Source organism: Mesoplodon densirostris, chromosome 12 (genome assembly GCF_025265405.1).
Source record: "Mesoplodon densirostris isolate mMesDen1 chromosome 12, mMesDen1 primary haplotype, whole genome shotgun sequence".
In the NCBI taxonomy this organism is placed as follows: domain Eukaryota; kingdom Metazoa; phylum Chordata; class Mammalia; order Artiodactyla; family Ziphiidae; genus Mesoplodon; species Mesoplodon densirostris.
Genome location: NC_082672.1, coordinates 2,717,107 through 2,787,595, shown reverse-complemented (window position 1 = coordinate 2,787,595; position 70,489 = coordinate 2,717,107). Strand labels below are relative to the sequence as shown.

Sequence of the window (70,489 nt, the reverse complement as noted above, 5' to 3'; positions counted from 1 at the left end):
ACACAATAAAATTGGAGCTTATAGTGCAGTTTAAAGAGTTAGTCGTTTAAATTTTTTTTTTAATAAATAGGGTACTTTTAAAAAAAGAACCAGGAAACTTTACTGAGACGATAATGAGAGAACTTTCGTTCATTTCCATCGTGGAGTTGAAGAAAGATGTGTGGAGGGGACTCTGGTAGTGACGAGCTTCAAATTAGCTTCTCAGAGACCTTGGATCGCGTTGGCTTCTGCTGCAGTAAAGTGGTTTTACCAAAAGTCGGAGCTTAACTATGGAATCAGTTTTTAACAAATCTCTTTGACTGCGTCAAAAGTTCATAGAACTCAAGTTTTGAAAGTGCTTTGTAAATATATGAACCTAAGTGGAAAAGCATCAACACATCTTACAAAAACACAAACATGGGAATTCCCTGGCAGTCCAGTGGTTAGGACTCCGTGCTTTCACTGCTGAGAGCCCAGGTTTGATCCCTGGTCGGGGAACTAAGATCCCACAAGGCTTGAGGCATGACCAAACCAAACCAAACAAAACAAAAAAACAAAAAAACCCACAAATGCGTATTAGAAAAGTCCTGACATGAGCTGCAAAGATACTGATGTGTTTTTAATGTGTTATCTGAAACTTTCTCTTGTTCTTACAAGCTTCAGCTACATCTCTACATGAAATTCGACATGATCTCTTAAGATCTAAAGCCTGTTTTTAAAACATGGCTTTGGCTTTGCAAAATAAAACTGTTCTGTGGGTGAAGTAGGAATTGTCTTCCAGTCTCAGAGCTCCGACTGGGAGACCCTGGTGTGCAGGGGTCCCACGTCCTTCAAATCTGTCAGCGTGTGACTTCAGAAATCAAAGCAGAGCAGGCATGACTCCTCCTCTGCTTTCGGTTTGACCAGAGCACTGATGAGATCTGTGAAAGTGTGTTTCAAAACCGGCACAGAAACATCATGCTGACTCGGCGAAGCTGGAATCAAGGTCTTCTGCATCTCAGTCTCCAGAGGAGTGAAACTTGCTTCTTTATGCAATAACCCTTTTCAGATTTCAGCCATAATGAATAAAGGTGTTTCTAAAATGTGCTACATATTTTATTTCATTAAATGGCATCCTTTTTTCGTGCTGCCTTGGACATCAGAACAGGTGCATCGGCAGCCGTTTGGTGCTGCAGAGGCTGACACCCCCGGAGACCCGGGGCTACCGGGGTCTCTGCTCCTACATTAAAGGGCTCTGGACTGTTCTTTAACGGTTCCCGGGTCTCCTTTTCATCTATTTCTCGTATCTTCTCTCACTGTCAGGCTCTGGCTGGACCTTAAGTGTGTGCCTTTCGTCCCTCCTCTGACTCTTTGCAAACATTGTTCCACTGTGTTCGGGGATCATCTGTCTACACTTGTCAGGACTGTGTATTAATAGGGACAATGGGTTCGTGCCTGCCAGGCTGTTATTAATACATTAATCATATGCACATGTGTAATTTATTGCATATGTATGTGTGTGTGTTTATGTATAATCACATCTATGTGCTGACCAGAGGCTAATTTTTCTTTTTCTCAAAGGATAATTTTTCTTGGTTCCTGTTACAAAGTAGCTGAGACATGGTCTCAATCAACTATTTCTGGATAACTGAGATTTTACTATATGTATATCTCAGCAAAGGTGAAAATTCAGGCACGGAGGTATTATCTTGCAAATTGTATGTTGATTTGCTTCTGAGGACAGATAGCCTAGCTTTTAAGTGAAGCCAGGAAAGTACAATTTTTTTTTGTTTTTTGTAGTACGCGGGCCTCTCACTGTTGTGGCCTCTCCCGTTGCGGAGCGCAGGCTCCGGACGCACAGGCTCAGCGGCCATGGCTCGCGGGCCCAGCCGCTCCGCGGAATGTGGGATCTTCCCGGACCGGGGCACGAATCCGTGTCCCCTGCATCGGCAGGCGGACTCTCAACCACTGCACCACCAGGGAAGCCCTGTATCTTTTCTAACCCCTTGGTTTATTTCTCTCTTGTATTAGAGTCCAGGTAGACAATCCAGGATGACTAGCAGGATGCTGTTGTCCTCAACTTCAGTGTGTCTTCATGGTGCAAGGGGGCTGCTCTAACTCCCTCTTTCACATTGTCACCCCAGGCAACAGAAAGAGGAAAAGGGGGAGGCAGGTGGCCTTTTCTTTAAGGGCACATCTGAAAGTTGTGGGAATCACTTCTCCCAACCTATTGGCCTCAACTTAGTCATGTGGTTACAACAAGGTGAAAGAGCGTTGGAGAAATGTCTCCCGCTGGGCGGCCACGTGTCCACACACGTGTAACAACAGTGACTACACCACAGCTCTGTCACCGTGGACTGTTACTGTGTGTGTGGGGGGGGGAGGGGAGACAGTGGGAAAATGAACTTCAAGGGAAGGAAGTGCAGCCGTACCACTCACTTCGAAAACAGAGCAAAGGCTGCACATTTGAAAGACACGTTCAAGTTGCAGTAGAAAGCACAGAGCACGAGAAGCGGGGATGGTCTTGGCCAGGGTCTCTGAGGAGCGGGGTCGGTCCAGCCCCCTCCGCCCGGGAGCGGCCTCCCGCCCCACCTTCGTGATAACCAGCGCCGCAGCACCTGGAGCCGGTCAGTCTAAATTGTCCAAGTACCGTGTTTGGAATCAGGGTTCATATTTTAATGAGAAAGTTTTATTTCTCTCCCTCATTTTGAAAGATTAACTGGCTCCTTGAATTTAAGAATTTGAATTTACGAAGGACATCTGGGGGTCCTTTTTCTGAACCGAGCATGTAGGCGATGACCCGGCACATCGCTCCACGCTAGTAGCGAACAAGTGCACCTATGAGACGCTGTAAAGGGGTCCTTACAAGGGTCCTTACTTCACCGGAGATGTGCTGCCCACTGGCCTCCTGGACGGGGCGCTGCCGCCACCTGCTGGACGGAGGCTGCGGTCACAGGGGCTCCAGGTGAGATGTCCGGGCATCTGGTCTGCCGGTGTGAGTGATGGGCGGGGAGGGGTGGCCGCACTGGAGACCCCCATCAAAGGCTGCCGACAGCCTCGCCTTTGGGGAAAGCCTTCCCAACGAGCTGTCCTCGGTCACCCGCAGGCCTGACTTCCAAGGTCAAGTCCCTGCCACCACGCACAGACCCTCCACCAACCCACCGGATCTGGGGAGCAGGGGCTGCGGGGTGGCAGTTCTGGAGACGTTCATGACCTTGGTGGCCATCTCCTCAGACCCAGGGGCCACCTGCCTCTCAGCAGCATCTCCAAACGTGTCCTGGCCGGGGGCTTTCTCTCCTGGGGCTCCTCCTCTGTGTTGCAGTGGGGGCCCCTCCTGCTCTACCCGCCCCCGTGACACAGAGCTGCTCCAACTGGGCTCTCTCCCCTCCCCACGTGCCCCCCACCCAGGCCGCCTCCCGTCCCTGGATTTCCAGACTCCCCCCACCCCCCGCCACATGCTGATGACAAGTCTGGAACTTTCCCCAAGGTTCTGGGCTCGCAGACAGACCTGTCTCTTGGATGTGCCTGCCAGATACCTCCACCGAGCCTCGAATTCCACACGGAACTTGATGAGCGCTCCATCTTTCCCCGAGAGCTCATTTGCCCCGGTCTTCCTCTTTTTGATGACTGTTGCCTCTGCACACCGTGTTTACCAAGCCCACTCCCTGGAGAGCCCCCGTTCCAGGCTGTCCCCAGGCCCGCCGGCTGTGTCTCTAAGCACCTCTCTGCATAGTGGGGCCCACTGCCCCTCATCCCACCACATCTTCTTTCACACAGACCATTGCAGTAGCACCATGGCCTGTCTTCTCACCCTCCCTTCTGCCTTCACACTGCAGCCCGAGTGGATTTGTAAACCCAAAGTGCATCCTCTCCCTCTCCTGCCTGACCCCTTTCAGTCACTGACCTTGCAAGTAGAAGACAATCCTGACTGCCCCCCGCTAGGCCTGACTTCCTGGGCCCCATTGCCCCCTACCCACCTCAGGCCCCTCTCACGCCCAGGGTCCCAGCCAGAGCTTGGCCCCCTTCCTCCCAAGGCCATGCCTTCCCTCCTTGGCACTGCCCTCTCCGCCTGGACGCTCCTCTTTGGGCACGGATCACGCTTGCTCACCCTGCCAGGTTTCCTTGGCAGGTGCCCTTCTTGGTGAGGCCTTCCTGACGTCTCTCCCTGACCCAGGTGGGTCCCCGCGCTGTCTTGTAACTCAGCATCCTCTTGGTGGCCTCCTAGCCTCTCACACGTTCCTTCCTCCGTTTGTTCTCTGTACTTCACTTCTCAGAGTCTGTGCCCAACTCTAGACGCGCCAGCCTGAGGGCAGAATCGTGTCTGTCTCACCCGTGACGGCCAGTGTCTGACACATGGCTCCACACCCAAAGCGTGTTTGTCTAATTAACACACAGAGGAAGACACAGATCTTAACACTTTCATACTCAAGTACCTTTTCTGCCCGACTCTCCCTGATCTCTGGGGCTGGGCTGCAGCTCTGATTCCACTGTGCTGTGTAAAAAGCACACATTCTTCTGTTCAAACGGCAGAAGGTCCCCAGGGGTGGCCCTGTGGTCAGGGGGCCATGTTTTCAAGTCCTCACCCTGTGCCTAGAAAGTCTGGCCTGTCGTCGGCACTTGGTTCCTAGCTTTGCTCTCCATAAATACTTTGGTCCCACCTGAAATGCCAGCACCGCTGTTCCGATTTGTCTGGGCAAGAGGGTGCAAGTCGCAGGCCCTGTGAGACCCAAGCTGAGTGTGGAGGTGGGACAGCAGACCCAGAGGAGCAGACGCAGAGCCCTCTGTGTGGGAATTATGACGACCCTCCTGTTAAGTCACAGCTGGGCTTCTTGCACCCTCACCTGGTGACTTTCATACCCTGTGCGCCCACCCTCGGGGCTGAAGGAATCTGTCAATGTCTCACAACTGAGGAAGAGACACCGGCCGGACACTTGCCAGGAACTTCGGCCCCGAGGTCTCTCCAGGCTGGTGACAGCCACCATGGCTACCAGGCAGCTGGGCAGGACCAGGAGGGGAGCATCTGCCTGTCACCAGCGCCCAGGAAGCCCCTTCCCACCTGCAGACACTCAAGTTGCTGTCCAGTGTGAAAAGGCAAAGAGCCTGTGAGTCCTCTGATCAGAATCCACTGGACGCCCCTTGCATCTCTTGCCTACTGGGGACGCAGAGGCCCTTTGTCTGCCTCTCTGCTGGTGAATCTGTTCACTTTGCTCAGTCTCCTTCCATCAGACACACACACCCACACCCCTTAAATGTCAGGTTGGGAATTTAATTTTCAAGTATTGCGACTGCTAAGGTACCATGGTTTCTAGGTAACTATGGTAACTTTCCAGGTAATTTTGCTACCTCATTTTTATTGTTTTCTTCCTTTTCCTTAACAGTGTTTACCTTTGTATTGGCAAAAGTAATAGCCAATGGATTTTTCTAGGCAGCCAGCTCTTAAAATTTTAGGATGCTGGTGTTGGGAATCAAACGAAATGTTTTAGCATAAATTAAAGCTGTAAATGTTTTTAATGTGTTGTGGGTAAAATAATATAATCACAGAAGAGTCCCAGGCTTGTTTATAAGAATAACAGGCTGGTTATTATGCAGCTGGGCTGGAGTCTCAAATAATAGACGTATGATTGCATCAGAGTTCTAGTAAAAATGAGAAAAGTGAGTCAGTAAAGACTTTGGGAACTTCTCCCACTCGACATTGAAATGCACATTTAGAAACAAAAACAGTGCATCTGAGTCTCCCCCAAGCCGAGCTCGTGGCTGCCTGGAGGAATTACTTCCCTAAAACACATTTATTTTCTCTAGAACGGCCAGTGTGTTCACACCCCAGGATTAAAGGTTTCTTTTGCCTGTATTTTTAATTTGGGAATAATTGCTATTATGAAATATACCTTTGTTGAGTTTTAACTGACAAAAACTTGTAGTTCAGAACTGGTGATTGCATTTCATGCAGGTGCTGGATGGGGTTAGGATTTTGGTGACACCCGGCTGCGTTTTTCTTGCTAAATGAAAAAAGGTGTCATATGAATGTATAGATAACAGAGCAGTTTGAGCTTTTGTCCAGAGGTCAGAAACAAACCTACCTTCTGCGTTGAGCATTCATGTTTAACAGGACTGTACAAACATACAGCCGGATCCGATATAGGCTGAATGTAACCGAGAACCGTTCAGTTTCATGTTGAACAGAAACCAAATGCACGAGCTTTGGGGACTCTGGACTGTCCCCAGCGCAGGCACAAGAAGATTGTAGAGAAAAGCCAGAGGCAGGGGTCTGAAGTGTGTCGGGGGAGAAACGAGGGCATCACAGGACAGGAGGACGCTCTGGATGAGAAGGGGATAGAGGCCCAGGCGAAGCCTGAACTGAAGAGCACCAAGAGATGTGAGTGAGAGAGCCTGGGGGTGATGGAAGCAGAAATAAAGCGACAAAAGCAAATCTTCTGAAGACCTGCGCTGGCAGCCATCACTGAAATCGCTGCCTCTGATCAACGGGAAGGCGGACAGCAAGAGTGGAGGAGGGGTCTCCTTCCTGAGTAGCAGAGCAGGTACGAGACGCAGGTGTGTGCACAGGTACAGGGATTTTTTTAAAGGAATTGACTCCGACGTCTGTGAGGGTGACAGGTCTGAAGCTCCCAAGGCTGCAAGCTCCGGCGGGTTTCTGTGTTCGGTCTGGGGGCAGAATTCCTCCTTCTCTGGGAAACCTCGGGGTTCTGTCTCTGAGGCCCTCTCCTGATTGGACGAGGCCCGCCACGCTATGGAGGGGATCTCCTTTGCTCACGACACTGACCTCATCCACAGACACCTTCTCGCAACAACTGGGTTTGTGTCTGAGGAGTCACTGGGCACCACTGTCTGGCCAAGTGGACACAGACAATTAACCATCACACGTACCCAGGAGGGGAAACTGAAAACTGCGTTTGAAACTCAGTAAGGTGTAGATCAGGGTCTACGATGGCGTAAACGCTCGCTGGGACCAGGAAGGACACACACCAGCCCAGACGCAGGGACTGGAAGGTGAAACCCACCCGAGGAGCGGGGCTCCAAGCCCACCAGTGCCGGGGGAGTGTGCGCCCAGGGCGGCGGATCTGCCACTTTTCAAGAAGAGCTGAAAATCTAAACTTTTAAAAATGTAGAGTCTTGGAGGTTTTTTTTTTTTTAACTACGTATAATATAAAGTCATTAAAAATAACTTGTGAGTCAATCAAAAGCCTTCTGTGGGCTAAACGCAGCCCTTGGGCAGCTGTTAAAGAATTCTGAGATGGACAATGATTTAACCATCCAGACACAGCAGCAGACTGGAGAGCCACCTCCCCAGGGCTGTCAGATTGGTGCAGTGATGGTGCAGTGCGCAGCCGGGTGACCGGGGGCAGCGGCTGTGCAGGACCCCTGAGGTCTGGGCCCGATACCCCCTCTCTTCCTCCCTGTCTCTCCTCCCATCCACTGCACACAGATCTGTGTCCTCCCCTCTCTGAATCTCCGTCTGCCAGGGCTGCCTGGGCAGGTAGGATCAACAGGAATCCTCTGGAGCACAATCTCCTGCCGTGACCTCCCTTTACAGGATCAAGAAACTGCTGAGGATGTAACGTAAAATGTCACAGAACAAAGACTGTTGTCTGGTCCGTTCAAAGTGGCCCATTGGGCAAACCGTCCCATTTGAATGAAAATGTGGAAAGCATCCTGTGCTGCTTGTCAGGGGCTGGGCTGCAGATAGAAGATTCCATCGTGTTCCCTGACAGCCCAGCCTGGGGCCAGGAGCGACCCTGGGAGGAGGGGAGGGGGGTTGGGGGGTCGGGGGTCTCGGCTCCACCCAGCCCTTTGGCACACTCAGGTGCATGTTCCCGCATGACTTCTGGTGACACCTCCGTGTCCAGGAAGCAGGCGCTGTCTGGAAGCGCAACCCCCAGGGCTCACCAGGACGGACACTAGAGCACCCCGAGGTGTAGAAAGGAAGGCGGGGCCCTAAGGAGGTCGGCGCCCTCATGCTAAGGATGGCTCGAAGAGATCCCACCTCCTCCCCCAGTTCCCGCTGTGCTGTAGTCAGTTGGTTTAACTTAGGAAATAAGAGTATAGTTTGGGCCCAATATTCCTGCTGTTTTTTTTTTTAACATCTTTATTGGAGTATCATTACTTTACAGTGGTGTGTTAGTTTCTGCTTTATAACAAAGTGAATCAGTTATACATATACATATGCCCCCATATCTCTTCCCTCTTGCGTCTCCCTCCCTCCCACCCTCCCTATCCCACCCCTCTAGGTGGTCACAAAGCACCGAGCTCATCTCCCCGTGCTATGCGGCTGCTTCCCACTAGCTATCTACTTTACGTTTGGTAGTGTATATATGTCCGTGCCACTCTCTCGCTTCATCCCATCTGCTATTCTTGATTAGAACACTTAAAAAAAAAGTTCCGTGTTATTATATACTTTTCCAATAAAATATGTGAAAGGGAAATCTTGTAGCGGTTTTGGTGAATATCATGTGCATTTGTAAGTTTTCATTTGAGATATTCTCCAAAACTCATCGTAGTTCCCTCTGTCTGTAGATGTGACGCTGTTTTATTCACGCCTTAGGGAAGGAGGACCGAGCCTGGCCCAACAGGGGCCCCGAGCTCAGTGCGTCCACACGTGTGGGACCCGGAGGTTTTGTCACGCTGAGCATCTCAGGGGACACGCCAACCTCACTGGGCCCACACTAGCACCTCCTCCTCTCTGCAGACATGCAAAGAGCGTGGCCATGCGGCTCTAGGGGGCAGTTGGAAGCCGTAAGTGGAGAAGCTGGAGTTCCAGCCTGAGAATGTCCGACCTCTTCACGTACCATCTGCCGAAGCACATGGCTTCCCGTTAGCTCTTCAGAAATCCGAGGTCTTGTCTTCCGTTATCCTCTACTTACTAAAGCTCACACTTCCAAGCACCCCACTAGGTTTCTTCTGGGTGCCTGGGTTTGACTGGCCTTTTGGTGGCCTTTAAGACAAGCTCTCTTTGCAGGATGTTTCCAGAAGTCTCCACAAGGGGCACGTGATACTTTTGGTTGACACCGAGCAGGGCTGACAGGGTTAAATGCTGGCGCAGGATCACGGGTGCCTTACACCCTCCCGAGCAGCCCCCTTGCTAATCCTCAGTGGGAACTTCTCCCCCTGCCCCGAGGTCTGCGGGAGATTCTTCTCTTCTTAGCGCATTTCATCCTGTCCTTGTCTTCTTGTCGGGTGACCCGAGGTGCGGGAGTGAGATGCACATCATCCCCAGGGACGATGGCCAGGACAGGGTGAGACAGGGGGCCACAGCTGCAGACTCATCGGGGAGCCTTCGGGAGGCCGCTGTGAGTCGGTCACAGCTTCAAGTCAGCCACATGGGAGCGTTGACACCTCTCGATTCCTGCTAGTCAGGGCTGTTGTCTCTTCCCAGACAGCCTGGTACCAGCACACGGCTGCACAGAAGGGGGTCCAGTACTGGCCGGCAAAACTCGGCCAGAGAGAGAAGAGGGGGAGGAGGAGGCCCTGGGAGAGCAGCTCAAGTGCGGAGCCCCGGGCTCGCTCCAGGGGACCTGGCTCGCGTCTGCGGGGTCCTGGCCAGACTCCCAAACCTCCCAGAGCATCAGTTTGCTCCTTTGCAGATCAGGATAGTACTTTCCTTGCTGACCTCATAGGTTTTGTAAATAAGAACTCCTGGTCCTTTTACTGTTTTGGACTTGGACGACTCACGGCAGCTCAGCACGCCCTGTGTGTGCGAGTGTAGACCATCTACACCCTGAGACCACCTGCCCGATTAGTGGAAAGCCTGTCAGATTACAGAGGAAGAGAAGATAAAAGAGTCCGGACCATGGAGGAGTGCCTGTAACCTTGCATGAGAGGGAGAGGCCACGGGGCCGGGCTGGCGTGTGCGGCAGAGAGAAGCGGGCAGAGACTGGGCTGTGGGTACCAGGTAGGGGGAGGGGAAGGGTGTGAGGAGGGATGGCGCCTCGCAGCCCCCGGTTCTCCTGTTTTCTGATCACAGCCCACAGACTGCTGTTCTGCAGGGGCCCTTTCACTGAAGACCCCGTGACATCGAGCGTGGATGGATCAGGACATGGCCCTGGGTGGTCAGCCGTCCTCCCAGCCATCCTTCCAGGAAAGGGTCGTCACCCTCACTTTTCAGATGAAGACGTAACCTCCACAGGGTGATGTGCCTGAGGTCCCTTGGCCAAAGAGCAGCAGGGCTAAACTCAAGCTGAGGCCGAAGGACTCGCAGCTGGACGGCAGCCTATCTGGTCCTGACTTCAGAGCCGAGGGCACGTCCGGCATCTGTGGCTGAGCTTGGGGGAGGGGTGGCTCAGCTCTGCATCCGGGGGACGGCTTCTCTGACAATCCCCGGTGCACTTGTCCTCAGGCCTATGGTTTCAGTGAAAAAGAGCCTTAGAAACAGACACTGTGTGAGATCTCGGTGGATTAGGCCACAAACGAACTCATGGTGGGCCTGGGTCTGGTGTTCCGGGATCCAGGCACAGGGGTGTCTTCTTCTTAGTCTCTGACGTTATCAAGCATTTCCCGATTTTCAAAGAAGCGTTTCTCCACTTCACGTCCATTAGGATGGCTACTCTAAAAAACAAACAAACAAACAAAGAAAAAACAAAACCAGAAAACAACAAGTGTTGGCGAGGGTGTGGAGAACTTGGAGCCCTTGCACTGTTGGTGGGAGTGTAAACTGGTGCAGCCGCTGTGGAGGCAGTATGGAGAGTCCTCAAACAAATAAAGCTAGAATTATCATATGACCCAGTATTCCTCTTCTGCATATAGACTCAAAAGAACTTAAACCAGGGTCTTGAAGAGATATTTGCACACCTAGGTTCATAGCAGCGTTATTCACAACAGCCAAGAAGAGGAAGAAACCCACGTGTCCACTGACACCCATGGATAAACGGAACGCAGTGCATTTGTGCAGTGGACTCTTATTCAGCCTTAAAACGGAAGGAAAGACTGACACAGGCTGCAACATAGACGAAATCCGAGGACGTTATGTGCAGTGAAATAATCATTAAGAAAAAAACCAAGTTCTGTCTGCTTCTACGTATGTGAAGTTTCTGGAGGAGTCAAATCCATAGGGACAGAAAGGAGGGGCGTGAGGGAGGAGCTGGGGGAGGGGCAGGCGAGCTAGTGTTTAATGGGGACAGAGTGTCGGTTTGGGACAATCCAAACGTTCTGGGGACGGATGGTGTCAATGTCGCACAATGGTGAGAAGGTACTTAAGGCCGCTGGACTGTATGCTTAAAAACGGGTAAGAGCGTACATTTTATGTATATTTTACCCCAGTTTTATAAAAGAGACATTTTGAGGGTGACTGTTGTTTGGGGCGGTTCCTGTGAGCACTGGCAGTGTGCTCGGGAAGCCTCTGAGAGGCACGTGATGCAGTTCCCAGTCCCCGCCAAGGCCACGGCCAAACAAGGGGTCCGTTCACCATCTTGACCCTTAGATAAATCAAAATCGTTGCCTGAATTATTGGCAGAAGTTATTATGAAAAATAGAGGAAAAGCTTTCTCCATTAAATGTGAAAATTATATTTTCCTTTGTATTAGTGTTTCCCTAGAAGATTCTTTAAGATACAATTTTAAGTTTGCCTCTGGATCTAGTCTTTCAAAGTGAATTTTTTTTTTAAAACCTATTGAATAGTGGATAAAGTGAACTTTTTAACTTTAGATCTGGTTGATTTGTTTATGTATGTATTCCACAGATTTATTAAGCATCTACTGTGTGCCAGGCCCCGTGCAAGGAGCTGACGGGGAGGGGAGAGCAGACGTGAGGCCCACGGGAGGCCTTTGGGCTGGGTTGAGTCAGGTGCTATGCTGGCGTCTGGCTGGGGCATGTCAGAGGTAGGTCCCAGAGACTGGGCCTGAGTGGCGGGTAGGGATTCCCAGGACAGAGACTGGAGTGTCCCAGACAGCACACCGGCATCTGCAGGATGTGTGCAGGGAGGGCTCAGTTACCTGCTGGATTTTGGAAAGAGAAAGGTGAAGATGACCAGGATTTTGAAACAGTGATGGCATTATCTGAATAGAGAAAGAAATGCATCACTCAAATGAAAATCTGGGCTCCTGAATATGTCAGGATTAAGACAGTGCTGAGATTTGCAAGCCTCGCAGCCAAGGCTGGGTACCTGCTGTATTACAAGAAGCGAGTCACACGGGAAAAGAAACCAAAATCTGCTACTGGTAGCAAAATAGTTGTGGTTCTGAGGCCCATCATGTACTGCTTAATCACACTTTCATTTTGAGTCTTTTCCTTTCTCAGAGAAAATAATTTGGAGAAGATGACCTTGTTACTCTATGTCTTTAAAGAAGACAACTGTCTGAGTGCAGAGCTGGTGTCTTTGACGGGAGTGACAGGACAGGGTGACAAAAACATCCTCAGAGATGGGTGTTCAGAGGGTCCTGAAGCTTCCACTACAAAACATTGTCCTTTTCACAGAGTCCTTAGAAAATATGCAGAAAAAATTACTAGAAAGAAAGAATAGTAATAAAGCTTTGACTTAGCAGAACTGCTCAACACCCAGTTCACGAGGCTCTGTGTTGAGGGTGTACCGGCGAAAAGCTGTGTCTGCAAAGGACCCACAGACTGTTGGAGACGTAAACAAGGATCAGAGAATAAACCTATCGCTTGGAAACAGCAAAGTAACACCCACTGAATATTGTCGTGTGCCAGGCTCTGTGCCCAGCAGAGTTTTATGTATTATTTTGTCTCCACGATAATCCCGTACAGTCTGTTGTTATTATCCCCATTTTACGGAAGAGGAAAGTTCAGAGTGGTTCGGTGAATTGTCCTAGGTCACAGAGCAGGGAAGTGACCGAGCAGGAAGCTGACCCAAAGGCCCTGACCGTGGCCAGTAACCCAGGGACTCTCAGCCCTGGCTGCATAGTAATGGGATTAATGAGGTGCCTCTGAAGCTACCCATGTCTCCCAGACCAACCAAGTCAGGCCGCCCCGGGGTTAGCCGAGACGTGGGGCTTTCAAAAGCTCCCAGATCCCACAGCGAGTCCAGGAGAAGGTCAGCAAGAGCCCGAGAGGCAGTAATTCCGTGAAGACACCTCCCCGTTTCGCCAGGCAGAGCCGCTGGCTGTAGCATCGTGGAGGGAGCCAGGCAGGACCGACCGTGTGTGGGAAGCATTCGTGCCCAGTGTTCACCAGCAGGCCTGTCTAGGCAACCACATGAGCTGGCTTCACCCCACCTAAGGGCTCCTGATGTCTGTAGGTGGGTACATGCTTTCAGGGTGTGGAATTGACTTGTGTAGGGAGTAAAGCATCTAAAAGTCATCAGCAGGAAAATGGTTAAGAAACAGCTTCTGGGAAGATGATTAGGTCATCAGTCATGCTTACGGGGAATTCATCATAATATGGAAAATATTTATATTAAATGTTGGATTTTTTTAAAAGCAGCATTTAAAATTGTATATGCAGTAAGATCAAAGCAAGAAAAATGGAGACATTTCTTTTCTTTGAAAGGGAAGAAACACAGCATAGAATGTTCCCATCAGATAATTTTATTCGACCGCTTTGCATCTCATCTGGTCACATTTCCCTTCTAAGCCCTTTGAAATTCTGTTCACTAAGGAGGAAATAAAACCCGAGAAAACAGCACAAGGTTGCTGATGGGAGCCTCGCTCCCCTGGGACCACTGGGCACATTATACTTCCGGTGTCAACAGGGTCTACAGCCTTCAGAAGCACAATAGTGGGGTCACCCCCGCATTTCAAGTCTGGTTCTGGTAAGGAACCTACCTGGGAGGCAAACAGCTCCGGGAGACGGTGTAGATTTGCCCTTTTCTATTGCCTCATGCAGTTTTTTTTTTTTTTTTTTTTTTTTTTTTTTTTTGCGGTATGTGGGCCTCTCACTGTTGTGGCCTCTCCCGTTGCGGAGCACAGGCTCCGGATGCGCAGGCCCAGCGGCCATGGCTCACGGGCCCAGCCGCTCCGCGGCATATGGGATCCTCCCAGACCGGGGCACGAACCCGTATCCCCTGCATCGGCAGGCGGACTCTTAAACACTTGCGCCACCAGGGAGGCCCTCCTCATGCAGTTTTAACCTTAAATATTACAGCGATCATAGGACTACCTCCTGGGAAAAGCAGAGGTCTCTCCCTGGGGGCAGTACAGGTGCAGCTCCAGGTGAGGCTGCCCGGTGTGGGCTGCATGGGACCCTGTATTACACGCAGACCCCAGGCCTCTTCTAAGCATTTTGGTGAGTCCCTTTGAGGGAGAGCACAACCGCCTTGAACAGAGAGTGAGAGATAAGGCAGATAGGAAGCTGACTTTCTAAATCCTTTGTCACCAGCATGAGCTACAAATTTGGGACATAATTTAAGAAGAGTGAGAGGGAAAGATGCGCCATTGTTGGTGTCCAGGGGCTGTGCCCACCTTCCCTGCAGTGGCCTTGCACCCGGGCTGGTCCCTAGCTGCTGTCCTCAGGAGTTGCCATTGGGTGAAAATCACCATTTCACATGCAAATTCGTATCTCATACTGTGTGTTTCTCCCAGGAGGCTTAAAGTACAGCGATTTTTTTAGAGCAGGGGAAGCAGATTGAGTTCCAAAAGCATTCAGACATTCAAACTTAAAAAGAAAGTACTAGAAGCAATTTTGAGAAGTTTAGTAGGAAAGTATTCCTTATAATAAATGAGGGCACTGACTATGTTGTCTTGGATGTAATGTGTAACCTGTGCAAGTGAAGCTCAAGTTTACCAATCAGTTGTGAGCTAAGTAGAACTGAGCTCAGGACACTTACACCTTGTGGAACCTGTTTTTAGACCCAAAGCTCCACTTCCCCATGTCAGTTACCACAAGTCTGTGCAATAGGTAGGAAAAGAGCCTAGAGTTTTTGCATTTTTTGCATTCAAGCACAGAAGGATAAAGTGACTTGCCAACGCCAGAGTCAGGACTGCATCTGCAATGCCGCTTTCCACCACCTTCTGCGTCACCGGTCCACCACAGCATCTTTTCCCAGCTATGAATGTGTCGTAGTCATTTAGTGATTGAATGTGCATCGGAATTGCGTGAAGGAGGCTCTGATCGCTCATTTTGATGAACTGCGCTGCGACACAAAATAGCTGAAGGAAATCCTGGTAAACAATAGTGACACTTGCTGAAGCTGCGTTCAAGTTTGTAGTGCGGAATCTTAACTAACCATCATGACTGCTCAGCGTCCCCCGGGTAGTTGTTGTGGACGCGAGGAGGGGAGCTGGCCATCCTCAGGAGTAAGAATCTCTGAGCTCACAGCCCGGAGCCTCTGCTTCCTGCTTTTGGGCCCTGAGGGTGAGGGTGTACAGGAGCTTGCGGTAGGAGCGTCTGAAGGTGGGGTTCGAGAAGCAGTGCACCACGGGGTTCAGCACGCCCTGCAGGTAGGTGAGGCTGCCGGTCACGTCAGCGGCGTGGACCATGGAGCTCAGGACCCCGCAGCTGAGCACCCCTTGGAAGATGGCCAGCAGGATGCGGGCCAGGAAGCTGGGCAGAAAGCACAGCGTGAACAGCACCCCAACCACGGCCACCAGCGCCTGGGCCCTCTGCAGCTTGGGCTGCTTGTGTGGGTCTCGGAGACGCTTCTGGAGAGTCCTGATGAGGCCGGCACTGCAGAACAGGATGAGGCCGAAGGCAAGGATAAACTGGAGGAAGAAGAGGGCTTCCTGCCAGATCAGGCTGAAGGAGGACTCCGTCCTGGGCTCAGAACTGGGGCACTCGGCCTCAGAGAGGAGCACACTTGGGTGGGTGAGGGCTGCCATCATGAGCCAGACCAGGACCGAGATCCCCCAGGCCGCCCGCAGGGATAGAAGGTTGACCTTGAGCCACGAGTGGACCACCCGGAGGTAGCGGTCCAGGGCCACGGCGGTGAGGAAGGCGAGACCCGCCCCGAGGCCCAGGGACCGCAGGAAGAGCATCCCTTGGCAAAACGTACGTCCCAGGCCCCAGGTCTTGTGCCGCAGGTAGAAGGCGGCATGAAAGGGCAGGCAGGCGGCCAGCAGGAGGTCTGCTAGGACCAGGTTGAACAGGTACACGGCGTAGGGCTTCCACACCTTCAGACGGAAGAAGAAAGTCCAGAGCGCCACGGCATTGCCCAGCGTGCCAAGGGCACACTCCAGCAGCAGCAGCAAGGCTGTGGTCACCTCCGCCGCGTAGCTGTGTGCCACCGAGCAGTTGGGCGGCAGCATGGGGCCGAGTCCCCGCCGCGGCCGAGCCTGACGCAGCAGAGGGCAGGGACGCAGGCCCGAGGTTGCTCTCTTTCCCGCAGAAGGACAGAAAGCACACTGACCAGCATCCGGATAAAACCAAAGGCAAACTAAAATTTGTCTGTGGAAAGAGGATCAGAGGCAGAGGGAAAAACCCCCTTGCAGTTTTGTTTTGCCCTGAAAGCGGGGAAGTTGTGTTTCACTTCCCACATCTGGCATTAAATGGAAGCCCTAGTGTCCCGAGAGTCTCTGCGTGTGCACGGCTCTCCATCCACAGCTGTCACTGAAGGGGCTTGGGAAGTTTGGGAAGACTTGCTGTCTATAAAGTTAAAATAATGACGGAAACAAATAGATTGTTCTCTAGTTTGCATTGTTTTCCGGTAGATCTGGTCCTGCGTTCCCCTCGAAGAGGGTATGGGTGGGGGAGGGCCTGGCCATTTTGTAGTTGCCCATTTTCACCTGTCCTTTCGTTTTGTTAGATTTGATTTTCTGCTGAGGAGGCTTCCCTGACCAGGGATGGAACCCGTGCCCCCTGAAGTGGAAGCTCAGAGTCCTAACCGCTGGACTCCCAGGGAAGTCCCTGCTCAGCCTGGTTTGGGCTTTGGAATCCAGTGGACTCTGGTTCTATCTGGTCTCTCCACTTAGCAGCAATGTGGGGGTGGATATGATAATACCTGCCAGCGGGGTCCTTGTATGTGAGATACTCTTACAGGTACAGCACTGTGCACTGTATCTGGGACATCTCGGGTGCCAGATACATTTGCTGCAGTCATTATTAACCTGTCTGATGCTTAGACTTTTAACAAAATGATGCTTAGACTTTTAACAAAACTTTTTTTCTCTCCCAATGTAGTAATACAATTTTGCACCCAACTGCAGTTCCATGGTTCTTCGATGCCTTCGTTTCTGAGACCTAACTTGGAAGCTCCAAGGGGTCTCAACAGTGAGAATTACTAGTTCGCTGCATGTTTTCCACGTGTCATGTGCTCTCCTGTGTCATTGCAATGAGCCGAGCAACACGAGGTGCAGTAGGTACAATTTTAAGCTCTATTTTTTTTTTATAAATGTATTTATTTATTTTTGGCTGCATTGGGAAAGCTCTATTTTATGGATGAAGGCGTGGCAGTTCAGAGAGGTTAGGTCACTCGCTCCAGGTCACAGGGCAGTCAGCGGCAGAAGCAAGGTCCCCCCAGCCCAGCTTGCACCAGAGCCCAGGGTCCTGACCACGCTGCCCACCGCTTCCCTGCTGGCAGCAGCTTCACTCCTGTGTGCATGAAAAGTCTATGTCTCATGAAGCCCACCACGACTATTGATTTGCATGACATTTCGGGTCATTTGACTTGTAGTCCTTCTTGCTTTAATTTTATCAGGGTTTTCCTTTCCAGCTGGGCCACCAGCCCACACGTTCCCCCATCTCTGTGTCACTCAGGTTCACCGGCCTCGTGTTTCCTAAGAAGGTGCATTTGGAGAGTCGTCCAAGCGTCCAGAGCTGCAGAAACGTCCCGACTGGTGCCTCTAGTGACACCTCCCATGAACTGCATGCCTGTTATAAAGGGTTCCTTGGGGGCACAAAAGGATGCGTTTGTTCCAGGTGAGGGTTGGCTGGGGACCACGTGTCTCACCTCCAGGGATGCCATAGCACACGCACGGTAACACCAGAAAAGCTGGCACTCACTCATCTTTTCAGGGACGGGAGTTACACAAATGCAGGGAAGAAACAGATTAAATCCTTTCTCTTAACACATTGATAACTTGAGAGACGTTAAAAGCTACCCCTTAATTGCAGATTTCTGTCCACAGTCCACCAAAGACTTTCTAAATTATAAATATTCTAGCTCAATAGGTAACATAAACATTAATAATTACACATTTTCCTTTTTAAAAATAGAAAATCAAAGTTACAGAATTTTTGAAAATTCTGCTTGTCTTTCTCAGCACCCTGGTGTATTTTCCTTACTTCTGAAAGACTGAATTGTCCTTTACTTCCTCTCTTTTAAAGTTATAATATTCGAGCTTTTCCCTTAGGGATCTTGTTAAATCTTTTTATCCTTAGAAACTCCATTTTCAAAAACCATTCTATTTCTTCAATACTCTTCTTATTAAGAAAACTTCTCTGTTCTCACTCCAATTGGTTTCACTTTTTGTTCGATGTCAATAAATGAAGAATACTTGGTCAGTAAACTGTGATTCTCTTTCAAAGTTTCCCTCACATCCAAGCCCTGTGGGAATCTACCACCCACTCACCCACGAGGGGGCTGCCGGTCCAGTGTCACAGCTTGGGGAGTGGCTGGCTCTTCGTAACCACAAGCCTGAGAAACAGGAGGAGGAGGGCCTGTCCCTGAAACTCACACTTCGGTGGGCCGAGTACAAGTTCCCAGAGCTGAAGAGACCTGGGGAGAGCCCAGTGAAACCAGGCTGGAGGGGTATGTCTCAGGTCACTGACAGAGCAACAGGGCTGCAGCTCTGCCGGGTCGTGACACAGTCCCAGGGGTGCAAGTCTGGGTCAAGGGGTAGGGCCTGGTACCCGTGGACACAGGGTCCCGTCCTTGGAGAATCCTCTCTCAGTGCCTCCTTGGCAGGTCCCCTCAAATTATTTTTCTTCCCCGGATTCCTGGCCTAATAGATCTAGAAAGAACACCAAAGGAACGTAAGATCTTCTTTGTCAACTTTACACCTATTTACTAAAAACAAACAACAAAAATTAAAATCAAACACACGCAAAGCCCTCCTATACCTTAGACACAAGTTCCATGTCTTAGAATCTTTCATAATGTGATAGCTAGTGACATAAACAAAGACTTAGCAACGATTTCCCTGCCTTTCCTCACTGTGGCACGGCTCCCAGTGACCTTCGTTTCATTTACGACATGGAAATTTCAACAGCGGCATGAAGGCACTACTGAAACCTGCCTCCTGCAGGGATCCTGGCCGGGACAGCGGGTGGCACTCAGCTGGCCGCACCCCACGCCGACCCCGCCCGCTGGGAGCCTGTCCCCCATGGACCGCCTCTACTCGCTGGTTCTAGCTCCACAGAAGGGCGTCTGTGATTTCTCATGATGCAACAGAAGGAAAAATTTTAAACAACAGTACAAAATATTCAAAAGCAAATTCATCATATTCTACATATTTGACTTTATTTCTTTACTACTTATTCCCTTCCACTGAACTTTCAACTTTCTAATTCTGCATCAAGATGAGATTGTTTTAATTTTTGTAACCTGAGACTACGTGGTAGTATCTAATTTACAAAATGCTCTTGGATACTTTTACTTATTCTTGCAAGAGAAAGTCACAGAAACCTCTTCAACCTCTAGGCGCCGTCGTGCGTGTCTCCCCCCACACGCAGACGCTCCTGCCCTCACTTCCCTTCAAGGACTCGCTTCACCTGTCACTTCTCAAGAGGGCCTTCGGGGACCAGCCTTGGAAAATAGCACTGCCGTCATCACTGCTCACTCACCACCCCTGGGTGACCCAGGTGTGTCACCTGGATCAGACGCAGCTCCACCCCTAGGGGCAGAGCAGGACTGGGTGTGTGGCAGTGATCCATGAATGACTTAATTAATTTTGGGCCGCGTTGGGTCTTCGTTGCTGCTCGCGGGTTTTCTCTAGCTGTGGCGAGCGGGGGGTGCTCTTCGTTGCGGTGCGCGGGCTTCTCATTGCGGTGGCTTCTCTCGTTGCGGAGCATGGGCTGTAGGTGCGCGGGCTCAGCAGTCGTGGCGCACGGGCTTAGCTGCTCCGCGGCATGGGGGATCTTCCCGGACCAGGGCTTGAACCCGTGTCCCCTGCATCGGCAGGCGGGTTCTCAACCACTGCGCCACCAGGGAAGCCCCCACTGATGTCTTGAATAAACAAATGAATGAATAAATAACTGCGCATTCTCAGGTTCACAAAAAGTACAAGGAATGCCGTAGTTTGATATAAGTTGATTTCTCCAGGAGCAAAGAAACTAAAACGACACCTTTGAAGACCAGCCTGTGCTACCACCTTAACGTCCGTCCTCGTCTGCCTCTTGTGTATCCACTCAGGAAGGCCTAGGTAGGGGATTTTCATCATTCTGAGTCTGAGACTCAGTTCATTTACACCTGTAGTGAAAAAAAATGAAGAAAAAAATTAAAGCGCTTTTTTTTTTTTTAACTAGGAAGTGCATTTGCACACCGTGTTGGAGTTTAAGTAGAGACCTACTAGAGAATGGACTTGAGGATATGGGGAGGGGGAAGGGTAAGCTGTGACAAAGTGAGAGAGTGGCTTGGACATATATACACTACCAAACGTAAAATAGATAGCTAGTGGGAAGTGGCCGCATAGCACAGGGAGATCAGCTCGATGCTTTGTGACCGCCTAGAGGGCTGGGACAGGGAGGGTGGGAGGGAGGGAGATGCAAGAGGGAAGAGATATGGGGACATATGTATATGCATAACTGATTCACTTTGTTATAAAGCAGAAACTAACACACCATTGCAAAGCAATTACACTCCAATAAAGATGTAAAAAAAAATTAAGTATAATTATTCAACTTTTGCTGAAATTTTACTTTTGTAAGGTTAAAAATTTTTCTGCAACAATAAATGATGCTCAAGGTGATTTCTTAGGCAAGAAGCACTCATTCCTTCCTTTGGTGCTATTCACATCCTAGCAATATTCTGAGGTTGCTAAATTTCCTTGACGTGAACCATAAACTCAGACTGGTGCCCAAGACCCTCGCACACTGCCCCAGGCGGGGACTTCCAACCTCTGAGACTGCTCCCAGCCTCTTCCTCTGAAATGACCTCTTTTCCTGGAAATGACATAGCTCCTTTCTGTAAGGTCCCCCTCCCAGGCCGGAGGTGAAAAATCAGATGAGAGAGTGAAGAGTCAGCAAGTTTCCTGCAGAGTCAGCCCACGTGGGAGAGAGCAGAGGCCCCTCGGGAAGAGGAAGGGCAGGACTCTGGCCCGGGCCGTGGCCTGGCTCTGGGGACTTCTGAGAGTCTGTGGGGAAGCCGCTGACCAAGGCTGAGAGAGGTGGGCGGCCCTCCCAGCATGGGACCGCCGGGCGGTCCACAGCTGGGCCTGGGCTGTGGTTCCACGTCCCCGGCTGCCCTTTCCAGGCGCTGGGCCCCTCCCTGCGCCTGGCCGCCTTGGGATGCTTCTCCTTCTCCCCTGCCCCCGCTGCCTCTCAAGTACACATCATACGGAATTACGTATCATGTCGCTGTTTACAAACGCGTGTGCTCATTGGTCCTCCTCACAGGGATATAAATCGCTTAAAGCTGGGACGTATTCTAAGAATTCTAAGTATTTGTAGTCTCAGCACAGAAGGAGCAGCACAATACGTTCTGAATTTTTCTGAATAAAAAGGAATTTAATTTTGCCCAAAAGGTGTCTGCCGCCCGGCTCTCAAAGCCCACTTTCCTGCCCTGTGTCCCTTCCCCCCTGGCAGGATTCTGCGCCCTCCTCTGGGCCCACGCCGCTTCTGACTTGCTTTGTGGAGCACGTTACAGCCCTTTGTGTCCCTGCAGACCCTCTTGATCAGTCTTACGGCCCTGGCGTCCCTCCGCCTGGAGTGATGGAGACCCTTGGCTCTTCGGCGTTTGGGCTGCATTCAGTCGGACGTCTCCCCCCAACTAGGGGTGCACCAGAGCTAGGCTTTCACCCTTCGGTAACGTTTGTCGCAGACATTGTTTGCCCTATTGACCCTGTGTGGCGACCACCCAGCACACAGTAGGCCTCTGCCTGTTCTCTGGATTGGCAGTGGGTGGGAGCAGCACCACCCGGGCAGGAACAGAGGAGGCAGACTGGACAGGATGCCCGCCCACCGCTCCTAGCAGCCCTGGACACAGTGCTTCGTGCAGGGCGGGTCCTGGGGTGCCGGCTCGCCGGGGGCCACTGTCCAGCTGTGGGTGTGACTTCCACAGGCTGGTCCCCCAGCCGGCTTGGTGTGGATGCGGGAACCCTCTCTCGTCTGGTCCGAGGGCGAGTCTGGGGTCTTCCTTTGGCAGCTGCAGAGCCCAGCTGAAGGGTTCAGGACCAGAAGCCGGCATGCTGGTCACCTAGCGATGCAGCCTGCTCTCCTCACGAAGGGGGTCATCCCCTCAGGGGCAGGGCCAGGGCTCAGGAGCCCGTCCAGGGTATGGACGCCCTGGCGGGGGTTCTTCTTTCCATGAGACCCACACAGGCCAAGGGCTTGGTGGCCCATCAACGATACACCTGAGGGCTCAGAGGTGGTAGGCTCGTCGGGTGGGCCTCCCGGGGTCTCCTGGGGATGCACCTTAGTGGGGCCTCAAAATACATTATTTCTACATAAAAACAGTTGAGTTTCCAAAATGAATCTTTATTATTCGTTGAAGCCATGTTTAAAGCAGACAGCAGGTTGGACCCACCCTCCAGGAAGGCTGAATGCTGCCCCTAGGGTCTCACCCCCTCTTCCAGGGCCCGTGGGCCACGCCTGTCGACTTCAGGCCTTAACCCGAGAGAACTGTCTAACATCTCAAAGCAGGAGCCTCACTGAAGAATCTTTTTACTCAGCGCCTCGGGCTCCAATGTGTTATTACCTCTCTTGATTACTGTTTAATGTTTCCCTGCTATCTACTAGATTACAGGCACTGTTATAACCGCTCAGGGCCAATAAGCTGCTTCACGTAACTGTATGAAAACTGCACGACACAACAGCTGAAGATGTTGGCTAAGTTGTATCAAGCAAAAGGGAACCATTGCAGATTTTCTAATTAGCAAACCAAGAATAACAGTAATTCATTGTATGTAGCCTAGAAGGCATTTCTCTTTTTCGGTCTGACGTGTTCACTTGTTCATTATTTATTTTTATCCTGCAGCCACATGTGCTGGTAAATTTTGTAAAAATGAAGTGTAATTAATTAAGTTCTTCCCCTGACTGTCTTCAGGCGCATAAAACGAAGGGCGGGTTTGGGGAGGATTTCAGTGATGTGCACACGGGGAGGGCCCTGCAGACTTGAGGAAGGGTATTTAGGCTGCATTGTCCAGGTGAGCGATTTATACCTCCTGAGTTTGAGCAACAATTTTAAATTTTCCCGTCAATTTGAGATGGTCGCATGGGCTTCCAGGATGTCAAGCTAAGTGCCCGCCTGGGCGTCAGGGCTGGGGAAGGAGGCGACTGTCCGGATAAGGGCACCTGAGCAATAAGGAAAATGCAGGGATCACTTCTCTGGTGACAATGATCGTTGTTTTCCAAAATGAGAAAGCACATTCCTCCTCCAAATGTGTCTTTTCCACGTTCAGCTTCCTTTTTTTTTTTTTTTTTTTTTTGCGGTATGCGGGCCTCTCACTGTTGTGGCCTCCCCCGTTGCGGAGCACAGGCTCCGGACGCGCAGGCTCCGGACGCGCAGGCTCAGCGGCCATGGCTCACGGGCCCAGCCGCTCCGCGGCATATGGGATCCTCCCAGACTGGGGCACGAACCCGTATCCCCTGCATCGGCAGGCGGACTCTCAACCACTTGCGCCACCAGGGAGGCCCGTTCAGCTTCCTTTTGATAAGTTCTCATTGGGCTCAGTTCTCTCCGTGGCTTGCATTCTCTACGAGACCCTGAGCCTCCTCAGACATGGAAAGGCTTCAGGATGGCTCAGTGCCCCCTGGTCACTGACCACATGCATTTTGGACTTCGTGGTCAGAAAACCGACTCAGAGGTGCATCCATGCGCCAGGGCCACCTTCCACCTCGGCTCCACGCTGAAGCCCACGCCCTTGGGGCTTTCTCCCGGAAGTTATGTGGACCTCACAAGCACCAACCATTTACAGCATCCTTCTAACCTCACCTTCAAGTGCGCAGGCCTGCTCTTTGCGGCCGGCGGCTCTTCTCTTGCATGCCCTCCTCTGATAGGATTGGGAGGAAGCTGGATTCATTACGATGTTTAAATCTAGGGTTTTGGTGGCGTTCAAGCAAGCTCTGAACCCATAATAGAATTTTCCCTATTTTGATTACCCCTCAGTCCCATCTGTAAGACCCACACACCCCAGGTGGTTGATAGAAAAAGGACCCCATCTACCAAGCCTGAGGGAGGGAGACAGGGAAAACAGCATGATTAAGTGAATGTGGAAGTCTTTCCTGGCCCCCAAAGATCTTCCTACCCTGTGACCATGCCTTTGACATTTTGCCAGTTAACATTCATTGAAAACCAAAACTTGTACAGCGCCTGGTTCATTGGAAGCATGGTAAATATTTATTGTGAATGGACTTTTACTTATGACCGTCATCACTGCTGTACTGTTTGAAGGACTTACATGAACAAGATGCTTTTATAATGAAAACTTGAGAGAGACACATATAAGTGCATAAAATGAATCTATGGTTTGGGGAGCTGTTGCCTTGGAGGAAGTGATGGGAATGGGTCCCCAGGGGTCCATACTGGTGGTCGTCTGTTCCTTGTTCTAGGTGCTGGTTACGTGGGTGTGTTCAGTGTGTGAAAATTTATCAAACTGTACACATATACCTTTTCTGTCTTTATGTTACAATTCAGGAAAAACTTCCAAAAACTTAAGAGCATCTACCTCAGTTGAAGAGCATTTGGAATTATTATCACTATCTGCCCTTTTAGTAGCTAACACCCTCAACTAGGCGTTATGAAGCCCGGTTCTAGTACCATTTTTTCCAGTACCTAGGGTATGTGACCCAGGCCAAGTCACTAATCTTACTGACTAGTCTTGCTTTTCTTGTCAATATCACAGGAAGAATTTAAACTAGAATCATCTTAATGCCTTGTCCTTCCCAACTCCCACAGATTTCAACCGTGTGATTGAAATGGAGCAGGACCTATGGTCTGTGCCTCCCATGTCCTCCGCCTGACTTTTGTCTGTGAGAAAACTTTAGCTTAAGAATAAGTTTAATTAGAAAAGTGAGAAAATGCAGAAGCAAAGTAAAGCAGCCCAGTAGGACTACATAATAATAGTTTGGTCATTAAGCCAAGTCAGGGACCTTTAGTTCCTTCTCAAGGGCTATAGATAATATTCTGAACCATGTCCCTTGAGCTTTTTAATAGATACTGAAACCCCTACCAGGTGGAAGAAGTTAACTACATGATGACTAGTCTGTAGCCACGACATAAGCCGCCACAATTCCGAGAACTGGCCTCAGGAAAATGGGAACAAACCGACCCTGGAACTGAAGACTAACTGTGCTGAAAACAATCAAGATGTTGCTGATCAGAGCACCGCATGACCAATTTCAAGATGACCATCAGGGCTGACTGTGCCTTTTCTGCATGTAGCCCCCTCCCTCCACCTTTACACCCCTGAAACTCCCCTTTTAAAAGCTCTCACCCACTGATGGTCTGCTGGGGAGAGCCAGTCTTTGACAGGGGTCTGCCCTCCCCGCTGGTTCCTGACATCCAAAATAAAGCAAGCGTTACTGGCTTTTGAGCAGCAAGTAGCTGGACCCCACTTTCAGCAACATAATGACCATTGACCCCAAGGCCACGCTTGGGCCAGTGTCTCTTTTCCAGAGAAGCCCTCTGGGAAGAGTTGGAAACACCCACTCTCGACACTTCTCTTTTCTCTTTGAGCCACTAGGTTCCCGTCTTCATCCCAAACTCCCCTGTGCTGCTCTGGTCGTGAACACCAGAGACCTCATCGTTGCCAAACCAATGCCGGCCATCGCATGGGCAGCCGTGGACGTGGCGCGCCCGGTCTCTTGGAACACTTTCTCCGTCGGGGCTCTGCGGTGTCCCTCTCAGCGCCGTCATTTATCTCACTGGTCACTTTTCCCCAGCCCCTCCTGCTGATGTTCAAAGCCTGGAAAATGCAAGGATTGAGACCCCAGATCTTTGCTTTCCTCCATCTCCACTCACTCAGAGTTGGTCTCTCTTGCTGTGCCATGACTTTAAATCTCATCTATATGGTGATAACTTCCGAGTCTATCTCTCTCCGTGTGGTACCCCCTCAACAAAACCACCTGAATGTCTAATAACATATCAAAACTAACAGACTCAAAACCAGACTCCTGATTTTTCACCCTGTGGCCTTGCCCCACTGCCAGCCTTCCCCATCTAAGGGGCCACTTTAGTCTCAGTTCTTGTTAAGCCAGACTTCTGGAGTTTTCCTTGCTCCCTGCCTCTACATCATCCATCCTGTAGACTCTGCCTTAAAGCATATGCCAGATCAGACCACTTTCACCCCTCCACAGCCACCAGCTCACCTTGGTGTCAGCCATGCCATTTCTTGCCCCATCGAATCAGTAGTTTCCTAATCAACTCTGTCCCAGCCTTGCGCGGTGTCTTCTCCACCCACAGCCAGTGAGCCTTTTACACTTGTCATATTACGTCAGTCCTCTGATCAGTGCTCTCCAGTGGGTTCTGTACTGGGTGAAATAATGTCCCCGGCAAATTCATATCCTTCCCAGAACCTCAGAACGTGACCTTCTTTGGAAGTAGGATAATTGTAGATGTAATCTGCAGTCTGCTTGGATGAGATCAGACTGGAAAAGGGTGCACCCTTAATCCAATATATGGGTCTCCTTATAAGAAAGGAAGACACACACACACACACACACACACTGCAGACACCCTGCCCCCAGGCTGTCTCTGGCTACTGGAGGCTCCCGTGACCCGACTGGGCTCTCTTCTCCTGGGCACCTTGTGATCCTCTCCCTCAGGACCTCGTCACAGAGCTGGACACATGCACCCAGCACGGGAGAGCGGCTCCCCTCCCGCGCTGCAGGGACAGCTGTCCTGACACCCCACGTCACTTCACTGGTCCTCACAGCGCCTTCCCCCAGGGGCTTAACATTCGTGACAGAGAAGAAACGTCTGGAGAGCGACACCTTCCTGTTCTGTTCACCGCTGTGTCCACCAGACCTAGAACAATGGTACTTAGCAAGTGCTTAATAAGTACTTGTGGAATAAATGGATGATACATTTGAATTTGCTTACTATATAACTTCCTTGTGTGACAAGATTGTTCAAGGCAAAACAAGCCTGCTTGGAATTTGTAGGGTCAAGAAAGGAAGCTAAATGGCTAGGATTAAGCCTCAGGACAGGTTGCTGGCACAGCAGAGATCAAGACTGCCTTCTAGGAGATGTGGTTATATATATACAAAGGAACGTTACTCAGCCATAAAAAAAAAAAAAAGAGAGAATGAAATAATGCCATTTGCAGCAACATGGGTGGACCTAGAGATGATCATACTAAGTGAAGTAAATCAGACAGAGCAAGGCAAATCTCATCCGATATCACTTATATATGGACTCTAAACAATAATACAAATGAACTTATTTACAAAGCAGAAACAGACTCACAGACTTAGGAAACAAACGTATATATGTATATATACCTGAATTACTTTACTGTACACCTGAAACTAACACAACGTTGTAAATCAACTATAGTTAAATCAAAAAAAAAAAAAAAAAAAGACTGCCTTCCAGGAGACTCTGATGCAGAGCTGGAGGGGCAGGTGGGACAGCGAGGGGGCTCAGGAGAGAGAGCAGAGGGGAGGGGCTGGGGGCAAAGACCTTCAAATGGTGGCCCTGGGGTTCCCCACGTCCTTGGAACCTCCCACAGACCTACATTAAATGTAAACCCTCCCAAACCTGGTTTCTTTAAGGACGTTTCCCTTGCTTCAGAATTTCATCGATGGAATGCGTGTTTCCCTGTGTGTGTCCACCAGTGAATCCTTGTGGATCTCATGGCCACAGGTTAAAATCTCCACTTGGGTCCCTGATCACATTCCAGGGTGGTAGGTGGAGGGAAACAGAAACCCCACAGGACTGGAGATTGGAAGGAAGGAACTAGTCTCTAATTAAGGGCTGCTCCATACCACGTGAAAACATCCTGAGGGCAGACATGGATGGAGCCTCGAAGGAGAATGACCTGCTTTTGAATTCCTAGATAAGAGGCTTTCCCTCCCAGAGCAGCCTGGTGGGGAGGCTTGTGGTTTTTTGTTTTATTTTTGTAAGGAACTCGGGGAGAAGAGGTGAAGGAGCACTGCACTGAGAGTCGGACTGACGTTCTAACAGAGATAATAAGCGGTTCACGGAACCAGAGGAAGGTGGGCCAGGAGCATCACCTGTGGCTGGGGCATCGCCCCCGGGAACTCAGGTGAATGACGGGCAGAGGACCGCCCGCCCGCGCGCCCTGTTCCGCCCGCCCCACCCGCCAGGGGGCGCCGTGCACCCGTCGTGCCCGCTCCCGCAGCCCGGGTGATGCGGCACCCCTGGACACGCACTCCTCTCCCACCTGCTGCCCCTCCAGGGTGCTGAGCCCCGGCGGGAGGAAAGGACAAAGAGGGAAACTAACCGCCTGCTGCTCCAGACCCAGCTTCCTCCAGCTGTGGGATCTGCCCACGTTGCCACCCTCACGCTGGGGAGGGAACAGACAAGGGGACAGATTGTTTTCCCGGGAGGAGCCTCAAGGGCCGGCGAGGAGGAAAGGGCAGAACCCTCTGGGGAAGCCATGGAAGGGCACCTGAGCCAGCCAGGCTGCTGCCTGGGGGAGGTTAGGGCAGTTTTAAAAGACTTCCCCTAAGGAAAGACATCTAAGGGGAACTTTGAGCACTAAAGTTGGCCAGCAGTGGAGGAGGAAAGGAATTTTAATAAAGCCAGCAATACCCGCTTAGATGCGGAGATGATTATATTTATAAGTAATACACACATAAACTTGTATTGGGGGAAGTGTATATTATTTCTCGGGAAGAAAAGGGATGGCGGTGGACAAGGACGAGAGAGGACCGAATCCTGGAGGGTCCTGTAAACCAGGCTAAGGTGCTGGATTTCACCCTGAAAGACAAGGACCATGGCTGGTGGTTTGTGAGCAGGGGAGGCAGCGTGTGACTCTGGCACTTTGGAAGATTGTTGTTGGGTCATGAAGCACCAGGGACCAAGGAGAGCGGGGCTGGAAGCTTTGGCAGAAGCAAAACCCACAGGGGCTGGCGACCGAGGGAGGTGATGCTGGAAGCAGAACAGTGTCCGGGGCCTGGCGGGAGAGAGCCGGGAGCCGAGGCCCAGAGCCCCCGGAGCTCATGAGTGTTGTCTGCCCGTGGCTGAGTGGGGGGGCAGAGGTCCGCAGCGGAGGCCGGGCCCCCGCAGTGGGTGCCTGGAGGCCGGGGAGGGCAAGCTGCTGCAGCAGCAGAGAAATAACATGATTTTAAAACCAGGGGAGCCTCACACCAGCTACACTTTCAAACACTTGGGGAGCTTTTAAAAATGCTGATGCCCGGGCTCTACGCCAGGCTGGACCCCTGGGTTAGAGGTCGGGAGAGACAAACCCAGATGCCCCCCAACCATGAGGATGAGATGAGCTAACACACGCAAGGCTCATGGCTGGTCAAGGGCTCAGCAAAGTGGTGGTGACGGCCCTGGGGGGGGCCACCGCGTCGCCTGGGCTGGGGGTGCCCCTGCGGCTCACGAGACGCTACCCCCAACAGGCTGCTTTACCCAGACGCTCAGCCGAGCATCTGGAGGCCAGCAGCTGAAGCACCACCCGTGAATGTGTCCCAGCTGGTCTGCCTGCATAGCCTCACCTCCCCACGGCACGTGACGGGGGAGAATTGCCCTTGAGCGGAGACAAAGCCCTGGAGACATACTTTGCAATTAGATTGATATGTCAAATATTTAATTCTGGTATTTGAAAGAGAAAACCAGGAAGCTTGGGCCCCGTGAGCCAGAGCAGAGGTAATTTGATGGAGCAGTTGGAAGCGCGTAGGGAGGTGGGAAATGGGAGATGAACACAGATGATGGGCAGGAGGGAGGCCTGGAGAGGGCCCTGCGGCTGGGGGAGGGGGAGGTTCTGAGAGCAGGTCTGGAGGGAGCTGGAGGGGGACTTAGGGATGCGGAGGAAAGCTGCGACCTGGGCCTGGAAAGGGACTGGGGAAGAAACACCATCTTCGATTTTGAACTGAATGTGAAACTGGAAAATATTGCCGAACACCTTAGTCCTTTTTAACCCTCACATTCTATGTGATTTATTTTGTCATCATCTCTGACTAGTAAAATGGTTTGTGTACTTTACTCCCTGACTACGTAAACCCTGTTGGAGCGGTGCTAGTCTGTTCTGGGTGAGGCTGAGGGTATGGGTCATCTAAGGCCCAAAGCCTGGGCTTGAGTAGAACTTTCCAGGCTCCTGGAGGGCGCAGTGGGAAGTGACTGATCTTTCTCACTGAAAGCCACCCTCCTGGCCCTGCAGCACCCCTGGCCCTACCAGTCCACAGAATCACCGTCCGGCAGAAGTCCCTGAGCTACTGTCAATGGTCACCAGGACCAACCTGCCAGAAAATACCCGGTCCTCTGTCAGAGGCAGCATTCATGGGCTCGTCCACATTCCTCACCTGTGCCCCACATGAATACTCCTTTACATCTTAGGACCTCGAAAACTATTCTCTTAGGACCTAGAAAATTATTCTCTTTTGAAACACTGGCAAGCCTCCTTGTATCAGATAATGATTGTTAGGGCATCTGTGTTCTTTTTTTTTTTTTTTTTGCGGTACGCGGGCCTCTCACTGTTGTGGCCTCTCCGGTTGCAGAGCACAGGCTCCGGACGCGCAGGCTCAGCGGCCATGGCTCACGGGCCCAGCCACTCCGCGGCATGTGGGATCTTCCCGGACCAGGGCACGAACCCGTGTCCTCTGCATCGGCAGGCGGACTCTCAACCACTGCACCACCAGGGAAGCCCATGTTCTTTTTTATTGCCTGGGCTGCCAGTAAACTGAGCACTCGTTTTAGACAATGATCGTGAGTCTGGCAGCATAAGCCTAGATTACTGCCATGCTCGCTTTCTCCTTATTATTATATGCTTGTAACTTTGCTATTTCTACAGTTAACATTTTATTTTAGATATACCTTTAATTTTTAGGAAATTTTTAACAATAGATTGTGACATACTTTCATACATTATATTTTTAAAAACCTTGCCCTCATTAATTACTCTGAGCAAGTAGTAAGATTACACCTTTGTTCCTGAGCCCTGGGAGGTGGGTCAAGAGATTTACGACTGTTGGATCCAATCCAGTCGAGGCTTGTAATGACTCCACCGGAGTTCACAGATAGACAAAACCATTGTATTTTAACCTTAGTCTGGGGCATTCATTCTCCTCACTCCACTGTGTACAGCCCTTCGCAATGTTTTATAATAACACACTGTCTTTTAAAAAAATTTTCGAAGCATTTTATTTTTTTACATATATATATTCCCCCCGCCTCTACTCTTTTTCAGATTCTTTTCCCTTATAGGTTATTATAAAATATTGAGTATATTTCCCTGTGCTCTACAATAGGTCCTTGTTGTTTATTTTATATATAGCAGTGTACCTATGTTAATCCCGAACTCCTAATTTATCTCCCCCACCCCTTTCCCCTTTTAATAACACACTGTCTTAATGATTCCTTATGAAGCAGGAATAGTTGCATTTTGCAAATGGAATACTAAGACCAAGGTTAAATCACTTGCTTTCTGCCACAATTCAGCCTTCCCAGAGCAACACTGACACGATGCAGGGACCCACCGCTCACCCTCCCCACCCGCTCCGGCCCAGGTGGAGACAAGAGCCCTGAGGACCCTGCCTCTCCGCCCCGTCGTACCAGGGCACCTGGGCACATGCCCAAGTTCAAAGGATGAAGAGGAAAGAAACGGCCCGAATGCCGTAGGCAACCTTCCAGGAGGGCCAACGTGCCGGCCCTGCAGCCGGTTGGCAGTTAGGAAAATGTTATCCAGCTGGGAGGCTTCGGCAGCCCTGGAGGCTGCCCTCCAGACACCCAAGCCTGCGTCCAGCTGGACCTGAAGCCCTCCCGTCCCCGGAGGGGCTTGGGCTTCTGGCACATTTTTCTTTGGGCATCAGCAGCAGCAAACAAAACAAGGTGCTCAGCCATCTGTTCAGAGCCTGATGATGCCTTGGCCTCGAGTGAGTTCTTAAGGCAGTGGAATCTGCCTCAGGACCACACAGAGATGCAGTGCCCTCCACTTGGCTTCTCTGCCTGGAACTGGGAGACGGGGCAGCCTTGGGCCGGACATTCAAGTCCGGGCCTCTCTGCCCACACTCCCCTCATTTCTGGGTGTCTGCTGGATCTCTGCAGGCAGAGTACCCCCGGCACCAGCACCCAGGCTCAGGAGGACTCAGCACTCCCAGCAACAGTACTGAGTGTCTGGCTGTTGCCTTCTAAGCCAGGTCAACCCATCCTTGGGGCGCACGCAGGTGCTCAACAGCACGCAGCCCTGTGTCAGGTCACACCAGTGCTGACAGTCACCGAGGGCGCCTCCCCAGCCTCCAAAGAATTAAAATAAATAAAGTAAACCCAAGACTGCCTGGGGTGCCCCTGTCTCTGGGCTCTGATGCTGGGACATTATTGGACAGAGTGCACCCCTGCTGGACCCTCAGCCTAAGGCATAATCCTGGTGCCACTGTGTCTCGGGCCAAGGGCTGAGAGATTCCTGAGTAAGGCAGGGCACCTCAGGTTCAGATGCTCTGAGCTGAGTGAGCACGCAAAGCTCAGCTCCGAATCAGGCTGTGGTCAGCCTGATCTTCATGCAGAGCCCACGTGGTTTATGTACAGAGTCTCAGCGCTCCAAGTCGGCGGGTGGTACATGCTATCCAGCCCTCGCCGAGGGCCTCCTGCAGAGATGCTCACTGAGCTTTGACTCGCTGTGAAATGACCTGAGCTCCACAATGGGGGAATGCAAAGGGGTCAGGCATCCTGCAAACAGACACAGCGCAAGGTGGCCAGCAAGACTGGCAGGAAAGGGGCAATAGTGCTATGAGATTTCGAGAACGTAAAGGCTCAGTGATGTTAAGATTATAGACGTGGTCCGTTCAGACCGTGAACTTGAGAGCCCTCAGAAGGAGCTGGGCTGTGGGATGGAGGGGGTCGGTCCTGGGCAGAGGGGAGAGTCTGGCGCCGGCAGAAAGGACTGGAAGTTGGGAACCATGAAAGGCAGGCAGGATGTGAGGGGGAGCGGCTGACCTTGTGTGTGGCCTGGAGGAGACTGGCCAGAGGACGGAGGGGAAGCACAGCACCTGAGCTGTCTGACGGATGGGTGGGGCAAGAGGGTGCCACACGGACAGGACGGCCCAGCCTGGACAGCAGGGGGCGCAGAGCATGGCCAGTCCCGGAGCTGGGGGTCCTGGGCAAATCCCAGCGGGGGCAGGTGGCACCTGAGAGACCTCATGTGTCTACACACAGCAGCCAAAATGTTTATTTATTTGATTAACACCTGTCTTCTCTCTTGGCTGAAGCTGAAAGCTGCAGGAAGGAAGGAGCGCGAGTGTATTGGCTCAGCTTTGCATCTGGGGCATCTGGGGCTCGGTTGGTACTGAGTGAGTGAGTGAACAACTGAGGAAGGGCCCGGCTTTGGCCGGAAGCTCGTGGACAGGCCAAGGATGGGTTCATCCTTCTTTGAATTATTGCTACATTTTCTGCACTCAACAAACCTCCATTAGGCGCCCACTAGTATTACATAGTGGACACCAGGAGGCTTGAGGTCCAGCAGGGGAGATGCTCATACCAAAGACTGAGGTCAGAAAGTGTGTGTTCATGGGCCACGAGCATAGCCCAGATGGATAGGGGCTGAGGGCAGGAGGGCGTTCAAGGTTGACGAGGCAGGTGAGCAAAGCCCTAGAGGCAAGAGTGCCCCTGAGAGCGGCCAGGGGCCTCCTGGAGGGCACTGGGCTGGGCTGCAGGCCGCACCTCGGAAACACCGGCCACAGGGGCCGGTGTTTAAACAGCGGTCTAACCGACAGGTCCATGAAAGGAGAAAAGAGGAAAAGCGGGGAACACTGTCCAAGAGGTGCCAGAGGGTTGGGATGCCTCAGAAAGAAAGCGGGGCTCAAAGAAGGGCTGTGACCGCGTTACCAGGTGTTCCCGAGCCGTCAAAGATGGTGAGGAAGGAGGAGGATGGAGGGACGTAGGTTCTGCTGGTGAGTGGGCCGAGGGCATGCGACCGGCCTGCCCCACCTCCAGGCTCCTCGTGTCATCAGCCTCGCATGTCGCATCCTTGTGGAGGTTACTTCTATACATTCTTTTTAAAAAAAATTATTTCAGCCAAGACATGGAAGCAACCTAAGTGTCCATCGACAGAGGAATGGATAAAGAAGACGTGGCACATATATACAATGGAATATTACTCAGCCATGAAAAGAAACGAAATTGAGTTATTTGTAGTGAGGTGGATGGACCTAGAGTCTGTCATACAGAGTGAAGTGAGTCAGAAAGAGAAAAATGAATACCGTATGCTAACACATATATATGGATTCTAACGGGAAAAAAAGGTCATGAAGAACCCAGGGGTAAGACGGGAATAAAGACACAGACCTACTAGGGAATGGACTTGAGGATATGGAGACGGGGAAGGGTAAGCTGTGACAAAGTGAGAGAGTGGCAAGGACATATATACACTACCAAACGTAAAATAGCTACCTAGTGGGAAGCAGCCATATAGCACAGGGAGATCAGCTCGGTGCTCTGTGACCACCTAGAGGGGTGGGATAGGGAGGGTGAGAGGGAGATGCAAGAGGGAGGAGATATGGGGGTATATGTATAGGTATAGCTGATTCAATTTGTTATAAAGCGGAAACTAACACACTATTGCAAAGCAATCATACTCCAATAAAGATGTTAAAAAAATTTATTTATCTATCATTTATTTTTACTTGCGTTGGGTCTTTGTTGTTATGTGCAGGCTTTCTCTAGCTGGGCAAGTGGGGGCTACTCTTCGTAGTGGTGCACGGGCTTCTCATTGTGGTGGCTTCTCTTGTTGCGGAGCACGGGCTCTGGACACGCGGACTTCAGTAGTTGTGGCATGCAGGCTCAGTAGTTGTGGCTCGCGGGCTCTAGAGCGCAGGCTCAGTAGTGGCGCACGGGCTTAGTTGCTCCGCAGCATGTGAGATCTTCCCAGACCAGGGCTCGAACCCATGTCCCCTGCATTGGCAGGCGGATTCTTAACCACTGCGCCACCAGGGAAGCCCCGGGAATTACTTTTGTCTGTTGTCTCCAATGGTCTGCAACAGGGTAACGTGATGACTTGTGTGTGTGTCTAAAGTATGTGGACAAGAGTTAAGTCCATAATGTAATTGCATTTATTTAGAAACTCATACTCTGTAAGTTTCAAGAGACATAAACCCTAGTCTGGCTTTGTCACTTACTGACTCTGAGAGGTAGTCACTGACTTGCCTGGACCTCAGTTTACCTGTTTGTGAATCAACTATAAACTCTGAGGCATCTTCAGGTAAAACTCTCCCGCTGATACGCTCTGGGTTCGTCCACCGTGGGGTTTGTGGCTTCACATTTTTGTCTGTGTCACTCCTTCCTCAGCTGGTTTTGTCTGCTCTTCGGTGAGCAGCCTGACCACCTTCTTGGACCCCAGATACTCGACAGTTCCATATGCCGCCATGGCCAGACTCAGGACACCCAGGAGGACGTAGAGTTTGACGCTGACACACAGAAACGTGCTGTATCCGAACGCGATGACGAAGCCCAGGGCTTCCCACAGGCGGTAACTGGCAAAGGCAGCCTCCTTGTTCTTCTCAAACAGGACCCCGAAAAGAGCTGCAGGGGAGAGATGGGTGAAAATGTGGCTGTAAAACCGCAAACGACCTTTCTGATTATTGCCAAAAATATGCAGCTTCCCCACGGCCCAGTTTTCCCAATAAAACCAAGACCTTCCTTTGTAAAAACTGGAATTATTTCACGCTGTGGATGATAGCAAGTCAGGTGACGTTCTCTAGCCGTGAAGAACCATCATATATACAAGAAACAGAACGGATGAAAGTTAACACTGTAGGGGATGTGGCCCAAGCCCGAGCTTCGCAGGTAAGAAAAGCAAGGCTGCGAGATGGGACCCGTGTAGGTGAAGGCGAGATGCCCCAGAGTGAAGACAAACAAAGGCTGTAGTCGTGAGAGGAAGGCCATTCATTTTTGCACGTAGAGGAAGTGCATAGTACATAAGTTATTCAACCGTGGGGTTTTTGGTGCCTGCCGCAGGGCAAGGGGATTGCCACTGTGTGGGCCTTTCCTTCCCATCCTGGAGACTTTAGGGGTAAGAGTGTTCAGCCAGGTGAAGCCTCCAAGTGAGACTGCCCCACACCGAGTTCTTGATGAAGGGACGCATACCCCCTTGGGTGGTTGTCTGAAGGTTTGGGAGAGAAATAACCTGAGTCTGTGATAGGGGCTGAACTGTGTCCCTCAAATCCACATGTGCTGGTTCTGGCCCCCAGGACCTCAGGGTGTGACTGTATTTGGAGCTGGGCCTTTAGAGAGGTGATCAAGTTAAAGGAGGTCATCAGGGTGGGTCCTGATCCCGTGTGACTGGTGTCCATATAAGAAGAGGAGGTCCGGACACAGAGATGCACAGAGGGACGGCCACGTGAGGACACGGGGAGAAGACGGCCGAGGACAGGCCCAGGAGAGAGGCCTCAGGGGCACAGCCCTGCCACACCTGGATATCAGACCTCAAGTCTCCATTTCTGCTGTATTTTGTCACGGCAGCCTTAGCAAACTAGTACAGTCTGATCATGCTTCTAGGTGAGCGTAAATGATTTTCTGTTCCTCTTTGCAGTGTGGTAAAGTTTCGCCGAACGGGAATCAACCCCATCCCCAGGATGTGAGCGAGGCAGCAATGTGTCTGGAAGGTGGACACTTAGGAAGGGAAGGTTTTCAACAGGGGGACCGGCCTGAGCATCCCGGCCGCTGTCCTGCTGCACTCCTCGGAGCGGCCTGGTCACCACGCCTACCATTCTGGCTGATGGACTTGCCGTGCCTCCTCCTGTCCTCTGCTGAGGCAGGAACCCATCTTATCGGGAATGATAATTCCAGCACAACCCAGTGTCAGCGAAAATCCTTATTGAATGACTGAGTGGACGCATGGGTGGACGGTGACTCATGAAGTGGAAAAACGCTGAGCCCGGTCCTGCAGCGTCAGCACGTCCTGCGGGTCAGCACACCCTGCGGGTCAGCACGCCTCTCAAAGGATAAACAGTAACCCAAGTAAACGGTGGGCAGTCCTGGGGGGAGAGCTGCTCCTTCCTTTTCTCCCCTTCCCCTTACAACCCAAAAGCCCACGCTGGCGAGGTGGTCCAGGTAACAGAGGACACGTGGCCACACACAGCACGGCACGGGCCAAGGCACCCCCTTTGCATATGGGTCAGATAATGCGTGAACCAAAATGTCAAGTGTGGGCTCCGGCACGGTGGGGATGAGCAGACAGCCCCGAGCCCAGCGGGACCAGACAGACTCTGCACTCGGAGTCCTTCATTCCCAGAGGCAGCCGCAGTCCGCAGAGCGGTGGACACGTCCTCAGAACTGTCCCGCCTACGGGCGGGCAGCTGTGGTGGGGAGAGCTGATGGCGGGACTTCCATGCACATATTCATTTTCCAGCTTTCATTCTGTTCCTTTAACTTTGCCCGTTTCCTTATACCCCTCCCCTCTTTCCGCGTTTAGAACAGGAGAGGAGATGCTTGTAGGGGGAGGGGCCCCTCCAGCTCTGGGGGGAAAGGTCTGAGGGCAGCAGCGAGGTGTCCTGCAGCCCTGCCTGGAAATGTCAACGCCCAGGAGACACCCCTTGGCATTTGGTTACTCAGATGTCCATCTGCGGAGGAACCGCTCAGGACGGGGCTCCCTCGGGCAGATATAAGATATGACATAAGATACACATTTTAAACAACACATGCCTATTTGGGAAAACTGGAGGCTGTCTGGAACATTCAGAAGGAGGTGTGCTTCTTGTGTGGAGTCTGCAAAGCGCCCTAATGGAAATGAATGCACAAAGAGAACCTAATAACCACACCCTGGGACTTAACTTCTGAGATTACTTAAAGGTCTCTTGTCTTTCTTCTGAGGGTGACTCTAAAATAGGACCTAAAAACAAGATGCTAGAGAAGAAAGTCCAAGGTGAGACACTATGGCTACAAGTGGTGGATTATGTCCTGTTCTCTGGCAAAAAGGTCCAGCTGCTCCCTTAGTGGGTTGGGGTACCTGACAAATGCACCCCGAAGTTTTGAACATCCAGTAACACAGCCAACTCTAGCTTTAAGTCAACGTTTTTGGTCTATAGGTTGGTGTCCTTAGGCGATTTCAAGGTTAAGTTTAGGTTGTGACAATTATAGACCACTGTCCTCCAGGATAAAGGGACCCATTGCCCACTCTCTCCTGGGCAAGTTCTGGTTCAAGTCCAGTTCAGCCTTTTAAGTGCCTATGGGCTCCTTGGCTTTCTGAGGTTTTCCCATAAACTTAAACTTTCTGGGCCCCGAGAGCCTTAAATGCCAAATGAAGAACTTGCCATTCTGTGAGTCTGATTCTGAAATGTGACCCTGGTGAGGGGATCCACCAGCAGGGAAGAGAGGTCCAGAGTGGCTGTGAGCTCACAGCCTTGCGTGCAGAACAACTCAGCAGTCTGGGAGGCAGGAGGGGCCCTCACCGGGAGGAAGGCCGTCTGTACCCCCGATCAGTGTGATGAGAAAGGCACTTCACTCTGGGGTGTTCCTCCCCAAAACCCTTAGCTCTAGCCTAATTATGAGAAAACATCAGATGAACCTAAATTAAGGGATGGTCTACAAAACACCTGACCAGTATTCTCCAGAAGTCAAGGTCATCAAAAACAAAGAAAAATGAGAAACTGGCACAGACCAGACAAAGGAGATGGGATGGCTACGTGTAACGTGGTGCCTGCCTGGGATCTGGGAGCACACAGAGGATGGTGCGGCGGGGGAAGCTGGAGAAATTTGAATAAAGTCTGAAGTTTCGTTATGTACCAGTATTAATTTCTTGGTTTTGACAAATGTACTGCAGTTTTGTAAGATGTTCGAATTAAGGGAAACAGAATGAACAGTATTTGGGAACTCTGTAGTGCCTTGGCCACTTTTCTGTTGATCTAAGATTATTCCAAAAGAAAAGGGAAAAGAAAAGCCTGCTTGCAGCCTGATCTGGGAAAGGCACCAGGTGGAAGTGACCGGATGCTGACCCCCGTCCTCGGATGACAGAATGTGAATGAGTCTTGTTGGGTTGGAAAAGACAGGATACATGAACTGGACATGTAAGAGAAGACAGATTTTTTGAGTTTATCCACCTGAAAACAGCCCCTTTGGTGGCTGACAGGGCAAAAGAGTATTTTCAGGCCAGACATTCTGAATCTCAAGTGCAGGCATTGGCGCGCAAGGGTTGCCATGGCAATGGTACCCATCTTTCGTGAACTGTCAGGATGGATAAACAGAAAGCCTCCCAGATCATGGGCTCCAACGGCTGGAGTGATCCCTGGAGCCCAGTGGGAACATGAGCAGCGAGAAGCACGGTTCTGCCCCAGGATGGAGGGGCTTGGATGCTTCCCGGCCCTGATTTGCCTCTAAACTGGAGAACTGTAACAATCAGTTTTTAAACTGCGAGGTGATGACTGAAAAGGGGGGTTAAATTGTACTGACTTGTATCCAGTCTCATTAACTAGGAAAGTATGTGGCTCACGTATCTTCTTAGAAGAGAGACACGTTCAGGGAGAAAAGGATTAGAAATCCAACTTGCTATTGAAAAAGCAAAAATGAGAGGGAGCTGATCTTGGGAGGTGGCGAAAGCTACACAAAATTTCCAGTTTTTGAAAATACAGAGACGGTATGGATGGACCACGCTGCAGGGTGGCAAGCCCGAGAGAGCCTGGTGGAACCAGCCTGCAGGGGACTCAGTCAGTAAAACATCCCTCCTAGCCAAGACGATCGCCAGCATAGACGCCAGAAGAAATTCTCAAATCATACACGAAAAGAACAATATTCCCCAGCAACTGATTTTTCCTTGAAACAAATTACTTTTGATCTGAACAAAAAGACAGACATAATTCATTTGAAATTAGCATTCCTTATTCAAGGAGATCTTTCTCCAAGTTATTCACTGGATCTCATGTAACTCTGCACAATTTTGACAAAGGCTCTGCCTGATGGTCTCTCATGTCCGTGGAAAGAAAAGGAGAGTTAAAGCAATTACTCCTATATCTCAGGGAGAAAGAAAACCAAACATTTTATTTGCAATCATTTGAAACACCTAAGGAATTATTCTATGGACTATTGTGTGGCTGCTGACTTCTAATGTGTAAATACTGTAAAAAATTCAAGTGAACTCAGAGATGTCAGCTAATTAGAAAGCAAGACGGCAGAAGCATTTGGACTGTTCAGTAAAATAGTGGGGGTCTTTCTCACCTCCTCTGGGCTGTTGAAAGCAATTCTCTCCTGACGCTCCCTGGGGAAAATGCCTAAGATTCCTATGGGGGAAGTTGTGACCTGCACTCGTTTAGAAGTCTGCACAGCCAAGCAAAGCTAATGTGGTGTCTGTGTACCTCTCCCCTACCGAGTCGGTATTTCTTCTGCAGGAGCAACATCGCAGCCCAGCCTGAGACTAGTTTGTCATTGCTTCCGCCAACTGACCTTTGTCCAAACACACCAGATTATGGCACTGAGCCTAAAACACTTTGTCACCTGGTTCAGAACTTCCGGAGAGCCTCCTGCCAAGACTGTGAAACCCAAACCCCTTGGTACCTACAGCAGTGGGTTCAGTGATGTTTTCAGCTGTTTCATAAGCCGGCAACAGCTGAGATGGTAAGGAGAGGCCGTCCTGGAGTACTGAGTCCACCATGGTGAGGCTACGTGCACCTGTTCTCTTTGGGTGTAGGGACAGCGGCCAGGCCTCCCGCCCCTGGAAACGCTGGCCTGTGGCTTGTTTGTGGATTGGCCCGACCCAGTTTCCAGTCCGGGTGTTTCCTCGATAAGGGCTGAATGGTGGGTGGTGTTTCCAAAGGAAGAGGCTCTCTTCTGAGCCAAATCCACTTCTGGGGCCCCGGGCTCACGCATCTGCAGGACGCCGGCTGTGTAGACGGCTCACCTCCTGGGGCCTCCGACACCCTCCCGCCCAGGGCCAGGGCCGTAGGTGGTTCAGGAAACTCAGGGCCAAGGGTTCCCGCCCTCAGCCCTCGTCCCATTAGGTCACAGGGAACACAAGCCGCGCTCCGTGTCCTCCATGGGCCGCCCGCCAGTCCCCTGCTCCCCTCTGTCCTGTGGTCTCCCCCCCAGACCTAGTCAGCTACGGCTCATCCCCTGGCAGGACCTACCACCACCCCGCCAACCCAGGCCGCCTCCTGGCACATGGGGAGCCTGCGTCCACAGGAGGCCTCCCTGGGCCTCGGCTGGATGTCGCCTCCTGGGCTGCGGCCGCTCCCTTCCCACCCGCCGTGGGCGGCCCAGACTCCCACCCACTGCAGTCATCACAGCCCAGGGAAGAGCTCCCTGCACCACAGTCTGGACCCTGGGCCTCCAGCCCAGGCCTGGCTCCGGTCGTCCAGCTCCCCACGCACTCGGGGCTGCCGGGGCCTCTTCCCCTGATGCCCCCCACCTGCCTCTCCCGTGTCCCTCACATCCACAGCCTGGCCTCTGAGGCCTTTGTCGCACGTCTGGTGGCCGTCCCACCCCCCGCTGTGTCAGGGTGCAGGGCCCCCGAGGATACCGGACGGCACTGGCCACGCACACCGCTCTCAGCGGCCTGAGGGCAGCTCTCCAGTTCCCCTGCGCTGGCTGGGGGGGCCCCCCTGCCCTCAGCGGCTCTGCCCGCCTCGCCTCTCACCCGCCCACTTTGCAACATCAGCCGAGGCTGCGGCTGGACCTCTGGGCCCCAGTCCCGCTCTGCCCCAGGCCCGGGCCTCTGGAGGTGGCCGCGCTTCTGCAGCAAGCGGTGTGCTGCGGGTGATGCCGCCCGGCTGGGCTACATCGGTGAACGAATCCTCGCAGGACTGACGGCCGGCTCGTGGTGAAAACCGTCTGTTAGGTCGTCGCTGGCTGTGGCTCCTCTAGGAAGCCACGTGTCTCAGGTGTGAATTAACTCCTTTCCCCGTGGTGACAAAGGGGCCGTATCCTTCCTTCTGACTGCCTTCCCCTGCGTTCCAAAGAAAGGTCACCCCTCCCCTCCCGGCCAGGGGCCTCCCTCCCCCACCTTCTTGGCCTCCTTTTCTGGCCCCTCCCCTCCCCCTCCTCCTCTCCTCACAGCTCTTCACTCTGAATCTAAAATCCTAAGAGAGGGAGTTCCCTGGCGGTCCAGTGGTGAGGACTCGGTGCTCTCACTACGGCGGCCCAGGTTCAATCCCTGGCTGGGGAGCTAAGATCTCGCGTGCCGTGCGGTGCAGCCTGAAATAATGAAATAATCGTAGTGATACGTGCCCCAAACGGCCCCTTTTCAGTGCTGGGTGCCCCCGCCAGAGTCCTCTCTGTGTCGTGTTCAAGCTCAAGCCAAGCCCCTCAGCGGATGCGTCCAGGTCTGTGGGCTCGTCTGCCGCCGTCAGCCTGGGGATCCCGATGTCCAGCCTGGCCCCGGGACCACTGAGTCCCTGCGTCCAGAAGCTCCGTCTCTCGGCCTCCTTCCCAGCCCCCGCCCCTGCCCTCCACCTCCCCGTGGGTCCGCACCGTCCTCTGAGTCACGGCAGCCGTGACCCTGTCAGCCCCGCCCGAAACCCTTGCTGCTGCTTCCACCAGTGCTGAGTGAAAGTGGACCCTGCAGCGGTACGTCGGCCCTACGTCGGGCCAGCCAGCCTCTCCTCTCAGTGTCCCCTGGAGACACATGCTGAAACCCCAAGGCGAAGGCCTCTGGGAGGGACGAGGTCGTGGGGTGTGGCCCTCAGGGAGGGGTCAGTGCCCTCGCGAAGGGGCCCCAGATCGGCCCCTGGCCCCTGCCTCTACGTGAGGACACGGCGAGAGAGCCTCTGTGAACCAGCCCTCCAGACACCGAATCTGCGGTGCCTTCACCCTGGACGTCCAGCCCCAGAGCTCTGAGCAGTAAATGTCTGCTGTTTACAAGCCCCCCAGTCTGTGGAGTCCTGTTACGGCACGAAAGCGACAGAGACGGCTCCCTCCCGGCCTCCCCACCTCCCTGCCTCCCCCAGGCTCCCCGCTGCCTGGAGGACTATCGGCCAGGAGGCCACTCGGGCGTGGCCCCAGGATGAAGCCTCTGCTGAGCCCTCCCGCCCGAAACTCCGTTCTCCTGAAAACTGACACCCACCCCCAGCCCCAGAGCCGCTGCAGGGACGTTGTCACGGTAACCTGTAAGCTTCCGCCTGTCCCCAGCCTCAGCTGAGAGGGGCCGGAGGTCCCGTCCTCCCCAGACACCAGCACGGGGAACACGGGCCGGACCCTGCTCTGTTCAGACTAGCTCTTCCAGGGGGAAGCCACGAAGGAGCCATCATTGCAGGAAAGGAAGTCGCACACTTGGTACCTTTTCTCATGGAGATCATGGATCTGAGTAGACGCTCAGAGAAAGCACTGCAAATCCCCAGTGTGGAGCTGGAGCCCTCCCGCCTGTGTGGTCCCCGCTCCACTGCCCTTATTGCACATGTCACCACGTCCCCCTGGGGGGCCCTCCACCCACCACGTGTCCCCACATGACTGGCCAAGGCGGGGCGCCTGAGCAGGAAAGGCTCTGTGCCCGGCACTCACCATTGTTCTGGGTCTGCCAGACGGCGTCGGCCATGCCCCAGAGGCCAGGAAAGGCGAAGAACAGAGGCAGGTGGCGGGGGTGGGGCTTCCACAGCAGGAGGGCGACGATGCAGGACAGGTGGGTCACGGCCCCTGTGAGCGGGAAAGGGGCTGCTCTCAGCCACTCTGCGCTACAGGACGAGTCTTCTGATCATTTGCTTCCAGGCTGGAGGGATGTTTCCTAAAATAACCCAGACTGATTTCTTCAGGTGGGTTTTGACGTGGCACACAGAGACTGCAGGTGAAATGCAGGGCACGCCTGGCAGGTGTGCGATTCCATCCACCTCTGGCCTCCACATCATCAGGTGGGGGGCCTCGGGGTGACACACCTCTGTGTCTTAGAGGAAAGTGTCGCCTTGCTGGGCAGAGGGTGCCCCAGATTATGGGGGTTCAGAGTGGGAGAGGGAAGGGCTTCTTCATTAGGAGCGAGTGGTAGGACCCCTGCTGCTCACTGAGGAGGGGGCGTGAGGAGGGGATGGGAAGGGGTGCCCCCAGCCTGGGAGCTGGGGCTTCCCAACAGGACAAGGAGGGAGAGGCTTGGGGAGAGCTTCCGCATTCCTCCCGACTCTATCATGATGGGTCCTAAGGCCTGGCCTCGTGATTCCGCAGACACTGTGATGTCCCTCGAATGTGGGAACAGAGCAGCTTATGACCCTCAGGGACTGCCCAGGAGCAGAAAGAGCAGGTGCATCCTGGGTTCCCCGAGGCTGTGTGACCTTAGGCAGGTTACTATGCTTCTCTGTTCTCTCCTCAATATAAAGCAAATGACTTGGCCCCCAGTGAGCATTGACCAATGGTTAATGGGCTCCCTCCCTCTTGCTGCATCGCCACAGACCCTTTGGGCCTTGACTGGGCCACCAGGTAGCTGTCTCCTGATCACCCTCCTTTCTCCTTATTCACGCTGTCTCCGATCCTTCTTGCTCCCTCAAGAAAAATAGAAGGTGATGCCCGTTTAGAAGACCAGCTTCATCCACCACATGAACACAGATCTCCTCCTTCTGGAAGGCTCCCTATCTCCTGCCTGACCCCATGGACCCCACTGCGGGTGTGGGCCCCCCTTTCTGTGCCTCCACCAAACCCCGTCCTTACCGCAACCCTGGCCCTCATCACACACGCTTTAATCGCCTGCAGGGCAGCCAGACCTGCCCCAGGACGGCGTCCACTGTGCGTCCACGGTCCACCTACCCAGTGCGAAGAGAGCGATCCTGCCCGTGTACTGGGCCAGCTTCCCATACAGCACGGAGCACAGTGCGTTGACAGCTGAGAAGCAGATCATCACGTAGCCCACGAACTGGATCCCCAGGGCGCAGGTGGTGTAGGACTGCGGCAGAAGCACAGACCAGTCACCTGCGCTGGCTCAGGCCTGCTCCAGGGCTGAGCTCTGAAGCTGCAGTTTGGGGGTTCACTTTGATCCGGGAATACAGCCCATGCTAAAACGCTTTCTGCCCTGTGACCGCTGGCCTGCTAAGCTGGCCCGAAAGCTTGTCCGGGCCTCCAGCTCCCAGGGTGGAGAACACTGCTAGTGCTTGTAAGGAAAACCCTCTTCTGAGTAAGAACGAACAGGGAGCGCTTTGGATGGACGTCTGGCAAACTTCTCCCGGCGTATTTGTACCATATGTTATTTACACAGGGGCGAACTTGAACTCTTCTTGCTGGTGTGGGTCCTTTCCCATCCTGCCTATAAGGCAGCTGGGTGAGGACAGAGCCCGGGCATGAACAGGCAGAGCTCGGGGGAGTTTTAGGGCCTTGAAACTCCTCCGAACGATACCATGAACGATACCATGGTGATGGCTGCAGGTCATTATGCACCTGTCCAAACCCTGAGAGTGTAGAGCAGCAAGAGCGAGCCCTCAGGCAGACTGTGGACTCGGGGTGATGACGATGTATCCATGTAGGTCCTCAGTTGTAACAAACGGACCCTCTGGAGGCGGGTGGTGGGCGAGGAAGTGCCCGTGCGGGGGCAGCAGGTGTGCAGGGACTCTCTGTCCTTTCTGTTCAGTTTTGCTGTGATCCTAAAACTGCTCTAAGAAAATAAAGTCTTGGGCTTCCCTGGTGGCGCAGTGGTTGAGAGTCCGCCTGCCGATGCAGGGGACACGGGTTCGTGCCCCGGTCCGGGAAGATCCCACATGCTGCGGAGCGGCTGGGCCCGTGAGCCATGGCCGCTGAGCCTGTGCGTCCGGAGCCTGTGCTCCGCAATGGGAGAGGCCACAGCAGTGAGAGGCCCGCATACCACAAAAAAAAAAAAAAAAAAGAAAAAAGAAAATAAAGTCTTAATAAAGAAGAAGAAGATGGAAGGAACAGGAAGGGAATCTCCATAGAGATGAGAAGAAGAGCAAGTGCTCCTGCCGCAGACTCGGGGGCGGGGTTGGGGACAGACAGGAGACTGGCTAGGAGGCCCCTTGCATCTGGATAGCAGGGGGGACGGTTTGTCATTCTGTCTTCATTCGTTGAAACTCCAAGACCCCAACAGGACGGTCCTAAGAGTAGGGTTGCCAAAGAAAGTCTTGGTGTCCAAATACTCAGGGCCACACTTACACTGAGAGGTATTTGTGGTTTATCTGAAATTCAGATTTTTACCCTGCCTTTTATCTTGCCCGTTTGGCAAGCCTTCCTGGGAGGGAGCTGGGGTGGGGATGGAACAGGAAGTTTCCTGGATGAGGAGGGCGGTCCTCAGGGGCGGAGCCCCTCGGACACAGGCCGACGGGTCCAGCCTCGACCCTGGCTGTCTCCAGCTCCCACCAGGCCCAGGTCCTCTCCAACAATGTCTGGGAAAAAGGACCCTAACTCTGACCTCCCCGTCTGTGGCTTCCCTTCCACAGCATCCCAGAAGGTTCTTCAGGACAGGATCCCACCTGGGCAGGGGAACTAGGGAGACAGAGGCTCAGGGGGAGACCCTTGATGGAAGGTGGTCGGCCAGACATGGGTGTCCAGTGTTGGGGCACCACTTGGTGTCCAGTGTCACACTTGGTGTCCAGTGTCGGGGCACCACTCCAGCCTCCCCCAAAGAGGGCGCCCCTTTAGGCACAAAGTGGGCAGGCAGTGCAGGGGTCAGGTGGGTATCCAGGGAAAGAGTGTCTGAGTAGCCAGGGTGACCAGGCTGAGACCAACCTCCGTTTCTAGATTGTAACACATCATTGAAACACTAGGTAATGGGCAGAAGACCTAAACAGACATTTCTCCAAAGAAGACGTACAGATGGCCAAGAGGCACGTGAAAAGATGCTCAACATCACTAATTATTAGAGAAATGCAAATCAAAACTACAATGAGGTATCACCTCACACCAGTCAGAATGGCCATCATCAAAAATCTACAAACAATAAATGCTGGAGAGGGTGAGGAGAAAAGGGACCCCCTTGCACTGCTGGTGGGAATGTAAATTGGTACAGCCAGTATGGAGACCAGTATGGAAGTTCCTTAAGAAACTAAAAATGGAGTTACCATATGATCCTTCAATCCCACTCCTGGGCATATATCCAGAGAAAAACATGGTAGGAAAGGGCACATGCACTCCAATGTTCATTACATCCCTGTTTACAATAGCCAAGACATGGAAGCAACCTGCTGATGTCCATCAACAGATGAGTGGATAAAGAAGATGTGGTCCATATATACAATGCAATACTACTCAGCCATTAAAAAGAATGAAATAATGCCATTTGCAGCAACATGGATGGACTTAGAGATTATCATACTAAGTGAAGTAAGTCAAAGACAAATATCATATGATATTGTGTATGTGCGATATCTAAAAAAATGATACAAATGAACTTACTTACAAAACAGAAACGGACTCACAGACTTAGAGAACGAACTTATGGTTACCAGCGGGGAAGGGTTGGGGGGAGGAATAGACCGAGAGTTTGGGATCGACATGTACACACTGCTGTATTTAAAATGGAAAACCAACAAGGACCTACTGTAGAGCACAGGCAACTCTGCTCAATATTCTGTAATAACCTAAATGGGAAACGAATTTGAAAAAGAATAGATACGTGTATATGTATAACTGAATCACTTTGCTGTACACCTAAAACTAACACAACATTGTAAATCAACTATATTCCAATATAAAATAAAAAAATTTTAAAAACTAGGTAATAAGGAATTTCAGTGTTATTCATGGATTTCATGGTTTTCCCTATTTTTCACTCTAAAATGAGGACACAGGGTGAGATGCAGGCAAGTAAATGTCCCTGCGATGACTCCCGAGCAGCTTTGGTCCTTTCCCTGAAAACACATCTCAAGTGAGCGGTGTTCCCAGGTGGGCTGATGTCCTAACCACATGGCGGCTCTCCTGAGTCCAGGAAGGACCCAGCGCAGCCCCGGACCCCGTGCCGCCCCCGCCGGCCTCCTCTCCTACCCGCGTGTAGTCGCCGGCCAGGAAGGCTTGCTGGAACCCACAGTACAGCGGCAGCAGGGCCAGGAGGCTCACGCGCTTGTCTCTAAACAGCGTGACCGTCGACAGCAAAGTGGACCAGAACGGTGGCGCTTGCTTCTCTCCCTCACTTTTCCGCTGAGCGTCTTTTACGGGTTCCAGAAACGCGGTGGTGAGCAGGACCGCCAGGAAGCCGCTCCCTGAAAGGACAGGAGGTGGGGGGACAGGCTGCCGTGACAGCGGCACCGCGCACGCGCACGGACTCATCTCCTCACCTCCTCCTCCTCTCGAGACGGACGGTCGGTTTCAAATCCACATTTAAGGTGACGGCGGCAGGCTGAGCCCCTGACCCCTGATGTGGACTCGGAGGCCTCACACGTTGCCTCGATCCTCGTGTGCTGGTTCTGTGACTGTCGGGCTGTCTCACCCACAGAGCAGGTGATGGGAAACACAGACACCCGGGGCGAGACCCCTGAGGGCCTCAGGGCCCTTAACCATGGACCATTTATCTCGTCAGAATCCTCAGAGTAATTTCTACCAACAGCTAGGCTCCCTTCTCAGGGTTATGGGTCCCGCCAGGAAAGTTACCGTTGGCTTCTCTTCATGTTCATCCCAAATCTATTCATGCAAACACCCTGTGGTAGGAGCTGCATGTATTGAGGTATCTCCCAACCCCAGTGGGATGATGCGTTTGGAGAAAGGAAAGGAGCTCTTTGCATACTGAGATGGGAAGTTTCCCCCCAAGACAAATGGCTAAAAGGAAAAGCCAGGTGCAGAGCTGGGAGTCTACTGTGCTCCCATTTGATTTGGATAAGGAGGGGCATAAAGACATATTTGTTTAGATGTGCGGTACGTGTGTCTAAGAATTAAAGACTATGTGGGTTGTCTACAGCTGCGGAAAAGCTGGGTGGTGGTGAGAGGGGGATTTCCCCTTTTACAATATTTGTATTTGGGACCATGTGAACAGGGGATCTATCAAAAAATGACTCAAGACAACTATTCCTTTCACCCTTGAGGGGATATCCTGTACTTTCATGATTCCGGAAGGTGAGGACGAGATCTCTTTCTCTGCCATGAACCCACCTTCCTGTCTCTCGAGGGAGAACAAATGTCTGTTTAATCTTCCTGTTCTTTACATGGACACCTTTTCGCTCCCTCACTGAGGCTGAGGCTCCTTTGTCATTTCTCATGTCTCTACTGTTCTTCCATCTACAATGATAATGATACACATGGTTTGGGATCCACAGGTGAATTCACGACCAGTGGTGGTCTTTCCTCTCCCTGGTGGGATCGGGGACCCTTCAGAACAGTTTTTATTGCTTATTGCTGGCTTTGACCCATCACCCTTTAAAAAGGATTTGAACCACTTTGTGTCTTTACTGGTCCCCAACCTTGTCTACTATTCTTCCATCTCTTGTAGCCACAGACACCCAAGGCAGCAGGCTCGCCCCTCACTGTGGTGTAGCTGCCTGAGCCGTACTGAAACCGTCAGGCTTACAAAGTCAGCCCTCCTCCAAATTGCCTGAGAAATGGTAAAACCAGTCCCCACACGCATCTCAGAGAAGTCCATAGTTAATAAATACATTTCCATGCTGAGGAGTACTACTTTACCTCTAAGCTTTATCTCTGTAATTCAGCTACTTTTCCTCTTGGCTAAACATTGGTTCCTTCCCCCATTTCATGGTAAATCAACCTGGTGACCAAGTTTATTAGGCTGGGCTCTTGTCCACAGACATTTCACAATGGCACTGATGTCCTCTGGGGTCATGATTCCCACCTGTCAAAGCTAGTCAGCGCACGCAGGCACTCCTCCAAACTGGCCCATCAGCTGGCTATGAGCACCCACCACCTGCCACAGCTCCTTCCCCGGCCTGAGCTCAGAGCAACCCCAGGACACAGCTTTCCCAGGACAGGGACTGAGGTGCAGCGGTGGGGACCGGGGGTAGGACTAGAAGCCACATGTTCACCAGGACACAGACTTGTGTCCAGAGGGTCCCTTGGTCCAGGGCCATCTTCAGGGGCGTGGACTGGGCAATTGCTGGTGGTAGGGCTAATATGCTGCATCGTAAGGACAGAGCTCAGGAATCCTAGAAAATTACTCCAGGGAGATGGTGCTCTCTTTGCTTTGGTCTGTTTTTCTCCTTTCTTATTTTAGTTCTGATTTTTATTATTTTCTTTTGTCTTTGTGGCAACATGGCCTTGCTTGAAGGAAGAAGGGTGTGAAGCCTTGCGAACCGGGATCCAGGTACTAAGAGAGTTTCCCCGTATGACGTCTGCAAGGTCCCTGCTTTACATAAACGTCTGGACTTAGGCGGCTGGATTCTCTGTGAACCAGGACCTCTGCGGAAGCTCCCTAACCGCCCAGGGGACACACTGTCTGCCCTCACATCAGGCTGAACGTTTCCCAGACAGGATGTCAGCCCATCCTCTCCCATATCCCGTGTCGAGTCCGTAGGTAAGTCCTGTTAGTTGTCACTCTAACTCTCTCGCACCGCCCTCCCTCGCTCTGCACACTGCCCTCACTCCCTTCTTCTGGGTCACTGTGTCGCCCCTGCACTGGCTTCTCTGTCTGCTGTTTTTCTCACGCCCACACTGAACTAACACGAGAATCTGTCTACAAGACAAGTAAGTGCACATCCAGACTCAAGGCCACAGCTGGCCACGCCCGCCTCTGGCTCCCCTGCCCCTCCAGGCCCCTGTCCTCCAGCCACTCTGGCTCCCTCTGGGGCTTCTCTGCCCTCAGTGTCCTTCACGTCCCCTTCAAACTCCTACTCACCCTTCAAGACCTGGCTTAGGTACCACCTCCCCATCAAATCTGCCCTAGAACGCAATTTCCTCAGAAGATGTAACTACATGTCAACTGGGAACTATGTTCAAAACACGTGTCCTATCAAATTTTGGTTAGTTGAAGGCACATCTGGACTCTAAGGTCACTGAAAGTCAGGGTCTGGTCTGGCTGGTTTCTGGGCCACAGAAGTTCTAGCACATTGCTCGGCACCTGCTACTGCCCGCTCTGCCTTGGAGCATAAAGGGCTCACTTGGCACCTCGGACTTGGAAGCAACCTTGAAAGAGACCGGCGTGTTGGAGGCAGCTTATCTCACAGGGGAGACAAATGGACCGTGCACGTGGCCTCTGGACCTTTGATTCTCAGTGGAGTCCTGCACTCAGTCCCACCAAATCCGATACCTATCAGACTCTTGATCTTTTTTCTTTTTTTTTTTTTTGCGGTACGCGGGCCTCTCACTGCTGTGGCCTCTCCCACTGCAGAGCACAGGCTCCGGACGCGCAGGCTCAGCGGCCCTGGCTCACGGGCCCAGCCGTTCCGCGGCATGTGGGATCTTCCCAGACCAGGGCACAAACCCGTATCCCCTGCACCGGCAGGCGGACTCTCAACCACTGCGCCACCAGGGAAGCCCCAGACTCTTGATCTTTAAGAAGGACACAGTCCAAGACCTTTACAGATTCTTGAATTCAAGAATGACAGGGCTTCCCTGGTGGCGCAGTGGTTGAGAGTCCGCCTGCCAATGCAGGGGACACGGGTTCGTGCCCCAGTCCGGGAAGATCCCACATGCCGTGGAGCGGCTGGGCCCGTGAGCCATGGCCGCTGAGCCTGCACGTCCGGAGCCTGTGCCCTGCAACAGGAGAGGCCACAGCAGTGAGAGGCCCGCGTACTGCAAAAAAAAAAAAAAAAAGGATGACAAAGAGTACCGTTAACTTTTCTTCAAATGGTAACAACAACAACAAAAACTAGTCTAAGCGTGCGCCTGCCAAGTGGGGATAGATCTGTACGAGCAAAGTCATTTAGAAAGCTATTAACATGAACATTTCCCATGCAAATGAGCATCTAAGCATAAGAACCATCCCAGGGACTCACTCCCTCGGGCGACCACCTTTCATGAACTTCCAGTGTCCTGTGCCTTCTGCTGCCCTGTGGCCAGCAGTGGGAGCCCCAAGGCCTCGCCGATGCCCAAGGGTGGGTGCTGGGGAGACCCATGCCCAAACCCAGCCTCTCAGCAGAAGCCGTTCAAATGTACTCCTCAGAAAAAGGTGATAACACCAGGATTGGGGACTTCCCAAATCCACCTGGACATACTTAGAACACAAGTAGCCAGCCCACCAAGGCCGTGGTCCACTTGGGGCCGCCACAGCTCCGCGTGGCCATTGAGCGCTTGGAACGTGGCTGCTGTGACCTCAGAACAGTAATTTTACTTTAGTTAATTAGAATTTAAGTAAGTGCACATAATGGCTACTGGCCTGCATGGTGCAGACGTGAAGTGATTCTATCATCACAGGAGACCTCAGTCAGCAGAGGCTGCTGCATTCGATTTCATGTGGAAAAGGCTGAGTACAACCCAGCTGAATGCATTTTGTGGGGCTTTTGCAGGTGAAGAGAGACTATTCATACTTTGAGCAGGTGGTCTTTTCAACCCAGGAAGGCGATGGGCTTGCTTTGCCTGGATTCCTGGTGCCGAGCACATACCCATGTAGATGCCCAGCAGGGTGTAGATCAGCTCCTGGGAGGGACGGTTTGTGCTGTTGGTGGACACCGTGGCCATCAGGCAGTCACTGGCCCCGCAGGACAGGAGCTGCTCCTCTGGGATGGCCCCTGTGAAGGAGGAAGCAAAGAGGTGCCTTGAAGACACGAGTAACTTGACAGGAGACGGTACACAAGGAAGCAAACGCCCAGGGAAAAGGAGCCTGGACACGCAGAGGACAAGACATCACCATAGGTCAATGTCGTTTGACCCAGTGTCTCAGAATGCTTTGCCCATTGAGCACGTGTCTGGGCACTTGATTTTAAGACACTCTGGACCAATGTGCAATAAATGTCGGTGACTTGTTACATTACATTCTTGACGTAATTGAACCTTGTCCACTTTTTAGAATTAACTAAGCACTAGAGTACATTAGACTGGGTGTCAGGCCCACTGGGTTCTCTCTCAGATTCGTCTGGAACCAGTCCCATGACCTCTGGCAGGTTATTGCATACCTTCTCTGAATGTTACTTTCTTCTCCATTAAAAGAATAAAATTTGAACAATCAATGACCCTCAGTAGACCCACATCAGAATCTCGGGAGAGAGAGGATGGATGTCATGGAGGAAAGAATACTCAGTGTTTCATTGTTCCATCATACAGATTTTATCACATAAAATGCTGCAAAATCCCCTTGGCCAGTGAGATGCGCAGCTCATCGGACAAGAAGGCAGTGTGGAGGCTGGAAGCCTAGAAAGGTTGAGAAAACTTGCAGTGTTCTCACAGTGCCTTCCAGCCCTCAAATTCTGTGTCCTATGATCAGGCAGGGACTGAAGCTCACTTGTCTCTATGTCTTTAAAAGTAAACCCGTTCGCTCCTTTACCACAGTCATGTCAGAGACTGAACCTTCACCCCAGCTTCTGTTGGCTGATTGCTGACGGTTTCTCCAATACTGAGTAACGATCAGTATCTATCAGCCGTAAAGGTTCCCTTCTGTGGATGCACTTAGCAAGTGATGACATCACATGAGCAAAAATGGGAGATAGATTTTTTAATACAGTTTCCCAAACGTGGGACTTTACGTGGCTTAACAGGACCAGGGCAGAGAGAGAGAGAGAGACATGATCCTGATAACAGCAGGAGAGTTAGAACATTTTTCCCCATTAATAAATTTCCTATGAGAATTGAAGATATTTATTTCCTCTGTCCTTGGTCTAAGTCCTCAGACATCAAAGGGTGCAGGCATAAAGCACATCCACACTTTGCAACCCTGTCTGAGTGTGGTCAGGCAGACAGATGAATTAAAGCATCAGTCACCAAATGTTCAAATCTGTTAACTGATAAGTGGTCCTTTGTGTAACAAGGAAAACGCTGGTGAATGGATCAATTCAGGGGCAAAATAAATCCATGGGACCCGTTCTTAGTCTAGCAGGATAGTAAAGGACTCCGTGAACCCAAGTTCCACAGTTGAGCGGTGGCCCTCAGTTTTCCCACGGCACCCCAGGCTCCCCTGTGCTCAGGGAAGGCCAGGGTTGGAATCGCTGGGGCACCCGTGGAACAGATGGACCCTCAGACCCAACCAGACTGTCTGGGGAAGAGCCGGGGGCCAGGTGACCCTGAGGCACAGGCAGCCTGACAGCCACGCCTTGTGGCCTCACGGGACCACCTGCTCAAGTCCAGAATGAGGACGTGTGTAGAGGGAACAGGGGCCTTCCACGGTCACCATTTCCTTCCTGTTACCTTGAGTGGGCGTCTGGCCGAACACCAGAGACGAGATCAGTTTGCCCCACACACCAGACGACTGGAATATGAGGAAGAAGATGCCAAAATACTGGCTGACCACGTCTTTGCCAACCTTTCCTGTCTTCTCTGCGTGCGTGTTTCCCATGATGGTGAGGTAGGTGCCCTGCGCGGACCACAGCAGGGCCGCTCCAAGTCCCAGCAGGATGGAAGTGGGGATCAGCGTGTACCTGAGAAATGAAATGCGGGTGTGGGGTGCCTCGGGCCCTCCGCTCTCCCCTCCATTCGGGGAGAAGGAAGCTCCTTGCCTGGCCCAGTGAAGCACTGCCGTGTCACTGGTGATGCCCTGCTTGACAGAGTCGCCCCTTAGCCTCAGATGAACGTGAAAATCTGCGTCTTTTCTGGTTCAGCATCATTTGTAAGAGTGGAATTCGGTGCCAGAGCAGTTTCTTTGTGTTTGGACGTGGCTACAATGAGCTGGGGTTACAAATAAGGCTAGGCGGGTTCTAGGTATTTCTAATGGCAGTACATTAGAAACGATTTATTATCTATCAATCAATCAATCTATCTATCTATCTATCTACTTATCTATCTACCTATCCATCTAGCTGTCACTCTCCTCCATGAGGATTATGTATGAGAACTCTACAGTAACAAGAAAAAGAATAACGTGAAGCCATCCTATCAATACATCCTGGATGGCAGCGGGATGTCCCTCAAAGCGATGCTTGATAAGTGTATGCCTGGCAACAAGGGCATGTGGCCCTTGCCCTCAGAGCTTGGTCCCCGAGGGTCCCTTTCCGTCAGGGCGCAGGTAGAGCTCAGGCCCGGCCTGGGGCACTGGCTCCAGCCCTGCTGCGTCCACTCCCTGTGATGGGGTGAGGGTGTGGGGTTTGGTCCACAGGTCACATTCTGCTAAGTCCCCCTGAAATTCACCCTCCGCATCTTAGGCAGATTCTCCCCTTGTTGCTGGGCCATAAAAGTGCCCTGGCCCAGGAGGGAAGCTGGAGGCCTCAGGAGAGGCCAGGATGGGCAATCGGGGGAGCATGGGCCCAGCAGAGGGGACAGAGACATCTTGGTGGGAAAATATGGGAAGAAGGCCACGCTACCGTCCTGTCCCAGAAGCCGAGAGGGGAATTTCGGGAAGCATCTGAACGCGGGCGTACCAGCTGGCGTAGAAGTTGCCCAGGGAGAAGGCCACGTAGCAGCACATGGCGATGACGATGGTCCACTTGCAGCCGAGCTTTCTGATGAGGACGGGGGGCAGGAACATGGAGGACAGCAGCATGCCGCCATAGAGTGTGCTGAGCGCCGCCACCCCCAGGCCCTCCTCGCTGTACAGGCTGCTCTGCGGGGACAAGGCCAGCCCGGTCAGGGGCCCGGCTGCCAGGGCTAGGTGCTCTGGGTCATCTCCAGGTCCTGGAGACCCCCAGCAACAGGCTGCCTGGGCGGGCGGCCTCTCCTCCAGCTGAGGGATGGGAGGGGAGGAGACTGCGGTGAACTCTGGTCAAGGGGAATCAGCACGTGGAGACCAGGGGGAAGCAGCCAGTGTGGCCAGCCTGGGGCAGAGGGGCCCTCACGCTTCCTGCTTCCCGCAGCCCCTGCCTCATCCCTGAGAAGGCGGGGAGCCAGGGCAGCCAGGGGCCTCGCGTCTCCAGGCTCCTCCTAGGAGACCAAGGTTCCCGCTGTGCCTGAGGCGGAGCAAGCAGCTCCAGCTTAACGTTGCGTAAACACAGTGCACATCTGCACATGTTTCTTGTTTGTTTCGTTTGTCACTTGGTGTAAACACAGTGCACATATGCACATGTTTCTTGTTTGTGTCGTTCGTCACTTGGTGTAAACACAGTGCACATCTGCACATTGTTCTTGTTTCTGTCGTTCGTCACTTGGTGTAAACACAGTGCACATCTGCACATTTTTCTTGTTTGTTTCGTTTGTCACTTGGTGTAAACACAGTGCACATATGCACATGTTTCTTGTTTGTGTCGTTCGTCACTTGGTGTAAACACAGTGCACATCTGCACATTCTTCTTGTTTTTGTCATTCGTCACTTGGTGTAAACACAGTGCACATCTGCACATGTTTCTTGTTTCTGTCGTTCGTCACTTGGTGTAAACACAGTGCACATCTGCACATGTTACTTGTTTGTGTTGTACGTCACTTGGTGTAAACACAGTGCACATCTGCACATTATTCTTGTTTGCGTCTTTCGTCACTTGGTGTAAACACAGTGCACATCTGCACATGTTTCTTGTTTCTGTCGTTCGTCACTTGGTGTAAACACAGTGCACATCGGCACGTGTTTCTTGTTTCTGTCGTTCGTCACTTGGTGTAAACACAGTGCACATCTGCACATGTTTCTTGTTTCTGTCGTTTGTCACTTGTTGTAAAAAAAGTGCACATCTGCACATTATTCTTGTTTTTGTCATGCATCACTTGGTGTAAACACAGTGCACATCTGCACATGTTTCTTGTTTTTGTCGTTCGTCATTTGGTGTAAACACAGTGCACATCTGCACATTATTCATGTTTTTGTCATTCGTCACTTGGTGTAAACACAGTGCACATCTGCACATTATTCTTGTTTGTGTCGTTCGTCACTTGGTGTAAACACAGTGCACATCAGCACATGTTTCTTGTTTTTGTCATGCGTCACTTGGTGTAAACACAGTGCACATCTGCACATGTTTCTTGTTTTTGTCGTTCGTCACTTGGTGTAAACACAGTGCACGTCTGCACATTCTTCTTGTTTTTGTCGTTCGTCACTTGGTGTAAACACAGTGCACATCTGCACGTTTCTTGTTTGTGTCGTTCGTCACTTGGTGTAAACACAGTGCACATCTGCACATTGTTCTTGTTTCTGTCGTTCGTCACTTGGTGTAAACACAGTGCACATCTGCACATTCTTCTTGTTTTGGTCGTTCGTCACTTAGTGTAAACACAGTGCACATCTGCACATGTTTCTTGTTTTTGTTGTTCGTCACTTGGCGTAAACACAGTGCACATCTGCACATGTTTCTTGTTTTGTTGTTTGTCACTTGGTGTAAACACAGTGCACATCTGCACATGTTTCTTGTTTTTGTCATTCGTCACTTGGTGTAAACGCAGTGCACATCTGCACATTCTTCTTGTTTTTGTCGTTCGTCACTTGGTGTAAACACAATGCACATCTGCACATTTTTCTTGTTTTTGTCGTTCGTCACTTGGTGTAAACACAGTGCACATCTGCACATGTTTCTTGTTTGTGTCGTTCGTCACTTGGTGTAAACGCAGTGCACATCTGCACATGTTTCTTGTTTCTGTCGTTCGTCACTTGGTGTAAACGCAGTGCACATCTGCACATTCTTCTTGTTTTTGTCGTTCGTCACTAGGTGTAAACACTGTACATCTGCACATTCTTCTTGTTTTGGTCATTCGTCACTTGGTGTAAACACAGTGCATATCTGCACATGTTTCTTGTTTTTGTCATTCGTCACTTGGTGTAAACACAGTGCACATCTGCACATGTTTCTTGTTGTTGTCGTTCGCCACTTGGTGTAAACACAGTGCACATCTGCAAATTCTTCTTGTTTTGGTCGTTCGTCACTTGGTGTAAACACAGTGCACATCAGCACGTTTCTTATTTTTGTCGTTCGTCACTTGGTGTAAACACAGTGCACATCTGCACATTCTTCTTGTTTTTGTCGTTCGTCAGTAGGTGTAAACACAGTGCACATCTGCACATGTTTCTTGTTTTTGTCGTTCATCCCTTGGTGTAAACACAGTGCACATCTGCACATTTTTGTTGTTTTTGTCATTCGTCACGTGGTGTAAACGCAGTGCACATCTGCACATGTTTCTTGTTTTTGTCGTTCGTCACTTGGTGTAAACGCAGTGTACATCTGCACATGTTTCTTGTTTTTGTCGTTCGTCACTTGCTGTAAACGCAGTGTACATCTGCACATTCTTCTTGTTTCTGTCGTTCGTCACTTGGTGTAAACGCAGTGCACATCTGCACATTCTTCTTGTTTCTGTCGTTCGTCACTTGGTGTAAACACAGTGCACAACTGCACATTCTTCTTGTTTCTGTCGTTCGTCACTTGGTGTAAACACAGTGCACATCTGCACATTCTTCTTGTTTCTGTCGTTCGTCACTTGGTGTAAACACAGTGCACATCTGCACATTGTTCTTGTTTTTGTCGTTCGTCACTTGGTGTAAACACAGTGCACATCTGCACATTTTTTTTGTTTTTGTCGTTTGTCACTTGGTGCCTAGTGTAGCTTGGTGTGAAGCGAACAAAAGGTCAAATAGGTAACCAGAGGCAGGTCAGGCAAAGGCAATGGCAGCGGTGACCTTTGGCTTTTGCTGTGAAAGAAAAACCTATTAGCATAAATGCTTCCTCCATTTATTTCACTTGTAAAGGGAAAGGAGGGGGAGGAGAAGGGGTGAGGAGGGAGAGAGAGGAGGGGGAGGGGAAGAGGGGGAGGGGGAGGGGGGAGGAAGGAGAGAGGAGGGGGAGGGGGAAGAGGGGGATGGGTAGGCGGGAGGATGGGGATGGGGAGGGGAAGGAAGAATAGCAGGAAGAGGAGGGGGAGGGGGATGGGGAGGAGGAGGGGGAGGGGGAGAGAGGAGGGGGAGGGGGAGAGGGGGAGGGGGAGGAGGGAGAGAGGAGGTGGAGGATGGGCAGGAGGGAGTAGGGGCTGGGGAGGGGAGGAGAGGAGGGTGAGGGGAGGGGGTGGGGAAGAAGACAAGTGCTTCCCTGCGCAGCCAGACCCTCCTTCACAAGGGTCCCTCCATCTGTTTCCTTCGCTTCCACATCCAGCTCAGCCTGACCCTGTGGATTGTGCAGGGGGTCCCCGCTGTGCCCCACACAGCTGACCAGGCACCAGAGAAGAAACATTCGCACACAGCGTCTCTTCTCTTGTAGAAGCCAGAGCCCAAAACTCAGAACACCACCACTGTTTGAGAGTCGACAAAGTGCAGACACCGAAATAAGAACTTTTACGTTCCTTCTCCTTTATGGGTGAGACAGGTGTTACTACCTCCACGGGGGAAAGAAACACACCGCGTAGGATCATACACTCAGCGAATTAGTCCAGATGACCCCAAAGCCAGGACTTTAACGCCTGGACTATGACCCTTCCTTCCTGCCTGGTCCCCCAGCAAGACAACAGAAGATCCCACCCATCAGCCGGGGGCCTCTCTGGAGCCCTCCCCGCCCATCCCTTTCCTGTCTCCTGGAGACTCCAAACCCCACAGGCTGTGTTCTCACCCCAGGATTTTCTCTCCCTTTCCAGCCCTCAACATACTCTGACCATCCTCATCCCCTTTCCAGAGGGTGCCCTTTCTTCAAGTGCATGCCAAAGGTCTCCAAGGGTCTTGAGTGCAGGGAACGTTCTGCTTTTTCTGAATCTCTTCCAGTGCCTTGCCCCAAACAGGTACTTAGTCATGTTCGCTGATTAATTGAAACTGAGAACAAGAACGTCTGGTCCCATGAAAATTCTAAAGTCTGGTTGGAAGACAGAAGTTGCACAGTCTCCCTGAAGTGGGGTTATCTGGAAATTTCTGCTCCTAACTCCAGTTGCTAGGAGTGTGGAATGTGGGAACTGGTGCAGCCGGGGCCCTTTGTTTTCTTAATACTTCCGTATTAAGGTCTCACGTATTAGTGAGCTTGCCTCTTTGTGTGCTAATGAGAGGCTGGCAGCACTGCTCTGCTCTGGAATTTCCTTTCCACCCACAGCCCTGCTGCCCGTCGGCGGCGAGGTGCATTTGTTACTTATAATGGAGTTCCACTGCCCATCGCTGGAAAGGAAGGCGGATTTCAGTCTCCAAAGTGGGAACCAAATTTCAAAACCAAATGTCTTTTTTTTTAAGTGAATGACCATGTTCAAATACCTGTCTCTCCATGTGTTAGGAGAGCCAACCTGCAAAATACACACCCGAGGAGAAGCCCATGGGAGTGACCTGTATGTAAACAATGAGGACGGTCACTCAGCTCACTCAGCAAGTCGATCGACTGATCGGCTGTAAGCACTGACCCACAGAGGCTTGCGTGTGGCTCCTGGGATACAAAAGGGAAAGACAACAGCCACCAGCCACCACCCAGGAGCGGGTGACGGACAGGACTGCCAGGGCCAGTGACGCCTCCAACAGGCCACTTGCAGTGGGACAGTGAGTCCTGCAGGGGGAAGCTCAGGGGCCGAGCTCCTGGGAGGGCACGAAGTCCAGTCCAGAGGCGTCAGAAGACTTTCTGGAAGGAGTGAAGACCTCGTGAGACCTGCAGGATGTGGAGGTGACCAGGGAAAGGTCGGGAGGTGTGGGTGAGGAGAGACGTCTAGGGGATGTGTTTACAGAGGCCCCATGCTGAGAGGAAAGGCCCCAAGGAGAATTCAGCTGCTATGGCCACAGCTGTCGAGCTCTTCTGGTGAGGGGAGGCTGGACAGCCAGCCAGACTAGACCAACAGAAGCCCCAGACACCATACTGGGGAATGGATTGGATCCATTGGATCCAGTGCTGAGCGCTGCCTGAGGCAGGGGATACGTGATGGACGGGGTGGCGAGGGCCTGGCCTCATGGAGCTCACAGGCGCAGTGTGGTGTGTGCCACAGGACCTGGCATGCACACAGGGGCGCCTCACCCAGACGTGGGAGCCAGGGCACAGGGAAGGGGGAAAAGGAAGTGTGACGTGCACACTGAGATCTGGATAATAAACAGGAGATCGTCTGCTGTGGGGAAGGCGGTGTAGATGTGTGTCTGCGTCCTGGGCAAGTGCACGACCGAATCCAGACCGGGACTGGTGCTCTGGGGATGCCTATGACCACCTTTGCTGCCTCGCTGGGGCCTGAGAAAGAAGCCAAGCAGATGAAAGCAGAAGGAAGTGATGGAGACCGGCAGGTCCCTTCGACGTGGCTGGGATCCAGCCATCCCTAGGGCCACATCCATCCCTGTCCTTACCTGCTGTTTCCGAAGGCAGTCCTGACTGACAGAGTTAAACCATGTTTACATGTCCTGGAGCAGTGGGCAAGGAAATAGGGCCAGATAAGGGCGGGGATGAAGCAGCCGTGAGTGGTGGGTGGGATAGTTCCACGGCAGGGTGGGAGGGCTGGTTCTCTAACATCTCCGGTCTTCTGAGGAGGAAGAGGCCACACCAGTGACAGCAGTGCCCAGCCCAGGAGCCCTGGAGAAGACGTGGAGGCCAATGTGGCTTCCCCTCAGCTGCACGGCTCTCCCCACACAGACGCCACTCCGAGAGTTTCCTGAGTGAGGCTTCCACGTTGTGTGTGGCCTCAGCGTCCCACAGTCATAGGCTGAGAGAAGGGACTCCTGGCAGCTCCTAGGGTCCCCCCACTCCCTCCCCCGGCTTCCAAGGGGGCCAGTTTGCCATCATGCAGCTGCAGCTGTCAGATCACAACTGCTTCCTGAGAATTCGGACCCCATCAGTCACGCCCGAACCCAGGGGAGCTGCCCCACCTGCTGACAGCAGGACTTCCTCCGGTGGGGCAAGCTTCTGTAGGGACAGTGTCACTGATGGGTCCATGATCTCGCTACGTTCTCCTTCCAGAAAGCACACAGTACATTCAACATGAGCTCAAGGCAGCATGACAAACCGGTGTTTCACTCACATTAGCATTTTACAACATCACAACATTCTGAGCAAGGTCTACAAAGTCATGGACTATCCGGGCAAGAAAGAGGATTGTGCTTCCCCTTCAACTTGATTCTGGGAATCACCATGGGCTATAATTTCATTCTCTGTGACCCTAATCAGAAAAAAAGACTGAATAGGGGTTTATGGAGGAAAACATGTACTTGGAATTCAGGGCTGAATCTGAGCTACCTTGCCAACCTACAAGTCCAAAGGGTTTGTACTGTAACGATGAAGACAGAAAATTTGAATCTCTCCTCTCTTGTCCTGCACCTCCCATTCTGAGCCCCCTGCACGTGCTTTTCTTGTTCAGCTCTGTGCACACAGTAGGCGCCTACTTCTTGTCGCTGACTGACAGACCTTCCAGGACCACACTAACTTGTCATCAGAAACCTTGGAGATACTTCACTGTGTGGCAGCCCCCAGGCCACAGAGCACGAAGCTGGTGAAGAAAGCACAAGGGCATGATGACAGGCTGCTTCCTGACCAGCCCTGGGGCTTCCTTGGGGTTTCGTTCACAGTTAAAGATCAGACTTAAAATGGAACTACCCCGGGGGAAGATCTAGCAGGAATCTACGTGGTATCAGGACCTCGGATGAATTCTCTTTACTGCCCCTGACCACAAATGCACAGTGATTTGTCTTGTGTCTCCTTTTACCCACGCAAAGGCAAAGCAGATTTTATCACTAACCCAAGACCAGCTCTCCTTGTCCGAGGGTCAAACACCCGCAGTTGTGCAATCCCGCTGAACTGGGAGTTGGGGCTGCACATAAAAACCGCTGTTTGGTTAAGAGGATTTTGGAAGGTGAAACCCCACGTTCCTCGCTGTCTGTGCCACAGGAATTCTTGGAGTCCCAGAGACATTCAGAAGGTAAGATCACACGACGACTGTACACACCTACCTGCAGACTCTGCAGACCTCCGTAGGCAGTAAAGAGAAGTAGAAATCCACAGGAAAGCACCAGGATGTTCTTCAGGCTTCCTTCCATCGTGCTGCCTGAAAGCTTCAGGCACCAGGAGATTTGTAGTTCCCTAAAAGAAACCAATCAGGGCTTAGGAAAAGCTGTCAGTACCTAGAAGTCACATTCTGTCTTGGAGTCTGAGTTAGACGCGTATCAGTCGCTAAGGCTGCTGAGCGTTAATGAACAGTCACTGAAGCACCCGGGGCTGTTTCTCATTCACCTTCTCTGGAACCCACAGTGATCACTTTCTAACTGGGCAAAAATTAGGACTCTTATCAGCTCATATGGACTGGAACTTTTTTCTACTAATTTCTGATAGATATGGTCCTTATAGGAAAGTGGTGATTTTCATATTATATATATTATATAATCGCATATATTATATAATTATATATATTACATAGTATTACATGTATATCTTTATATATATATATATATATATATATATATATATATATATATATATACACACACACACATACATACATATAAATGGTACCTTCCTAATTAAGAGAAATTGTCAGTGGTAGCAGAACTTGGAATGTACTTCAGTCTTAAAGAACAAAGTATAAATGTCAGCTTCCAGATCTATAGTTCAACTTCTGAAAAAGAGTTAACATGCTTATAAGATCCAAGGGCCAAAATATTAGTACTTCAAAGACTATGATTTTACAACACTGCAATAATTTAAAAAAATTTGTATAACACTTTATAATTTGCAAAGTATTTTTACATGCTGTCCTACGACAGTGCTGTGATACTTCTCATTAGAATTTAGACCCATTACCAGACAGGAAACAGCTTCAGAAGACTTTGGAGGTTTTGGATTTCAGGTTTAGAGCAGTGCTGTCCAAGAGAACTTTCTGCATTATCCAATACAGTAGCCACTAGTTACACGTGGCTTTTGAGCACTTGAAACCTGGCTAGTGCAACTGAGGAACTGAATGCGTAATTGCGCTTAATTTTTTTTTTTTTTTCCTTTTTGCGGTATGCGGGCCTCTCACTGTTGTGGCCTCTCCCGCTGCGGAGCACAGGCTCCGGACGCGCAGGCCCAGCGGCCACGGCTCACGGGCCCAGCCGCTCCGCGGCACATGGGATCCTCCCAGACCGGGGCACGAACCCGTATCCCCCGCATCGGCAGGCGGACTCCCAACCACTGCGCCACCAGGGAGGCCCTGCGCTTAATTTTAATTGATTAAAATTTACATTTAAATAGCTACCTGTGGCCAGTGGCTATCATATTGGACAGGACCAGTCTAGAGTTTAAACATACCCCACATCTCACAGCCAATAAGCAAGCGAAATCATTTGTCTTTCCAACTGTTAGTTCAGTTGCTTTATTCCATTGTTGGTAAAATTTGGAGTTGGGAGATTTCCAAAGTTCTGTGAAATCAGTTATTTTCATCTAGTTGGGATCAATAAGGCAAACCTTACAGTGTAGGTAGATGTCACACAGGTGGTGACACAGCTCAGGGAAGCAAACCTTCCCATTTGAAGAGCATGATAAAGTTCTTATCCTTGCAGCTTAACTTATTCCTAGGAGAATCACATTTGGGGGAAAATAAGAGTTTTGGGGATTGACTAAATACGTATTTTCACACTTACAGAGACATGTGAGCAGCACAGTCTAGGAAAAGGGATGATAACCCTGGACACGAATGAGATCTGGAAGTTCTAACCCTAATCCTGTAACTTCTTAGCTGGACCATCTCAGGTGGATCGTATGACTTTCCAAACCTGTTTCCTCTTGAAAAAGGAGGGTTGCAAAATTTCAAGAAGCTAACCATTGGGAAAGCCTTTGGAACAGCCCTGGCACATAGAAATCACCAGTGAATGTAAATCAGCTAAGATGACGTTAATTTTCAGTGAAATTATCAGTGGGGACAATCTTTAAAGAAATGTCATACTTAGCAGAGCATGTGCACTTTTCTCACTAGTCTTGTTATCAGTTATCTGACTTCCTTCTTGTTTTTCAGCAGCACTCCAGCTTACTTCAATTTTGACCTGTCTTTACCCACAGATGACTTACACTTTGATATCAGAAGACCTTCCTGAGGTTTCCTTCTGCTACTCACTGTTCAAAGTTACCAGACGATCTTCTGGGTTTTCTAACTGGTTCCGGTGTGCAGCTCCCAGTAGCCGCTGATCCACCCCTTTCCACAGTCAACCAGTAGCTCCTGAGGAGCTCTGAGCTTATGCAAAGAAACGTCAGAGGTCTGCTTCTGGTCTCTTCCACCCCTGTCCCGTCCCTCTAACTGTCCTTCTTCTAATCAGGAATCAATCACTAAAATAATTGCTTTAATCATGTTTGTTTTTTCAGTCTCCCTCTCTGTTTTTACCCTTTATTTTAAGAGGGATATTTTAGATGAACAAGTGGTTTTCAGTCGACCTCGCTCTCTAGCAAGACAAAATGTTTCTTTTCTCCCCTCCAGTTTTATTGAGAGATAATTGACATACATCACTGTATATGCTTAAGGCGTATGGTTTGATTTACCTATGTAGTATTGTGGGGTGGTCACCACAATAGGTTCAGCTAACGTACATCTTCTCTTATAGATCCAATAAAAAAAAAAGAAAAGAGAAAAGAAAAAAGGTATACATATATATATGTATACCACAACTTTATTCATTCATCTGTTGATAAACACTTATGTTGTTTCCATGTCTTGGCTATTGTAAATAACGCTGCTATGAGCCTGGGGAGTGCAGATATCATTTTATCTTTATTTTAATTAATTAATTAATTAGTTAATAATTATTTTTTTGGCTGCATTGGGTCTTCATTGCTGTGCGTGGGCTTTCTCTAGTTGCGGCGAAGGCGCCTACCCTTCGTTGTGGTGCGCAGGCTTCTCATTGCGGTGGCTTCTCTTGTTGCAGAGCACGGGCTCTAGGTGCGTGGGCTTCAGTAGTTTTGACACACGGGCTTAGTTGCTCCATGGCATGTGAGATCTTCCCGGACCAGGGATCGAACCCGTGTCCCCTGCATTGGCAGGCAGATTCTTAACCACTGCGCCACCAGGTAAGCCCCCCAGATATCTTTTTAAGTTAGTATTTTCATTTTCTTTATATAAATACCCAGAAGTGGAATTGCTAGACCAAATGGTAGTTCTGTTTATAATTTTTTGAGAAGTCCCCATACTGTTTTCTATAGTGGAAATAAATCTAATAATAATAAATCTACTTCATGCCTATCACTTTGCCTCTCGCTGAGTTCCTTCTGTGCTGAGACATAAAGAACCTGAGCTTCATTTAGAGCCTGAGATGAGTTGTGTGGTTTCGGTTAGAAGATTGTGGGTTCGAGTCCCAGCTGAGGTGAGACCGGGTTCAAGGCCCCTCCTACCTAAGGCAGGGACTGTGGGTTCGAGTCCATCCGAAGGAGTGCGGTTTCAGAACCTGGTGGAGGCGGCCAGCAGGCCACAGCGACCACGCCTTTCACTCGCCGTGCAAAGTGGAATGAGTCGGAGGGGGCGACCTTCACCGCCCCCCGCCCCATGGTATTCAGAGGGGTGATGGCGGCTCCTGGGGTAGAACACACTCGTGTGTGCACAGACACACACACACGTGCACACACGCGTGCACACCTTTCCTTTCCCAAAGACATAACCTTCTCCCTTTCCAATGGACCCTCTGCCGCCTTAGACAGAGAACTGCTTCCACAGTCATTGCATGCGGCCTGTTGGGTGCCCACTTATGCCAGGTACCCCTCCCGGTGCTGGGGCTCCACACGGATGGGACGGCGAGGGCTCCTGTCCTAGCGGACGAACAGGAAATAGCGAAGCAAAGAGAAGAATCAAACGAATTCAGGGGAGATATGTGTCATCCCCAAAATAAAGCAGGTAATCTGATAGAAAGTCTGGGGAGGTGGTCCTATTCGGTTCCCAGCCCCACATCTCCACAAAGTGGCAGAATAACCTCAAGCCACTGATACAGCCGCTCAGCTCCCCAGATGAAAACCTAGACAGATTTCTCTCCACGGCAACTGAAAGTTCCAGCTCTGCAGCTCACAGCCAGGCGCGGTGAGCCCAGCACATCAGAGCAGGCAGCTCCAATGAGGCCCGGCAGAGCGCTGAGTAGCCAAGGAATCTGAGGCCATCATTTGGACAGCCGAGGGCCAAATACACATGGGCCCACGACTCCCGATGGGGGTAAAAGTGATGACTATGCAGTAGTTTTCGATCGATTGTATTTTCTGTACAGGCAAAGGCACAGCCATGTAATGTTACATTGGTAAATTGCCAAAGACAATTTTGTACCTTTGTGTCCACCACACACAAACACCTATAAAATTTGAATTTTGTCCCCAAACCAAATAATGCCACATCCTCTGTCAACTTGACCTAGTTCTGTGACCTCCTTAAGTCCCAGTCACCATCCTAGCGCGCGGCTTCTCAGTCTTGGAGAGCTTCGGAGCGCTGCGATGTTTCCCTGGTTTGCTTTTGGTTGCGGGGAAATAACTCCTTTCCATAGGATGTTGGGGAATCGCGTGGTAACACCTATTTTCATTCCAGCAAGTGGCAGGAGCTGTTGGTAAATTGCAGGTGCCCTGGCAGCTGCTGACCTGGGAACTACTGAACTCTTTGGAAAAGATGTGTTGGCAGGATGTAGAGAGAGAGACTGGAAGAGGACTTGGTGTGATTAAATGAGAACATTTTGTAAAGACCTCTATTGAACACGATTGCGTGGGTTCTGAAGAAAAAATGGTAGGAAATCATTTTAATGAAAAAGATCCTCTACATCTGTGTGTATGCGTGTAAGAATATATACATGTGGACACGCATCTATACAGGCACGTGTATACCTACATGCAATGAGTCTGTAAGTAGATTCACATCAAACCCTTCTCTGGACAACAGAACCTGTGGGAGGAATAGGGCACATGTACTCTATCTGATGCCCCTGTAAGCTACTTCCATATTTTTAGAAAGAGCATCTAATTTTTAAAAGAATAAAGATTTTAAAGGAAAATGGACAATCATGAAGAAATGTTGTTATAAGGAGCTCTAAAAAGTAACCCAAAACTCCAACTTATTTTTAGGCCTCTTGTTTTCATTGTTAGCCTGTTTCCCCTTAGCTTCTCCTACGTCCCTCACCCCCAGGCCAGCGGTTGACAAAGCGCAGGTACAGGTGTCAGACGCTGCAGCTGAGCCCGCTCACACCCTCCTGCGCTTCTAGATGGAGCCTTGCCTTCCCTCCCCCCACGACCCACACAGGCCGTCCTTCGGGGCCCAAGCCGTCCCACCACTGTCTTAATGCTGCACCCTGACCATTTATCCTCCAGCTAGTTCCCCACTGGACTGGCAACTCCTAGAGGCCTGGCCTGTCTACGGGCAGCTGGAAAGAAGCAAGAAGTGTGGCCGGGCCCCTGGAGGAGCCAGCAAACAGCTGTGCCGACAGCCATCCTGCATCCAGCAAACTTCCCCGGGGCTGCACTCTGCCCGGGATGCAGAGGGAGGGATGCGGGGGAGAAGCAGGGCCCCCGCTCCGCCCAGAATCTGTGCCTGGAGGCTGCTCTCAGGGGCGGCCAGCACAACTGGACGTCCATCTCTGTCCCAGAGTATAGGCCGCCTCCTTCTGGGACGTCACCATGCACCTGCTTTTCCCCATCAATCCAGAGCCACTTCCTGCCTTCTGTGACAGGGCCCTGGGGGCGGGAGCGGGCCAGGGAGTGCATTCTTGCTCAGGTCAGGCAAGGGCAGGCTGATGATGTGCTTTGAGAACTGGAAAGGACTGTGACTCACAAGAGGGTGAGGGTTCTGTGCTGACAGCGAGCCACCTGCAGGTCCCAGCCTCTGTGGCCTGGGTTTGGTCACCGTGAGCTGAGTGTCCAGGGTACCCGAGGTGGGACACCCAGAGAGGGGGAACCCAAGGGACTCTGTGGCAAAGATCTCTCCCAAATGGTCTTCAACGGCCAAGAACCAGCAACACGGCCAACCGTGTCAATGGCCTTCTGAACCCAGATGGGGGTCTGCCCCCGACTTCAGGACCAGGGCTCTTCCTGGGCAAACGGGCTTTGGGTGGGTGCCACAAGCAAAATCACGTTTTCCCGAGGAATCCTAATATCCTGCTTTTTTAAACCCGTGTGTTCAGCTACTGTTGTGATGTTTCGCTGTGTCTTGCCAGGGGCTCAGAAAGCACTGCTCACCTGGACAACACAAGTGAGAACAAGGATGGGGGTGACAGTCAGCCTCAGGCCCTCGCTCTTGTCTCCATCTTTCCTCTCATCCCCTCCCCAGCCCGGATGTTTCAAAGCTGTTTTAAGCAACTTTCCTTCACGGAGTTCACACCGCAGTTCTTTTTCTTTTATTTCCTAGGAGCTGAGGACCCTGTCTCTTATGAGCTATTTATGAACTCTGCTGGCTGCCACCACCGTGCCCGGGGGCCGCGGGAGCTGCAGTCCAGGGTCCACAGCAGAAAACTACATAGACTGGGGCTGCCCTGGGCTGCACGTGAAGGGGTACCTGGGTTTGCAAAGGTCAGTGCAAGTCCCCCAAGTCTCATTCCCTCTAGGGTTAGAAGAGCCTGAGGTGTGCTCCCGGGACTGCCCCAGGCTGGGGATCAGGAATGGAGGGGCATCCTCTGTCCGTCCGTCCATCCGTCCATCTGCAGCCCTGTTCCAGGGTCTGACGGGCATTTCTCTCCATGCTTTGTACTCAGCCTTCAGTAAATATTTTTTGGATTTACTAGAGCATACAGAGTCTACCAAATAAGGCAACACCTGACTTGCAGCTATAACACTCCCAGAACATTCTGGGAGATTCTGATCCTATAAAGTCATTTACTGAAGTGCCCTGGTGTCCAGAAGAGACCATTTATGGTTGAAAGATTTGCAAATTACTGTATTTTTGGCCTCCTAAAAGTGTTGGTTGATATTGCTCATTGGAAGTTCTTTCCTGTGACCACCATCCTCTCAATAATTGAGCAGTTATAATGTCTCTCATCATGTGAGGGGTCTCTTGTCCTGAAGACCCACTACTAAGGAGTGAGAACGCGATCCTCGTGCTGGTGAGACTAGAGGTCATTTGCGTTCCCTCCGTCAGAGCTGCGGAAGGCCCGAGGAAGGCCTGCTGAAGGGCACTTCCAGGACCAGCTTGGATAAGGCAGCTTGCCTGGTTCAATCACTGCTCTATTTCCTTAACAAGAAAGACTCACTTTTAAATTTCTTCTTTCAGTTCCACCCCTAAGCAAAGACTGCCTCAACTCTGACAGTCCCGAAGCAAAACTCTTGGGCAAGAAGGCAGCTGCTGGGCCATTCACCACCCCTGCTGGTCCAGTTCACCCAGGGGTGTAGGTGGCAGTGGGCATCCAGAGAGCACGAGCCTGGCACGAGGCCATCCCTGCAACTGGGGAGCAGTGCCTGGAGGAGGAGGGCGTGCGTGGTCCCAGGGCCGGGTGACACCCGGGAAACATCAAATCCTGGTCCTGCAGCCGTGCTCCTTGCTGTATGAGGCAGGCAGGGACCGCCCTCCCTCCCTCCCTCCCTCGGGCGCCACTGTCTGGATTCACCCACGGTCTCTGGGGCGGGGTGTTCATTACAGCAGCTCTTTCTTCATGAATCATCCCTGACCAGTGACAGTGAGTCCTCAGCAAACTTGGCTTCATATTTTCAAACTCTGAAAACAAAATATCAACTTCCTTGCAATACGAACTTTACTCAGAGCAGATTGTAAGGTTAAGAATCATGTTTTTATTCTACCTGGTTTTAAGTTCTCCACGCCAAGTGCATATTCAACATTCCCATCAAATTCAGCATGCTCCTACAGCACCATCAATCAAGCTCAGGA

General features: G+C 51.5%; 2 protein-coding genes across 2 annotated transcripts; both read right to left on the bottom strand.

Moving 5' to 3' along the window:
* Positions 1-15,149: 15,149 nt before the first annotated feature.
* On the bottom strand, positions 15,150-16,103 carry GPR31 (G protein-coupled receptor 31). The gene has a single exon (XM_060115434.1). The coding sequence runs from the start codon at positions 16,101-16,103 to the stop codon at positions 15,150-15,152; it is 954 nt and encodes a 317-aa protein (XP_059971417.1).
* Positions 16,104-35,324: 19,221 nt separating this feature from the next.
* UNC93A (unc-93 homolog A) lies at positions 35,325-62,735 on the bottom strand. The gene is made up of 8 exons (XM_060115415.1): positions 62,649-62,735; positions 55,288-55,469; positions 54,122-54,351; positions 52,387-52,512; positions 47,891-48,105; positions 44,714-44,849; positions 43,490-43,621; positions 35,325-35,590 (listed from the first exon to the last, which is right to left on the bottom strand). Exons 1-8 carry the CDS (start codon positions 62,733-62,735, stop codon positions 35,325-35,327), a joined length of 1,374 nt encoding a protein of 457 aa, XP_059971398.1.
* Between the last annotated feature and the right edge of the window lie 7,754 nt (positions 62,736-70,489).

Bases quoted from the DNA above. Each gene is read 5' to 3' on its own strand.
- GPR31 (XM_060115434.1), bottom strand. From the start codon at position 16,103: ATGCTGCCGCCCAACTGCTCGGTGGCACACAGCTACGCGGCGGAGGTG.
- UNC93A (XM_060115415.1), bottom strand. From the start codon at position 62,735: ATGGAAGGAAGCCTGAAGAACATCCTGGTGCTTTCCTGTGGATTTCTA. The intron at 52,513-54,121 runs GTAACAGGAAGG...CCTCCTTCACAG, and splicing joins CGGCCAGACGCCCACTCAAG to GGGCCATCCCAGAGGAGCAG. The intron at 35,591-43,489 runs GTGAGTGCCGGG...TCTCCCCTGCAG, and splicing joins CTGGCAGACCCAGAACAATG to CTCTTTTCGGGGTCCTGTTT.